General features: G+C 46.5%; 3 protein-coding genes and 1 pseudogene across 8 annotated transcripts in view; 3 read left to right on the top strand and 1 right to left on the bottom strand.

Annotated features, from left to right (window-relative positions):
* Positions 1–16995, top strand: part of Skap1 (src kinase associated phosphoprotein 1) — a 301849-nt gene extending 284854 nt beyond the window's left edge. For 2 of the 3 annotated variants that reach the window (XM_028869029.2, XM_037201534.1), the window contains 2 exons: positions 12714–12822; positions 16825–16995. In XM_028869029.2, the coding sequence (XP_028724862.1) occupies positions 12714–12815 (102 nt within the window). In that variant the 3' untranslated portion in view covers positions 12816–12822; positions 16825–16995. Of the gene's footprint in view, positions 1–11053; positions 11676–12713; positions 12823–16824 lie in introns of those variants that run through there. The other variant, XM_037201532.1, reaches the window with a different exon arrangement.
* An 8964-nt stretch (positions 16996–25959) lies between these two features.
* On the bottom strand, positions 25960–38511 carry Snx11 (sorting nexin 11). Of its 3 annotated transcripts, none has more exons than XM_028869030.2 (8): positions 38347–38508; positions 36107–36166; positions 35098–35152; positions 33649–33735; positions 33263–33363; positions 30646–30741; positions 30205–30420; positions 25960–28692 (listed from the first exon to the last, which is right to left on the bottom strand). In XM_028869030.2, exons 3-8 carry the CDS (start codon positions 35137–35139, stop codon positions 28410–28412), a joined length of 825 nt encoding a protein of 274 aa, XP_028724863.1. In that variant the 5' UTR covers positions 35140–35152; positions 36107–36166; positions 38347–38508; the 3' UTR covers positions 25960–28409. The 3 variants fall into 3 exon arrangements, with proteins under 3 accessions (XP_028724863.1, XP_037056563.1, XP_028724864.1); XM_037200668.1 differs by lacking the exon at positions 38347–38508 and adding an exon at positions 38124–38279; XM_028869031.2 differs by lacking the exon at positions 36107–36166 and having other exon boundaries at positions 38347–38511.
* A 4219-nt stretch (positions 38512–42730) lies between these two features.
* Positions 42731–42966, top strand: LOC114692996 (annotated as a pseudogene).
* Positions 42967–47222: 4256 nt separating this feature from the next.
* Positions 47223–64315, top strand: Cbx1 (chromobox 1). 2 transcript variants are annotated; one of them, XM_028869033.2, is made up of 5 exons: positions 47223–47451; positions 57528–57701; positions 58386–58563; positions 59494–59588; positions 62845–64315. In XM_028869033.2, the coding sequence occupies exons 2-5, from the start codon at positions 57562–57564 to the stop codon at positions 62987–62989; spliced, it is 558 nt and encodes a 185-aa protein (XP_028724866.1). In that variant the 5' UTR covers positions 47223–47451; positions 57528–57561; the 3' UTR covers positions 62990–64315. The 2 variants fall into 2 exon arrangements, with proteins under 2 accessions (XP_028724866.1, XP_028724865.1); XM_028869032.2 differs by having other exon boundaries at positions 57525–57701.
* The last annotated feature ends 5821 nt before the right edge of the window (positions 64316–70136 follow it).

The raw sequence follows: 70136 nt of genomic DNA, 5'->3' as shown, positions 1-70136 counted from the left end.
AATAAATAATGAAAATGGAAGGGACCGGGAAAGATAATCGAAACATTCAAATTGTTATTTTTCACTGTACTTTACACAAACAGAGCATCTGTAAACAGCTAGAGAAGGTGTCGGCTGGTCCCTAAAAAGCCATGCCTCCAGAACATTCTGACCAAGTAGGTCGCTGTCTGCATTGCTTCGTCTGTGTCCCAACTCTCCTGCTCTTTGAGGCTCCAAGATCTGACCTTTTTAAAATGGTAATTCATACCGTGTTATTGTTGTCTTTCTGCCTGATTCTTATTTATCCTGCTTATAATAGCGTGTTTGTCATCACTTACGCTCCGTATGATAATCCTAAGGACTGTAACACAGAAGCAATCATGGCAGTCGCCTTCTTAAAGAAAAAAAAAAAAAAAAGTCCTGGTGGTTGCAGCATGAAGATAAGCTGAGAACAGTATCGCAGCCCACTCCTACAGCGAGGGTCTCCTGGAAGGAGGATTTCTTCTACACTTGTAATTATTTTAGCCCCTTTCACAGGTCACATAAAAAGTTAATTTCAATCGCTGCTAATTTCCGTCCAACAAGAGCACGGTACTTTCAACCACCCCAAATAATTGGATTCAAAACAAATTTAGGAAATTGAGTGTGTTAGAAAGCAAATAAAAATATCCTTTTGGTAGGGAGGAGGGTGAAAGTAGCAAAAATGGCCTTTTTCCCCCTCTCTCCCTTCTTTCTCCTTCACAACTTTGCTATTAAAGTTGCACCTACAGCTAGAAGTTTGTCCGTGAAAAATGGTCATTTTGTTTCTCTGCTCAAAGAATGTTATTAAAATGCTAATTTAAAAGAAAAAGGAGTTAAATATCTAGCGATGGTGCATTCTAATTGCAGCCATAATGAGCTCTCTAAATGTGCATGCCCCTGACACACACAGAGCATAAACAGCAGTAAACAGATCATTAGTACCCGCGTTCATTTATTCTGGCGACCTTACCATGACCCCACCGAGGGTAGGGTGAAAAGCAGGTGGATCTGGCTGTGACACCCCCTAGAGGGATCCAGGAAATGAAGCTATAAGCTGTTGTCATGGAAACGCCTATGTGTGCAGATGATGTAACACACCGACAGGCTGTAGGGCCCCTGCAACTGGGACGTTCGCCTTTCCCTCGCCGGAACAGTCTTGAGATTAAATTATTCATTTCTTTAATTCACAAAGCAAAAGGAACCCTAATTTTCTTGGTGATGTGCAACTCTCTCCCATTCATCTAGGGTCCAAAACACAGTGACTTATCCCCTCTTTCTCCAAAACCCACTTCAGCTTCCCACCTTCTAGCCCCACATAGCTGAATCTGGCAAAATCAGGTGTGGAAATGCCGTGGTACTCCAACATTGAACATCTGCATTTAAAGGGGAGAAAATCAAGGGGGTTTCCGCCAAACATCAAAAATATAAAGTGCCCTTTCCTGATGAGGGCGTGCTGGCCGGGGAATAAATGTAGAGTGCTTTGTTTGGAGTGGCGCAGCGGCAGTGTGAGTCCTGAGAATTGCCAAGCCCAAATCCGAAGCCATGAGCCTGGAGAGCCACAGCTCCTAATGAGCGGCTCACCCTAGCAAGGTGCAAGGAAAAGAGAAGAGGAAGCAAGCAGCTGCTCACCCCTCCCATGCCCAGTTGAGGGAATGGAGATTAATAAATATAATTCTTTGGAGAATGATTCCACTCTTTCCTACCCTGTTTTGCACCAAACAACCTCAATAACCTTACGGCAACAATAGAATAACTTTTCTCCTTTTTTTTTTTTTTTTTCCTTTTCTTTTTAAAGGAAGCAGAAAAGACAATCTCTGGAAATTATTTTAAAATAAAAAATCTCCCAGCCTGCACCTCCCCCCCACCCCCTCCCCATTGCACTTTAGATGAACCTGTGATATTGTAGCAATGGCCCTTGAAGTGCAGTGGGGAGGTGATTTAGGAGAATATTAAAGGCAATGTGGAGATTCAAGGCGCCTCTCTCAGGGAGATCTGGAGAAATACGCAGCACAGATGGGCCGAGCAGATTAAACATTTCCGTCACATTGTTTCCAAATTGTGTTGTGGTGCCTGAGGCTGGTACTGCGGTCAGAGCAAAGCAGAGCGTTGGGGCTGGAGCTGCTCAGTTTATGGAATACATATTAATATGCCCGTCTCACATGGCATCACAATTCTATCAGCTCCGAGAGGCTGCTGCCTCTATTGTTCCTGAATTCTGCACTCGGCACCTTGTTTCCTCCCGTCTGTAAATGTTTACCTTGCCTGTGCCCTTTCTTCTTCAGGTGAAGCTGAAGTTGTCTGCTACATTCCTGTCTCTTTACAAACCTGCTTCACGTTCCCCCTCCCTGTACGGTGTTTCTGTCGCCTGTCCTTGCACACACACAATTTTCACACACATTTCCATCCCCAGTGGCATCTGGTGTGCACAGACCCTACACGCCTCCCTGGCCTTGACTCCATGGCCATGTGCTTACACCCTCTTCAAGACATGAGCTTCACATTGAGGCTCAATGTTCCCTCTCCCCCAAGTGCTCCTAGGCCCTCCATATGGAGCACACGTTCTCCTCAGAGCACTCCATTCTTAAGCTGGGATGTGGTCTGTAGCCTTGTCATCCTGAGTTCCCTCCCAGCTTTTGTGGACCACCTTCGGATGCTCGCTTTTTTTTTTTTATAACACTTATCTCCTCAGACATCCAGGTCCATCAATCTTCAGGAGAGCAAGTTCCCTGAAATGTAACAATAAATAAAACTGGCTCAATTGAAGCAAACTTAATGATTCATTTGTGTTATGATCTATAGACCAAAATTCTGAATAATGGAAAAAAGAGAAACTGATTGCCAAGAACTTTAACCACAGTGTAAAATAGCCTGGAGAGGCCGCCAAACTACCAGAGGTTTTAGCCAAGGACTGGGCTCCAATCTTCCCAGTGTCGCAAAACCACCAGCTACCCAGCCAACCATTTCCTTTTCCCTTCAGGAAAAATCTCCTCACAGAACTATTTGTGCTGAAAAATGGGTATGTCTGTCTTTGGCAAACAATTCCTGTTCCCAGCTTTCTTCTTTCAGCAGATGGGAATTTGCTGAGTTAGACCCCCTCAATTTCTCTTAAAACTTAAGCTATCTCAAAGAAAACATCCTCATTCTCAAAGCTGGATTTTAGGAGTACAGAATTTGTAAGCCAATCCTGTGTGTGTGTGTGTGTGTGTGTGTGTGTGTGTGTGTGTGTGTGTGTGTGTGCTGCTCTTGGAATATACAATCTATGCTGCTTAGGAATTCAAAGTTCACATCTTTACTAGTGATAATATATGGTAAATGAGCACTATTAAGAGAAATAAGCAATCACAAGTCAATACTTGATTGGCTTTTCCCATGCATATATCAAGCACTTATTGATCCTTCGTGTCCAAGGCTGATTGATTGTTCTCTTGAAGAGGAATTCTCTTACTTACAATGATACAGTGAACTTTGACAGTTAAGAGAGTAAACTATGAGACATTTTCAGGAAATTCCACAGACCATTTTGATGTGCACAGAGGGTCTTTCTCGTAGGAACTCACCCAAGGCCCCCATCCCAGAACCTTCTCAACAGAACTGACCGTGTTGGAAGGCTTGTTCCAAATGCCACAGAAAGCTCTGGGAGGGCACCACCCCTTTTAAGTGACGGTGAAAATGCTGGCGCCCCGGGACAGGAGCAGCTCGCTCGCTCGCTCGGGAAGGGAGAGGGAACAGACTAATGGGAAGGACTCACGCCTAGAAGACTCAGCAAGTGAGGAGCATTCCTGGTTCTCTTCCGTTGTATTTTTGCTTAGCGAAGTAGATGTCCATCCTAGGACAAAGTATAGACCTAGGCCCCACTGTATTTTCCTCTAGAGTGCTATTTGTAAACTGTGGAGGGTGCGTAAACCCTTTGAGAATCTAAAAAAAAAGCCTAAGCATAAGACACACGTATACATTCACACAAAATTTTAGGCCAATTTCAAGAGTTCAGAAAGTCTTTCCCATCCGTCCATAGACAGGCTAAGGGTTCACAGATTCCAGTTTAAGGCTTCAAGCCTTGGAGGATGTGAATTCCTTCTGTTGGAACAGCCTAGGATTCACTGAGCCTAGAAATTGAATTCTCATCCCAAGACGGGATGGTCATTCCAGGTCATGTCTGTGCTACTCCAGGGGAGCCATGGAAGAGCTTATACAAATAGGAACCAGCAGGGAGGAGAGAAATTAAAATGTAGCAATCATGGAGGAAGGGTATTTAATCTCTTTTAAGGCTTATGATAGGCGCCTGCTGGTTTCCCCCCTGATATCCCCTGACACCTACTGACAGGGTATTTGCAGCACCACACAGGGGCTCAGGGCCTGTGACTGAAGAAGCTTGAGGAGGCCTATGATAGTCTGGAAACCATAAACAGCAATAGGGAACCACTGGAGGCAGAGTCAAGCTGTGTGACGTGCCTGTCGTCGTTGGTGACCATACTGCTTTTTATCTATAGAATTTGCTGTTCTTTTTATAGCAGGCTTGGCGGGTTTTGTTTTTTCTTTTCCTTGTTGATTGAGATTAGCAGCATAAATCCTTTTAGGGCCATGTACAATCCCCCATAAACCCTTTGGATGGTGGATGACGGTGAGCACTGTGTGGGTCTCAGGTTCATTCAACATTTCTTTCATCCAAACCAATAGTGTCTCCATCCTGACAACAGAGTCCAAACACCACGTTTCCTTTTCAAAGCTTCTTCACGAGGAGTGGAAAGAGCTCAAGGAGACTTGGCAAGGTTCAAGTTGAGAGAAACAGATGTTTGATCAGATGTGGAAATAAGCAGTATGTTATACTTCTTCCGGGTGAAAGAAGATGTGGGGGTGAGAAGCAGGACGTGTGAAGAGTTTGGTTGTGGGGTTTGTTGTTGTTGGTTGGCTTGGGGGGGGGGTTCTTGGCCTTTGATTTTTTTGTTTGTTTGTTTGTTTTTGTTTTTTTAGGATTTTATCTAAAGCATCTTCTGGTAATAATTCTGTACCATTAAAGTCTTACCTTTACCCTCCATAGTATACAGAGCCATAGAGTGAGCCATAGAGTGTAGAATTGGGATGCCCTGATGCTACACACACTTATAGGTGTGCGTCCCCAGTTTGAAGGTAGAGATGCTCCTGCCTTGAAGATTTCAGGTCTCCTGGGAGCCTCGGAGTACTTTTCCATTTTTTCCAAACAGCTGTGCCAAGAGAAGTTCAGGTTTTATGGAGAAACATTGATCCCAGAAATCCAGTTCACTTCGATCCTAAAACTAAAATCCAAGGAGCAGCAACTTAATAAAAATGCAGTAAATTAGCACCTCTAGACAGGAGCAGAGTTCATTCAGAGCTGGGGTCTGCCTGGCTGGGCCGGTAGTCTCTCCATTTTAATAGTTTAATAAAAATTAGCATAATTAACGAACATCTGTATGATCCAGAGTGGTGCAATTTGGCACTTGGAAACGAGGGCTTAAACATGATTGCTGTGAGTTTAATGTTGTTTTAATTCTTCTTGGCACTGTGCAGTGAAATAAACGTTTGGTGGCGATGGTTCTCGGCCGGATCTCATTTGCATTTTTCTCCCTTTGATTATGAGCAATTGTGGACTCCCCAGCAATTCATCAAAGTAGAAATTATTTTAAAATACCTCGTGGTGTTCAGACTGAGCTGGAGCAAGGCACGGGGGGTGGGAATGGGGGAGAAGGCGAGACATTTCCATTCATGCTTCCAACGTCTCAGCCCCGCAGCCCTTTCTGGGTGTCCAACCAGGGCATGAAATCTGGAAAAGACAGTCGGATCCCGGGACCTGTAGGTGCTTTGATTAAGCTCCCAGGCTTCCACAGCAGGACACATACGGTCTCTGAGACTGTGCTACCCTCCTCACACTTCTGCGGGCTCTTTTGTTTTGAAGGGCAGAGAGTTGTTTTCAACTCATGCCCCTTCTTACCACTGTGCTGAGGCTGCCGCATCTGCGTCCGCAGGTCAGTACTCCCCTCCAGCAAGAGCAAGCTGACTGGGAGCCTAGCCTCGGCTAGGTGCCCTGCCGAGCCTCATCTGCTTCCAGTTTACACCCTCTCTGAGTTGGTGGAGAGAATGGTTCCAAGGCTTGGTCCCTACCCCTGGCATCACAGCCAAAGGGGACTGTGACATGTGAGTCAAGAGTCAGGGGTGTCAACTAATCCCCCCGCATGGAGCCATGCATGCCTCACGTGACACACACTTGAGCAAGCTGCCTTTGGTCAGAAGGTGGCCAAGCAACGCTATGCTCACCCTCTTGGCTGAGAGAAAGCGGAAAGAGCTAAAGCTTAGTTTTTATGAGTTGCTGTGAGAGAGGAAGACAGAGAGTCACACCCAGCAAAGCCCTGCAGAGGAAGACATTCCTGCAGCTTGGTAAACATGGGGGCAGCTCTACAAGAAAAGCTAAGATGCAAAGAACGGAGATGCAGCCCAGACGGAAACCACGCTAACTTCGGTGTTGGCAAATGGACCATAACATCACTTGCACTGAGCTGAGCTTTGACATGTCCTGTCAGACACAGACTGAGGAGTTCCGAGTGTGTCTCATAGGACAGATACACTATAAAGGGAGGTTACCTGAGGGAGGGAAGAAATGAGGAATTGAGCAGAGTGGTGGTAGACAGACACACAGCTACTTAAGACCATGTTGTTGTTGTTTGGGTTTTTTTTTTGGGTTTTTTTTTTTTTTTTTTTTGGTTTTGCCTGTTTATGTGAGGAGCGTGTGTAAATGTTCACATGGGTACATGCAGGTGCACACATATGTGTAGAGGCCTGAGGTAGACACTGAGTGTATTTTGTGTGTGTGTATGTTTTGTTTTTGTTTGTTTATTTTTTTTTGTGACAGGGTCTTTCTATATAGTCCTAGCTGTCCTAGAACTCACTACATGGACCAGGCTGGCCTCGAACTCACAGAGTTCCACCTACCTCTGCCTCCTGAGTACTGGGATTAAAGGCATGCACCACCACACCTGGCTCTAGTTATCTTCCTTGATCTATTTCTACCTTGCACAATGAAGCAGGGTCTCTCCCTTGAACCCAGAGCCTGCCAATTGCTGCTCTAGCTAGCCCACTCTGGAGATCTCCTGTTTCTGCTTCCTGTGAGCTGGCATTCCAAGCAGGCTGCGGTGCCCACCTGGCATTTATATGGGTGCTGAGGATTGGAACTCTGGTCTTCTTTCTTGCAAGACAAGTACTTTATCTATTGGACAGTCTTCCTAGACTCTGCTTTGTTTCGTTGAGTTTTGGGTGGGTGTGGGTGTGGTTTTGGTTTTTTGGTTTGGTTTGGCTTTAGGTTTTGGTGGTGGTGGTGGTGGTGGTGGTGGTGGTGGTGGTGGTGGTGAGAGTTTGGTTTCTGTTCTTTAATTTTGAGGCAAGGGTTTTTTTTGTAGCCCATGATGGCCTTGAACTCACAGCAATCTTTACCTCAGCCTCTACAGTGCTGGGGTCACCAGGACGAGCCATCATACCCATGTCCTTTCAGAACCTTTATTGTTATTTTGGTTTTTGTTTGTTTGTTTGTTTTTTGAGACAGAGTTTCTCTGTGTAGCTTTGGAGCCTGTCCTGGAACTCACTCTGTAGCCCAGGCTGGCCTGGAACTCACAGAGATCCGCCTGCCTCTGCCTCTCGAGTGCTGGGATTAAAGAGATGCACCACCACCACTGGGCCCCTTTTAGGACCTTTTAAAACTCAGTCTTGGGGCTGGATAGATAAGTGTTTAAGTGCTTGAGAGTGCCTGCTATCCTTACAGAAGACCCACGTTTGGTTCCCAGCACCAGCATATGGCAGCTCTCAACTGCTTACCTCTCCAGCTCCAAGGGATCCAACATCCTCTTCTGGCTTCCGTGGCACGTGTGTGTGTGTGTGTGTGTGTGTGTGTGTGTGTGTGTGTGTGTGTGTGTGTATGTGTGTCCATATATATGTATATATTTGATATGACTTATATGATATCGCAGTCTTAGTGGGTTCCAGACTAACTTGGGCTAAACAGTGAAAGACCCTGCCTCCAAAGGAAAACAAAGTCCTTAAAGATCCACTCAGCAGTCACCATCTCTCCTCTGTGGCATCTGAGACTTTTCTTGGCACGTAGGAATCCATTTGGGGCCACTGTCTCCAAAGGCAGTTGGCCTCTTTCTGCCACAACCAGTTCAATCACGGGGGAGTACCCAAGAGTTAGTTTAGACTCAGTCTGTTCAATTGAGAGTGCAAATTTGTATCACCCCTTCATTCCATCAGGGTTCACCTAATAAGCACTTATTTGGACCCACTCTGTGCTTACTGCTGAGAACTCAAGAAACAAAACCAACAAGGTCTAGCCCTTAAAACTTCTTATCTTGCCTGGTGGTGGTGGCACTAGCAGAGGCAGGTGGATCTCTGTGAGTTCGAGGCCAGCCTGGTCTACAGAGTAAGTTCCAGGACAGCCAGGGCTACACAGAGAAATCTTGTTATGAAAAAACAAAACAGAACAGAACTTCTTATCTGTCCTGGTTAGCATTAACTGTGAACTTGACATAGTCTAGAATCATCTGTTTGGGGGGAGGGGGATAATGAATTGAATAATTTTCTTTACCATGTTGGTCTGTGGTCACAACTATGATAAGATTGTCCTCATGGTCTTTTTTTATGTGTATGAGTATACTGGCTTGCATGTATGTCTGTGCACTATATTGGGTGCCTGGTATGCAGAGGTCAGAAAGAAGGCATTGGGTCCCCAGGAACTGGAGTTATGGGCAGTTGTAAGCCACCATATGGGAATGAAACCCGGTCTTCTGGAAGAGCAGCCAGCGCTCTTAACCACTGAGCCATCTCTCCAGTCCTGTCTTGATGGTCTTAATTGATGTAGGAGGGTACCACCCATAGGCAGGTGGTCCTGGACTATATACAAAATCTAGCTAAGCATTAGTCTGTGAGCAAGCCAGTCAGTGAGCCAGCAAGCAATGTTCCTCCACAGTTCCAGCCTTGAGTTCCTGTCCTGACTTCTCTCAGTCATGGACTGTAACCTGGAAGTATAAGATGAAACAAACCCTTTTATCCTTGTCTAGGTCCCTGTTCTAGTGCTGTGAAGAGGCACCATGACCCAGGCGACTCATAAAGAAAGCATTTCACTGCTGGCTTGCTCGTGGTTTTAGAGGGCTATAGGCCATGATCATCGTGGCGAGAAGCAGGCAGGCATGGTTCCGGAGAAGTAGCTGAGAACTTTACATCCCGATCTGCAGGCAGCAGGCAGAGAGAGAGAGAGAGAGAGAGAGAGAGAGAGAGAGAGAGAGAGAGAAACAGACATAGACAGAGAGAGAGAGAGAGAGAGAGAGGAGAGAGAGAGAAACAGACACAGACAGAGAGAGGAGAGAGAGAAGAGAGAGACAGATAGACAGAGAAGAGAGAGAGAGAGAGAGAAGAGAGAGAGACAGACAGACTGAGAAGAGAGAGAGAGAGAGAAACAGACACAGACAGACAGACAGAGAGAGAAGAGAGAGACAGAGACAGAGAGAGACAGAGAGAGAGAGAGACAGAGAGAGAGAGAAACAGACACAGACAGACAGAGAAGAGAGAGACAGAGAGAGACAGACAGAGAGACAGAGAGAGACAGAGAGGGGGGGAGAGAGAGAGGGAGAGAGGGAGAGAGAGAGAGAGAGAGACTGGCTGGCTTGGGCTTTTGAAACCTCAGAGCCTACTCCCAGTGACACACCTCTCTTCCAATATGGCCAAACTTCCTCAGCCTCCTCAAACAGTTTATCAGCTGTGGACTAAGCATGCGAAAGCTGTGAGCCTTTGGGGGCCATTCTCATTCAAACCACTTCCTTCCCCTAAGTAGCTTTTGCTCCGAGTGTTTGATCACAGCAACAGAATGAAACCAGGATCTAGCTAAGGCAGGTGTGGTGGTAAACATCTGGAGTCCCAGCACTCAGGAGGCGGGAGGATCAGGAGTTCAAGGCCAGCGTCAGCTACACAAATCCCTGTCTGAAATGAAGAGAGGAAGAGAGAGAGCACTCCCCGTCTACTGGCTGGCATTGAGATGAACTCTCCTCTGAGAAAGCATAGGGTACTGCCCCGTAGGCCGCCCAGGGGGGCCTCTGACTCAGAGTGGCAGGGGCTGTGTTTTAGAGAGAGTAACTCAGGAACTGAAATCTGAAGGCGGCTTAGAAGTGAGTCCCCTGACATGGAGAAGCGGAGTTTGTAAAAGCAGGAGAAAGGCTCCAAGCACGAGAGAGCCTGTGGCCTATGGAAGTAGCCCAGGTGAGTTCTGGTTTCCTAAGGAGATGGAGGACAACACCAGGCACTGAACAGGACAGGGCCACAAGGGGCTCATCCACCTTGTTGAGAAGGTGGCAAGAGGCCGGGCCGTGGTGGCGCACGCCTTTAATCCCAGCGTTCGGGAGGCAGAGGCAGGCGGATCTCTGTGAGTTCAAGGCCAGCCTGGTCTACAGAGTGAGTTCCAGGACAGCCAGGGCTACACAGAGAAACCCAATCTGGAAAAAACAAACAAACAAACAAAAGCAGAATGACGGAGGCAGAGGCTGGATCGCAGTAGCTGGAAGGGTGGGTAGACAGGAAGAGCCTGTGCTGCAGTAAACGGAGGAAGTCAGTCAGGAAGGAAGTCTGAGGTGGAGGTCTGTGGAGACTAGCAGGCATGGGAAGCAGGCATGCAGTGGAGATTAATAATTACTTTTAACAATGAAAGACCTGTGAACATTTTAGAGCTGATGGGAAAAAGTTGTTTATGTGAGAGGAAGAGGTCAGACTCCACAAAATAAACAGGAAGGGAGGGAGGGAGAGAGGGAGGAAGAAGGGAGAGAGGGTTAAGCCCGGAGAGGAGTGCACCCCCTACTTGAATAGGAAAGGGGATGGTCGTCAGTGCAGGTTAAGTTCCTACCACATCTGACCTGACTCTTTCTCTTTGAAAGGGGAGGGGGTGCTCTGCTGAGGGAGGGAAGCAGCAGAGTTGGAGGAGAACCAGACACCAGAAACAAAGTCACCAGTTAAAGCTAGGGAGCTGGAACTGTACCTGTTCCCCAACCTGTTTTTCTTCTTTTTTCCCCTAAAGCTCGGCCACCAGCACTGCCAAATGTGGGGAGCATCCTGGACCCCCACACCCAACTGAAATGAAAGACGCTCGGGCCCTTTCTTATTTGCTCCTCTGCCGTGGATCACCTGCCTGTCATTCTTGCTAGACTCCTGCTAGCTCCTCTTCTAGGGAGGAACCTAAGGCTCAGAAGCCGCTGTCTGCACAGCACTTTCTATTGGGAACACAGCCGCACTCCTGCAGACCCTAAGGTCACATGACTGCTAAATGGCCAACGGAGGATTTGCTGCCCGCCTATCCGACTCCAAGGGCCATTACTCTAGCCTGTAAACTCCTAAGAAGCAAGCCATGTTTGGACTCATCAGTCTGTCCCTTGAGGAAATCCAGCTAGCACTTTGCAAAGGAAGATGCTTGATGGATAGTATTGATTTGAACTATGACCTGTCACCCTGAACATCTCTAGTATTCTGGCATTTTAGGTAGTGTTCAACCTTCTCTGAAGAAGCCATAGCATTCGCTTGGTTAAAAGGGTGGGGTCTAGAAAGATGGCTGAGCACCTAAGAGCTTATACCACTCTTCCAGAGGACCTGAGTTCGATTCCCAGCACCCATATCAAGTGGCTCACAACCACCTTTAACTCCAGCTCTAGTGCCTTGGAGGGCACTCGTCACACACACACACACACACACACACACACACACACACACAATTAAAAATAATAAAAATCAATTTTTTTTAAAAAAAAGAAAAGTAAGATGTAGTGGTTCAAAGATGTGGTGCCCTTAAATCCATACTTGGGAGGCAGAGGCAGGAAGATCGCTGAGATTTTGACACCAGCCTGGTCTATGTAGTAAGTTCCAGGTCAGCCAGGGCTACATGGTAAGACCCTATCTCAAAAAGCATAAACAGCCGGGCGGTGGTGGTGCACGCCTTAAATCCCAGCACTCAGGAAGCAGAGGCAGGTGGATTTCTGTAAGTTCAAGGCCAGCCTGGGCTACAGAGTGAGTTCCAGGACAGGCTCCAAAGCTACACAGAGAAACCCTCTCTGGGGGGGGGGAGCAAGAACAAAAAAGTTTTTTGTTTTTTGTTTTGTTTGTTTGTTTAATTAAAAAGCTTTGGTGTGGTAGTATGTACCTACAGTTCTAGCCCTCAGGAATCTGAGGCAGGAGGATCAAAAGTTAAAGGCCAACCTGAACTGCAGATTGAATCCCTACCTTTGGAAAAATAAAAATCTGTTAGGGGCTGGAGAGATGGTTCTGTGGTTAAGAGCACCTACTGCTCTTGCAGAGGACCTGGGTCTGGTTCCCAGCACCATGTCAGGCAGCTCACAACTACCTGTAAGTCCGGCTCCAGAGGATCCAGTGCCCTCTGGTGGCCGCCACAGGCACACAAACACACATGCACACACATACATGTAATTAAAAACGAATTTTTTAAAGCTGTTAGGTTCAGCGACGGCATCGGATATGCAAATATGCTCCATCCCTCTGTAGACAGCAAAATTAGCTCACTCACTTTTCTCCTCTAGGTGACTTTGTTAAATATAATAATCCTACGAAGGGTGTTCGCAGCCCATTCTGGCAGCCAACAAAGAAACCAGCCACGGACTCTTCCCCACCATCACTGTGTGAAGTTTATAGACGCGTTTCTCCAACCACCACCATCTTCTTTTCCCTTTCAGGAGTACAACATGTACGGCTGGTGGGTAGGAGAGCTGAACAGCCTCATTGGGATTGTTCCGAAGGACTACCTCACCACCGCCTTTGAAACGGAAGAACCATGAAGCCCAGGTATCAGCACCATCAGCAACGAGCTGCCCTTAGCCGAGGGGCATTTGTCAGCCATGACGTCACTTCTCTGTGATGTCATCAATAAAGTAGCCTCTTCCTCCCTTTCCAAAAAACGATGTTAGTGATTCAAATGAAAGGGGGTGGATGTGAACATATTTCATTGTATATATGTATGATATTCTCAAAGATTAAAACATAGTAAGTAAATAACGTTAAGAAGGAAATGAAAAAAAAAAAAGAAAAGCAGTAGGTTAGAGATGCAGCACAGTTGGTAGGCTGCATATCTGGCATGCTTGAAGCCTATGCTCATCCCCAGCACCACATTAAACTGGACATGCTGGTACACACCCGTAACCCAGGCACTTGGGAGGGAGAGGTAAAAGGATCAGAAGTTCAAGGTCGTCCTCAGCTACATAGCAAATTCTAAGTCAGCCTGGGCTACATGAGACCAGGGTGCGAGGAAGCGTGTGAAAGTGTGTTTCCCTAAGTTTGGGGACTGTGTCACTTGGCACTGGACTCAACTAAGTGGCCGAAAATTCAAAATAACAATGGCTTGATTAACAGAAAATAATTTTGCTCCACTGTCTAAATCTAGGAGTCAGAGGCACGCAGGTTCTCAGTAGCTCCCCTTCGTGCCCCACTGTGTATGACCAGGATTTCCCAGGTTGGCTGAGATGGATGCTTCAGCTCCAGCTCCTGTGTCTCCATCCTAGTCATCGGGAAAGATAAAAGACAGCAGCAGGGTGTACCCTCTGACTCCAAGGACACTTCCAGAGCTTTGTACCCAGCACATCTGCCCACAGACTGTCAGCATAGTCTGTCCATAAAAATGGAGCAGAGGAGGCTGGAGAGCCCGCTCAGTGGTTAAGAGCATGTACTGCTCTTTCAGAGGACCTGAATTTGAATCCCAGCACTCATCTTTAGTGTCCTAGCACATTGGTTGGTACACAACTGTCTCTAAAAAAGCCATACCATTCTATTTGGTTTAAAAGGGAGGGGGTAAGACCATAGAGGCAGTCCAGCTTTTAAGAGTACTGATTATTCTTCCAGAGGACCAGGGTTCCATTCCCAGTACCCACGTGGCAGCTCACAACTCCAGTTCCAGGGGAATTTAATGCCCTCTTCTGGTTTCTGTGGGTATTGCATGCACATGGTGCACAGCCACACATACAGGCAAAACACACATACACATAACATTAATTCTTAAAGTTGGAAAGGCCTGGCCGGGCAGTGGTGGCACACGCCTTGAATCCCAGCTCTCGGGAGGCAGAGGAAGGCGAATCTCTGTGAGTTGGAGGCCAGCCTGGTCTACAGAGTGAATTCCAGAACAGCCAGGGCTACACAGAGAAACCCCATCTCAAAAAATTTAAAGAAGTTGGAAAGCAATTGAGGAAAAACAGCAAATATTGACCTCTGGCCTCCACATGCATACACACATGTACCAGCACATACATGTGCACACACCTACACTCACACATACATACACACTACACACCATACCCACAAATTTTTTTATCTTTTATGAGGATTCCTAGGAATATAATCAAATTAACTTTTAACAGTTATTTGGGAGGCTGAGGCAGGAGAGTCTTGAGTTCAAGACCAGCCTGGGATACATATCAAGACCCATTATGTATACATATATATATATACATATATATGTATGTATGTATATACATACATACGTATATGTGTATGTATATATACATACATATATGTGTATGTATATATACATATTTATACATATATATACATATAAAAAGAATATGGTTGAAGCTTTAGGAGCCAGGACATCATGCTGAGGTGGGTTTTGATTTTTTGATGGTGTGTGTGTTTGTGTGTGTGTGTGTGTTTGTGTTACCGGGAGTTGAATCCAGGACTTCCTGTACAGTAGTCAAGTGCTCTGTCATGAGTCCCTTGTGATGTTTTAAAGGATCGGGAATGCTTGGCTTGGGTAGGGTAGCAACGGGAGCCACTTGGATGGTCAGTGGGTTTAGAATTTAGAATGATTAAGGAGGGCAGTCAAGACTAGCCTGGTGTCGCTGGCTCCATCTTCTGGCCAAAAATGGAATCAGTCTTTATTGCAGGGTGTGAAAGACACCATCGGTGTGACTGGGAGACAACTCTCTGCAGTCTTCCCAACAGTGTGAGGCGGGCTCCCACTTTTTCCCAGGGTACTCTTGAGAGAGGGATAAGAAATATTCAGATAGAAAGATAGTGTGGAGAAGACAGACAGAAACACAGGATAGCTTCAGGAGGAGCTGGATCAATGTCCGTGGTCCCCTTCTGTCTCTTCAAAAGGGCTTCTTACAAGAATGCCAAGGAGCAGGGCCAAAGACCTCCCCAAACATCCAAGTGCAGACCCTTCCAATCACCTGGTAACCACACACATGGTCAAGCCATCCCCTAATGCAGCCCTGCTGGGTAAAGTAAGCTCAGATCTCACTAGGAAACCTCTGTGGGCCCCCACACCCATCCAGGCCCCCCTCTCCAGCATGCAGCAGCTGAGTGAATTCCCTCAGGAACACACATAAGCTAGACCTTGCTCTCCAGGGCTCTTGTGTAATCCCAAAGCCCCAGCCTGGGCCTGATGCTCCAGGTTTGATTTTACAACTTCCCTAAGGAGGACTCTGGTTACCGGCCATGGGTGCAGAAGGGTTGGGATTTTTCTGCCAAAGCTGAACTAATTCACTCTTTTTGACTTTGTCATTTATTTAAAGTGTGGCTCTTCGTTCCCTTTAGCCCACTAGAACTTGTAGGAATTTATCCCACCGCTGTCCTGGCACACATGCCAACCGGTACAAACCCAAGCATAGGTCTGTGTGTAGGAAAGGATTGGAGATGCACTAAATGTCCAAGTGTGCAAGGCCAGAAGCTGTAGGGCATTCGTGGGTTCGAATACTCCACATCAGTAAACACAGAGGGATGCTGTTACAAAATAAGTTTCTAGATATATTGGTAAGCACAGAAAGCAGCAATGAAGGGCGGGCCAACCATGCATGCCTCCTTGTAGAAAAAGGAGTGGAGAGCTGTTGTTTGTGGTGCATGCCTGGAATCCCAGAACTCAGGAGGATTTCCATGGGTTCTAAACCAGCCTGGGATATGGACTGAGTAACAGGGCAACTGGGCTACAGAGCGGGACCCTATCTCAAAAGACCATGCAGAATAGACTTATATCACTATTTGTTTATGTGTGTGTGCAATACTTCTGGAAGGAGAAGGAACAGTGATATCAGTTGTCTCCAACAACAGAAAAACTACATGATTGAGAGACAAGGTAACAGGAAAAATTTTACTCCCATTTGTAATTCTACCTTTTAAATTTTTGGGGTTTTTTTTTGTTGTTTTTTTTGTTTTGTTTTGTTTTTTTTTTTTTTTTTTATTTTTCGAGGACAGGGTTTCTCTGTGTAGCTTTGCGCCTTTCCTGGGACTCACTTGGTAGCCCAGGCTGGCCTCGAACTCACAGAGATCCACCTGCCTCTGCCTCCCGAGTGCTGGGATTAAAGGCGTGCGCCACCACTGCCCAGCCCTGTTTTTGTTATTTTTTAATTATGGGGTTTGTAGACATGAGTGTAGGTACCCAGGGAGGCCAGAAGGGGGCACTGGATCCCATGAAACTGGAGTGGTGAGTGATTGTAAGCCACCATGTGAGTGCTGGGAACCAAACCCAGGTCTTGTGCAAGACCAGAACATGCTCTTGACCACTAAGCCATCTCTCCAGACTTCTCTCCACCCCCATTTTTTGAGACATCATCTTATACATCCTAAGCTGGCCTCAAATTTGCTCTATAACTGAGGATGACATTGACTTCTGATCCTCCCGCCTCTACCTCCTGAGTACTGGGCTGACAGCCACGCACTTCCATACCCTGTTCATATTGTGCTGGTGGCTGAATTCAGGACTTCTTGTGTACTAGGCAAGCATGCTACCAGCAGAGCTTCACCCTACCCATACTTCCATATCCTGACCATAAAAGAAAATGTATGTTTTCCATCCTGCAGGGAACAGTCTTCTCCCTATCCTGCCTTCATGAAGAAACATACCATCCATCAAGAATTCCCATCTTCTCTTCTGGCCATGGATTCTTCTCTTTGCTGAACAGACTCCAAACTCTGCTACTTCATGTGACTTTAAACCACTAATAAAACACGCAGAAAGAGGACAGCTCCTCAGATCTGTGCCTGAAGCAGCAGGTTCCTAGCTTATTGTCCTTTGGAAGCCATGTCCACATACCCACATCTATCTTTTCTACAAGCTTGCTACAAAGAAGGCAACGACCACGAAATCCTGGGAGGAGGGAGTTACTGGAAGCTTGCAAAGCACAAATAAAGTTTAGATGTGTTTCTTTCCATGTGTGTGGGGGGGGGCGCTGAATTCCTTTCTGGCACAGTATCAGGGGTGGCAAGATGGCCCTGTGGGCAAGGGCACCTGCTGCCTGAGTTCAGTCCCCAGGACTCACATGATGGAAGGAGAGAACCCACTCCCATGGGTTGTCTTCTAACCACCACACGTGTACCATGGCACATGTATATCCACACACGTGAATAAATAAGGAGTAGATGTTAAGAAATTGTTTTAACTTTAATACCAGCACTCGGGAGGCAGAGGCAGGTGGATCTTAGTGAGTTCAATACCAACCTGGTCCAGGACAGCCCCAACTATTACATGGAGAAACCCTGTCTTGAAACACAGACAGACAGACACACACACACACACACACACACACACACACACGCACGCACGCACGCACACGCACACACACACACACGCACACAAGGGCTGGAGAGAGCCAGGTGGTGGTGGTGGTGGTGGTGGTGGTGGTGGCACACACCTTTAATTCCAGCACTTGGGAGGCAGAGGCAGGCGGATAGCTGTGAGTTCGAGGCCAGCCTGGGCTACAGAGTGAGTTCTAAGAAAGGCGCAAAGCTACACAGAGAAACCTTGTCTCGAAAAAGGGGGGGGGGGCCTGGAGAGGACCTGGGTTCAATTCCCAGCACCCATATGGCAGCTTACAACTATCTGTAACTCCAGTTCCAGGGGACCTAACACCTTCACACAGACACATATGCAGGCAAAACACCAATGCACATAAAATCAATAAATATTTTTTTTAAAAAGAAAAAGAAAAAAACACAAAAAATAATGAAATCGTTTTTTGTTTTTGTTTTTCATTTTCATTTATTTATTTTTCTATTATCAACTTGATACAGTACAAATTATTATCCTAATAGTGAAATGTTTCACTGAGGCTTGCCCAGTGAATTGTTTTGTTTTTATTTATTTATTTTTATTTTATGTGTATTGGTGCTTTGCCATGGATGTCAGGTCCCCTGGAACTGGAATTGCAGATGGTTGTGAGCTGCCCTGTGGGTGCTGGGAAAACCTAGGTCCTCTGGAAGAGCAGTCAGTGCTCTTAACCACTGAGCCACCTCTCCAGCCCAAAACTGCTTTAATTCTATCAAAATGTCACCGCTGGGCATTTTACCATCTGCAAAGTGGGAAGGGACAGTGAGTGAGAAAAGCCTAGCCACGGAAGGAGGTTTGCAGTTGTCTTTCAGGACAATCATCTCTGGAATCCAGGACTACTGGTGTCTGGCCAGTTCCTCAGACTTCCTTTGACTGGCTACTTGGTTGCTTTTTCTGACGTGATGAATCTCAGAGACGGAAACAAGGCCTGGGAATCAGCACTTTGGAGAGCGTCTCTGTAGGCACTGTGGCCTGCAGTGCATGGAGTCCCAGACTGCGAGGAAGCCATTTCTTTTGTTTGTCTGTTTTTGTTTTGGATTTGGTTTTGGATTTTGGTTTTCCAAGATGGGGTTTCTCTGTGTAGCTTTTCACCTTTCCTGGAACTCGCTTTGGAGACCAGGCTGGCCTCGAACTCACAGAGATCTGCCTGCCTCTGCCTCCCGAATGCTGGGATTAAAGGCGTGTGCCACCACTGCCCAGCGAGGAAGCCATTTCTTAGGGGCTCTCTAATCCGGGGCTCTGCTCCCTTGCCAGTCGCCCACACACAGTTCTGCACATTGGAGAGGTTGGGAGCAGAAACCCCTGGACCAGACAACCTGGGAGTACATCTTTCCCTTTTGTGATCTGTTGGTGGCCAGTGCCTGTTTCTTCTGTGAAGAACGGGGTATGCTCTACCTCAGCAGGTCACTGGGTAATTAGAAAGATAAAAGGGTTTGTCAAATTCTGTGTACTTGGAGAAGTACCTGGCCCGTGGTAACTGCTCAGTAAGGACTAGCCCTTATTGCCAAACTATGTGAGAAATTTTGCAAGACAGGCACCTGAGCAGCTATAGAAATTTTATACCCAAACTGCCTCTTCAGAGCAGCCCTGGATTGGCAGAAGACAGCCTTACCTCTGTCAGGTCCATACTGTAAGCAAATTCTCATCTCACATCGCCATAGGAGAGAGAGAAACCAGACAGCACACAAGGATGTCAGGTGATTCCAAGTTTTTCAAAGTGGAAAAAAAAAATCTCATGGTAATTACTCATTTCCAGACCCAGAAATAAAGAACAGAAACAATTCTTTGTATGACGGATAGAGAGGTGAGAAAATTGGGTCTGGGGTGGGGGTGTCAGTCGAGAAGTAGCCATAGCATCCCCCTATTACCCAGGGTGCTGAAGGAGAGGGAACCACTAGGTGGCAGCCTATGAGCAGGCGAACCGGAGAGAACCAATTGCCTCCTGCTTTAGGAACTCCTTTGCACCAATCCCAAACCATAGGTAAGAACAATGGGCATTGTTCACAGTGTTAACACAAAACCCTCCTGTGCCTACCCATCCTTCCTTGGAAAGTCCTGCCCTCAAGTCCTCAAGAACATGACTGTGTGACTACCCTGAGTCAGACACCAGAAAGGGGGGTCCCAGAGAAGAAAGAGCAAGCATCTGGGGCAGGGTGGGAAGGGGGTTGAAATAGGCAAGAGGACAAGGTAACTCCATCACTCCCTGCACTGGCCAATGTTCTTAACAGCACAGCCATTGCTCCCAGCATTTAAAACAATCCCTTGGTAAAGTGATCCCTTCTGCACCTGAGACCTACAGAAACCATCCTTTGCCAAACTGCAAATGTCTCCTGAACTTCTGTGCATCACAGGGAAAGCACAAAACTCAGACCTCTGACCTTTTTAGCAGTAAAATTTAGGAGAGAGACAGACAGACAGACAGACAGACAGACTCTGATTATCCCTAAAAGATATACACAAAGAGGCAACCTGGAAATCTGACCTCAGCAAGGAGTAGTGCACACACTGAGAATCCCAGCACTCTGGAGGCAGAGGCAGGAGGATCATCAAGAGTTAGAGGCCAGCCTGGTCTTCAAGGTGAGTTTTGGGCCAATCAGGTCTATACAGCCAGACCCTATCTAGAGGGGAGAAAAATTTACTTAGGAATTGTTCTGACTCTGTTATATTGAGAAAAGGCAAAGTGGGTATGGGGATTTGATGATTCTATCCACACTCAGGCTGAAGGGCATTTCCTGTTGGGACCAAATTCTAAATGAGACTCTGATTGCTTTTGGGGGTTTGTTTTGTTTTCTGGGGAGTCATTGCTTTGTTTCAATGTTTTTTTTTTCCAGAGAAAACTTAGATTTCTTAAGGAAAAGTGGAGACACTCTCAAGAGTAAGAAGGAGACCCTTGGGAGGAACATGCTCCTCCAGCTGGTTAAAAGCTAAACCTCACACAACAGACTACTCCCCCATCAACAGCCAAGGTCTCAGCCAACAACCTCAAATGGCAGCTGCCTAATCAGATTTCTGTTTCTGTTTGGTTTGCACTAACCCCCCCCCACACACACACACACACCCTCGCTGCCTGCCACTAACTGGATGACTGGGACCTTAGGCCACTGGACTAGTGGCCTTACACGGAGGACAGCTTCTTAATGGCACCAGTTGTTCTGGTGAGTGAAACATAGAGGAACAGAAGTGAAAGATTTTTCCTTCCTTGACTTTAAGAAAAATCAGCCGGGCGGTGGTGGCGCACACCTTTAATCCCAACACTCGGGAGGCAGAGACAGGCAGATCGCTGCGAGTTCATGGCCAGCCAGGCCTACAAGGAGAGTTCCAGGACAGCCAGGGCTGTTACACAGAGAAGCCCTGTCTTAAAAAAAAAAAAAAAAAAAAAAAAAAAAAAACCACCTCCTCAGATGCCAGGGGCATTGGTCAACGCTTTCATCTTTAGCCACAAAACAACAACAAAAAATAAGTAACAAAAACCCAAAACCAAAAACAGCCCCATCCCAGGGGTGTGTAGTCCTCCCCTACCCCCAGCTGCTCCCCTGACTCAAGCTCCTCCCCTGCCCCAGTTGCTCCCCTGCCCAGGATGAATCTTGAGTGGCACGGATTTGTTAACTCCCAGAGCAGCAGCAAAATCTAGGGGCTGACTTCAGGAAAAGCGGCCTCTACTCAGAGGCTGGCCATGCTGAGCCCAGGGCACAGCCCAGTGACTCACTCATTTGCTAGTGTATAGATTATCACGCCTCGCTCCCTCCACCCAGCCATTGAGGTTCCCAGGGGAATGTGCAAAGATTGGGTAGGGAGTTTAAAACTCACAACTAAAAGAGAGATTTCTCTTTTTCAAGGGATTTGAATGATTTGCCCCACTTCCCTATCCAAAGCTGGTGGGGAAACACGCTGTTAGGAATTGATAGCCATCCTCTGAGATTGAATCAATGACCCTTTTTAATCTTAAAATTGCATTTATTGGGGGAAAGGGCATGGGGTCACAGAGCACGTGTGGAGGTCAGAGAACACTTTACTGGCCCACCATGTGGACCGTGAGACTTGACCTCAGCTGGATAGGTGAAGGTACTCCAAGTATCTCACTGGCCCCGAGTTTTAAGCCATATCCCTCTTGGTACAACCTTTTAAAAAATAAAGATAATGGAGGAAAACATTGCTAGGGAAATGGGTAACAATGCAGTGGCCTTATATTCTCATAATCAAGACACTGTTTCCTGCTATTTTTGAGATGTTCTCACTGAGAAGCCCAGGCTGACCTCAAACTTGAGATCCTCCTGCCTCTGCCTCCCAAGTGCTGGGATTACAGGCGTGCACCACTTTGCCTCACCCCCTTTTTTTGAGACAGGATCTAAGATGCTCAAGCTGGCCTTAGATTTATGGTCCTTCTGTCTCTGCTTCCAGAACAGCTGGGTTACACAGGTACACCACCATGCCCAGTCCAAACTGAGGCACTTTTGAAAGTGAAGGAGGGTGTTGTTCGCTGGGATATGTGTGTGCACTAAAAATAAGAGAACTGAGCTGGGGAGCCAGGCGGCAGAGAGATGACCCAGCTCTCCTGGCAGGAGGCCTGGCAATGTCCCTTCTAATGAAGTCCTTTCTCCTGCAGGCCTGGCTTCTCAGCAAACTTGCCAACCAGGCTTCCTTTCCCTGATGCCCAGGCTGTTCAGAGAGCCTGGTGTCTCTGGCATGGAACTGCTGTGAAGCTGGCTCACTGTCAGCAGCTGTGTGTTCCAGTCCCTCCTGGGGTCCCATCACAATCCTCCACATTTCCACCTGGCCGAGTGCCACGGAAAGAGAACGTTCTGTGGCCCTGGGCAACAGTCTGACACTTCCTTGCCTCCTGTGACCGGAGCTGTTCCAAGAGGTTTCTAGTGCTGGTCCTCCAAGAGGGCATCTGCTTCCACTGCAGACACTCTGCACCTGATGGTGAGCAGCTGGCCATCGTGGGACAGAAAACAGGCCGCAAACATTTCCCTCTCACCCACTGGCCACTTGGCCTCACTGTACTGTGAATTCCAAGGTAGTATACACACACCACTGCTCCCAGGACTGGCACCCTCTAGGAAGGCATCTGGCATTTGGACACTTGATGTCCTTTCTCCAACATCTCTAAGTTTACAGTGGCAGAGTAGTGTATCTCAACCTCAGCAAGTTGGGCCAGAAAGTTTTGTTTTGTTGAGCCTGGTCTCAAGAAATCTAGGCTGATGTCCAACTCCCTACACTGCTGAAGATGCCCTTGGCTTTTTAACCCTCGACTGCCTCCCAGGCATATATGCAGAGGTGGGGACTGAACCCCGGAGCTTCCTACAAGCTGGGCAAACACTGTACCGACCAGGCTACATCCCCTTGTCTTGTTAGAAATGGGATTTCAGTCTGTAGTCCACACGGCTCTGGGATTCACTCTGCAGCCCGAGACGGCCTCATTCACACAGCAATCATCCTGCTTTAGTCTCCTAAGTGTTGGGATTCTGAGTGAGCCTCCACATCTGGTCAGAGGTCAGAAAACCTATTTTGTTGACGGCTCCATAGGACATTAAACAGCATTCCTGGTCATCACTATCATCTCACTCTCCATGTACCCCCCCACACTGACAACAAAAAAGCTCCCAGACATTGCCAAATGTCTCCTGAGGCAAAATCCTACCCTACCCTCACTTGAGAACAGGCTCAAGCATTTGGCGCATGCTTGGAGCCAAGCCCTGCCTTCGAAGTTTGTGCGTTAGCCACTAGATGAGGATCACGGAGGTGGTTTCTGGAAGCATCAGGCAGGCAGCTCCTGCCTGTGGTGGGCTCACCAGCCCTGCACTGCTGCAGGTCTGGACTGGAAAAGGACCAGGGTCTGACTGACCAGGGCCAGCCTCGAGGCTCCAGAGCTGCAGGCCTGCCCATCTGGAACTCTGGACTCCTTCCCCTTGTCTCCCTCTGCCAGGGCAGGAATTGGGAAGGGCAGCACAGGAGTGCTTTCCTGGGACTGTGCACAGCAACACCACTTCAGAGCAAGAGGCAGAAACCCAGCGCGTTTTTATGCAGCACAAAGGAGCATGCAGGCCAGGATCCCTTCGAATCCCCCGAAGTGGGTCAGACTGGCGCTGCACATTGCACTTGGGGGTACTGACTGCGGCCCCCTGACACCAGAGGGAGATTCAGGACAGACTGTTGTCTGAGGTTGTGATTTTCCTGGTCCCCGTCACTGTTAGCTTAGAAGAAAGTTTTCTCGTACAAAATGACTCCCGGGAGCTCTGTCAAGAACCAAAACACAAAACAAAAAACTAACCAAAATCCACCCCCCCCTCAGGAGGCCCCGAGACAGGATGAGGCTCTGGTGCCTTTGTGTTTGCCTGTGCGGGCCACACAGGAGGGCCAGGCTGCCGTGATGCCAGCCAGAGCCCTGCCGATTCTGCCTCCCCTGGGCACTGAAGCTGAGGCACCTGGAAGGGTTATTAGCAGGATTGGAACTCATCCCTCTGCTGGGACCAGATCATAATTACAGTAATTTTCTAACAGAGCTCGGTGGTAGGACTGTTTAATCAGCATCCGACTCCCCTGTGCTCTCAGCCCTCATCACTCAAGGAGAGGAGTGGGATGGCTCTTAAAGAGACAGTGCCCGCCTTTCAGCATTCCGAACAGATGTGCCCTAATTGGCAGAATAGATCTAAGTCTTGTAGCTTACAGCAGGCAGGCTGCGCTGTCTCCAGCAGGCTGCCTGGGGCCCTCACTCTTCCAGGCTGGAGGGCCCCAGGTCAGGCTGCTGGTGGGCCAGGGTCCCTGACCGAAACAGCCACTAAGGGAAGAGACATACAAGCTTAGTTCTCTGTGGAAGGAAGGAAGTGACAAGCTGGCCCCTTCGCATTAGTGGAATGGGAGAGAAAGGGGCTGAAGTACAGCAAAGACTTCAAATTACGGCTGGTGGGTTCCCGTGAACCGAACGAAGCTCAGGCCGCGCTCAGGCACACCCTCACCAACTTCCCGGTGATCTCCTAACTCCACCTCCCTAGCCAGCGGCTCTGTACTCACTGCTGTGAAGTGCTGGCCACCTAGTGTCTCTCTGCTCCACACTGTGAAGTGCTGGGGTTTCTCTGCTTTGCGGGAGGAGTAGACCCATCTGCCCTGAACTGGAAGGAAGCACTCAGCTCCTAAGGAGTGTGGCAGCTCTTGCTAGCCCTTCAAGCAGAAGTTGTCGGTGCTGATGGCACCTGAGACTTGAGGTCACCAGCTTTCCCTTCCACATCTAGTCACAGCCAAGGCGGAACTGTTTCTCTCTCCAGACATGACTTCTCTTGCGATGTGAGGACGGGCTCTGCTGGAAGGGACAAGCACACGCTTGGTCTTTCTAGCCATTTCCACAACAGCTCCTTAGAGAGGAGCTGGGGTGGAGGTGGTGAGCACTTTCAAAGTGGGCTGAGAACTTTCAGGAAGAAAGCACAGTGAGTGGTAGAGACTAGGAAGCAGGACACGCAGAGTCCAAAGGGTTCCATGATCCAGGCTCCACGGCTTCCCAGAAGTGACTCCCTGCTGGCAGCGCTGCCCCGGGTTTGGGATTGCTGCCCCCTGCCCACACTTGAAGAAGACATGCTCAAGCCATAATGCCTATCTGCTTGGCTTCCCAGCGCCTCTGCAGTGTGCTGCTCTTGCATCTACAAAGGCCAGGCACCCCAATCCAACATTCCTGCAGCCTTGGTGAAGTTAGGCCAGGGGCTGCTCTGATCCCATTTCTACACTTGGAAGTACCCTTGAATCCTGTGACCTGTTTGTAGCTCCCTCACCTTGTTAAGAATACCATGTAAGAGTTGTGGTATACAAATTCACCAATATGGAACTAATTTAATCTCCAATCTGGTATGGGATGGCTCTCTGAGCAAAGCTACCAGACGGTAGGAGCCATCTAGGACTCAGAGGTGGGAACCTAAGACCCAGAAGCCAGAAAACTAAGAACTGTGTGAGGTTTATTTGCTTTTGTTGAGAGTTTCATACTATAGCCCAGGATGGCCTGAACACCCTCTGTAGCCCAGGCTAGCCTTAAACTCACAGCCATCCTCTTGCCTTGGCCTCTCAAGTGCTGGAATTGTAAGTGTCATCACACCCTAGTTCTACAGCGCTTGGAAAGTACCTCCTACAGAGATCAGGCCCACTGGGTATACAAATGACACACACACACACACACACACATCACTCCAAGTCCTGTCCAGGCATTTCAAAACTGTCTTTACAAGTCACACCCAGCTAGAAATGGAATATGAGGCTTGCCTACCCTGCTGATTCTCATCAAATCAAACAACCCATAGGAAACTATTTTTGCCCCAGAATTTCCCCACCTTCATTTTTGCTACTAAATAACCTCCAGGCACTCCCCACAGGTCCCTACCAAATAACCTCCAGGCACTCCCCACAGGTCCCTACCAAATAACCTCCAGGCACTCCCCACAGGTCCCTACCAAATAACCTCCAGGCACTCCTCACTGGTGCCGGCCTCCGACAACTCAGATTAAGGGGATGACTAGACTTGGGTCACAAAAGTGTGACTAAAGCAGGCACCAAACTTGCCTCAAACCTCAGATCAAAACAAAGAACACTTTTGACTGTACATCACTCAGAGGGCCACTCCCTACAGCTAGTGACCCATCTCTCACAGAGAAGGCCATCCAGCTGTGGTGACTAGACTTCAGCACACACTGGACAGACAAAAATTCGAGAGAGGCTCTGGCATTGCCTAGATAAAAAGAAATTTCCTTGGGGGTTGCTGTTTTTCTGGTACGTGGGCCCATGCTATTAGGAAAGCGCGCTCCTTCTTTGGACATCTTCTCCAGCCAATACTCAACTCAGCACAAGACTGAGACGAGAAGGCGCCCGGCCTCACATTAACTGAGGTGCTGTTGTACGCACTGCTGCTAATGGATCATTAAAAAAGCTGGGAGTCTGAGAAATCGCAGCCATGTCTGAAGAGTGCCTGCTGGCAGAGCTGACTGCCTAGCACCAACTCCAGGAGGAGAGAGGAGAACAGAAGAAGGCCAATCCAGCTTGCTGTTTTTTGGCTGAGTAGGGAATTGACACAGACCACCTCCGGCTCCTGTCTGGAAGTTTTGAGATCAGAGAGCTTCAGGCACAGCTGGGTTCACAGCTGCACCATTTGGAGCATTGGACTCATTAATATTCATGAGCCATCCCCACCAATCGGCAGAGTGGATGCCATTAGCCTAGCATCTGTCGGGTTTTGTGAGGGTTGTGTATGGAGTTTTTTCCCCTTTTAAATGAACTTCTTTTGACATTTTGGATCTGCCTCTGTAGGTTTTCCATCCTCGCTTCCCTCTGATGCATCATATAAAGGACAGACCCAGGGGAGGCGGCCAGGAAGGAGGGATGAACACCAGCCAGGGCTTTGCATCTGCCTGTTGACAAACTTTATTTCTCTTTTAGCACCTGGCACCTCAGACAGGCTTCGAAGATGGAAGCGCATCAGGTAAATTATACCTAACAAGGTTCATGCCCAGAACTGTGAGAAGAGCTGGATCCTGGCTCTTTGGAAAACAGTCCCTCCTGCTGCGGTGAACTTGAGTCTCGCACACAATGCAGGAGAGCTCCAGCACACAGTTCTGCGGTGGTGTTATTTCCACGCTGATAAATTCATGATTTATGAAAGTAACTCCTGCCAGCTCTCTCTCCCTCCTTCCCTGCTACAGCTTGTTAGACACAAATTGCAACAACAGTCTTAAATACTTGTGTTTTATTTCAGGCCAAAGCCCCTCAACTCTGAACTAAATGCCATTGACAATCCCACAACACAGGCCAGTAGTAAAAGAGCCCACAGACGGGCAGATGGCCAGAGGGGAGGAAGCCCACACAAACCTAAGAGCAGGGCGGCCAGGGGAGCCCAGCAGAGGCCACCCTAGCACTCCAGCGCCCAGGCCCTGCTCTCTGCGAACAGGATCTCGGCAGCAGGAGGGCAGAAGCCTCAATGTCTGAAGGAGAGCACGTGGTTCCCCATCTCATCCCTAGAGCTCTCCCTTCCAGGCAGAAACAAAGCCTGTGTGCCCCACTGGACGGAGCGAGCGTGAGGCTTCCCCCATGGAGCAGTGGGCACTGGGGCAGCTAAAGCCCCGGGCCAGGGAGCTGCGACTCAAGAGAAGAAAGCTTTACCCCTGCAGAAACACCAGCTCTGCTCTATGAGCAGAAGATGGGCAGCCCAGAGCAGCCACCTCTGCACTGTTCCCGTCCCCTGGCTGCGGCCAGCCACTTTGCCTCCTCGATGGTCTGGAACTGCTTGCCTGCAGCTCTCAGGCCCCACTCGAGCTGCCACGGTCTTGGAAGATACTGGAAATCCCATCGATAAGAGTCACATTACTGCCATTTACTGACAAGCAAGGAGGTGGTGAATAAATATTCACCACCCTGTCCACACAAGGAGGCAGGCAAGAGGCAGGCCTCCCACAACCAAAATGTTCCAGGCAAAAACTGCAGCTTGCCAAGATGGGAATGTAACAATAGAAGCAAGCATTCTGTTGGTACGGTACTCAACATGGCAGCTAAAAATCTGCCATGAAGAGGTTCCCCAAACTATTCACCCGTGGCAGTGCACCTGAAGAAACTAAGCTCCTGCAGAAGTAAATATAGTTCTACTTAAAACCAACAGCTTCTGGGCCCTGTGCTTAACTTACAAACACCGGTGTGGTGTTTATTCCCATGGAGGAGACACAGCAGGCAGCCACAACCAACCTCTGCATAGCGAACCTGAGTAGATGTGGATGGAGGGTGCCAAACAGCCCGACTCCCCTGCACCTGCCCTGTGCCCAACCCCACCTGAATGCGACTGTGGCCTGCAGCTTCTCCACCACCCAAGAGAACCTAGAACTCAACCACAGCTCACCTCCCCCACAGTGTCTAGCTGACCAGGGTCCAAAGGCACAGCATGGTCCCCTCCCACAGCCCTTCTCACAGGCTGGGACACAGAGAGTCCTTCTTCGGGTCCTGCAATATCACAGCATGATGGTGAGGAGCTGGGCGGCAGCATAGGACTCTCTAAGGATGGGCCCTCAGAGTCCATCACCGGAGCCCATGTTTCTAAGTGGTCCTTCTCTTCACTGAGGGGTGGAGAAGGAGAGTTCCTCCTGCCTGATCTTGGAAGAAAGCAGCAACTGGAAAGGAGAAGAGGAAAGAAAAAGATGGGCATGAATAGATGATAAAAATGAAGAGATGGGAATAGACATATACATTTCATTCAGTGAAATATTCAGCCATAAGAAGGAATGACGTGGGCTGGAGATATGGCTCAGAGGTTAGAAGCACTGGCCGTTCTTCCAGAGGTCCAGAGTTCAAATCCCAGCAACCACATGGTGGCTCACAACCATCTGTGCTGAGATCTGGTGCCCTCTTCTAGTCTGCAGACACACATGCAGGCAGAATGCTGTGTACATAATAAATAAATCTTTAAAAAAAAAGAGAGAGAGAGAGAGAATGAAGTGCTGAAAACATGCTGGAGCTGGTGCAATGGCTTAGTGGGTAAAAGACCCCCACAGCCAGGCCTGATGACCTACTTCAATCCCCAGGACATGGCAGAAGTAGAGGACTGACCCCAACAAGTGGCCTTCTGACCTCCACATGCATGCCATGACCACACATATGCACAAACACACACTCAAATGTGACTTAAAAAAATTTTTTTAAAGCATTATGTTGAATAGAAAAAACCAGGGGCTGGAGAGATGGCTCAGTGGTTAAGAGTACCGACTGCTCTTCCAGAGGTCCTGAGTTCAATTCCCAGCAACCACATGGTGGCTCACAACCATCTGTAATGAGAGCTGGTGCCCTCTTCTGGCCTGCAGTCATACGTGCTGTATACATAATAAATAAATAAATCTTTAAAAAAAGAAAGAAAGAAAGAAAGAAAGAAAAAGCCAGATACACCTGCCATATGACTCAGCGTGTTTGAAATGACCAGAACAGGCAGATCCAGACAGAAAGTAGACTATGGTTACCAGGGGGAATGGCCATTGCTCACTGGGGTAGCATTTCTTCATTTAGAATAGGAACATGTTAAGAGCTGAGGAGGTCACTTGGTAGTAGAACATACACCTAACACAAGTGAAGCCCAGGACTTCATTCCCACCAGAATCACAAAAATTAACTACTTAGTCAATTTTCAAAAAGGGCCCAGTGTAGTGCTGCATACCTTTAATTCCACTCAGGAGGCAGGCAGATCTTGTGAATTTGAGACCAGCTCGGTCTACAGAGCAAGTAGCCTACATAATTGAGTAGGTCTACATGGCTGGGGCTATACAGTGAAACAAAAGGAGAAGAAGAAACAGAGTGCTGTATACACACACACCTGGGATCTCCAAGCTCATGTCTGAAGCAGAAAGATCACGAAAAGCTGAAGACTGGCCTGGTACACAGTGAGCTCTAGGCCAGTATGGACCACATAATAGACCTGCCTTAAACAAAAGAAAAAGCCAGCCAGGGAAGGCTGCCCTTCTTCCTCCCTGAGTTTCAGCAGGACCTCTAGTTTCCCATTCAAGATAGAGAACCAGGCCTTTCCAAGGCTACCAATGCTGTGACACTCCTTTCCTAAGATATGGGCATGCCACATCCCATGTGTCACTGGTCACAGTGATCCCAGCCCCAGGTTCCTTAACAGGCCCTCCGATTACCTGTTGAGCTGGTCTCCTTTAGCCAGGTGAGAGGTGCTCTGCCTCTTCTCCTCCTGGGCCCAGCCACAGTTTGACATAGCGTAGCGGAGAATAGCATCAGACACCGTCAAGGAGCCTCGGCCCTGCACACAGGCTTCAATCTCGGGGACTGAGAGCTGGCTTTGGAGGAAGAGGTGTAACTGACTGTCTGACAGAAGGACCACGCTCTGCAAGACCCTGGAGCAACAGAGAGCACAACACCAGCCATGTGAGGAAGCAGCTGTCCCCATCCCATCCCAGCCAGCCTTTGGCTTCACAGAGCACTGGAGATGGGGTGCACAGGAAAGCAAGCCACCACAAATGCGACCGCAAGAGCAGGGCAGGGGTTTGCATCTGCCTGGCTCTGTCCTGTGGCCCTGCCTCCACAGTGGTGGCCAGTGCTAACCCAGCATGTCCACTCACTTTTCTAGGAAATGCTGTAGGCCTTGCCGTCGCTTCTCAATGAACTCATCAGAGCTGCCAAAGAAAGTGGACTTCCCAGGAAGTTCAGGTACCGGCCTGTGGAAACATAACGTAACACTCAAAGTGAAGCATCACTCCAACCCCACCCCAAAACAATCCCCTGAAAAGGGGCCCAATCAATACAATTATATTTTAGGAAGGGACGTACAGCGCTAACACTGGTTGATGGTATGCCCTACGGCAGGCACTTCGCATCACATTTCCACAAACATGGCATTTAATCTTCCTAAAAATCCCGTGAGAAAAATATTAGTGTCCTCCTTTTAGAAAACCAGACAGGTGACATAAAATCCCCACTGTCTGCCGGGTGTGGTGGCGCACTCCCCAGCACTGGGGAGGCAGGCTAATCTCCAAGGTCAAAGCCAGCCTGGTCTACAGAGTGAGTGAGTTCCAGGCCAGCCAGGGTTACACAGAGAAACCTTGTCTTTAAAAAAAAAAAAAAAAAATTCCCATTGTCACACAACACAGGTAGTATCTAGGTCTACGATTCCAAAGCCATGCTATTATACCACTCCATCTAGTATACACACTTCCAACAGCAATTGCTTTTTTCTTCAGGTGTATGAGCTTGCTTGATATGTGCACCATGTGTGCATAGTATCCACAGAGACCAGAAGAGGGAATCAGATCCCCTGGAACTGTAATTCCAGGCAGTTGTAGGCAACCTAGTGTGGATTGCCAAACCCAGGTCCTCTGTAAGAGCAACAAGGGCATTTATTTATTTATTTATTTATTTATTTATTTATTTATTTATTTATTTATTTAATTAATTTATTTATTTTGTATACACTATTCTGCTTGCATGTATCCCTGCAAGCCAGAAAAAGGTACCAGATCTCAACATAGATGGTTGTGAGCCACCATATGGTTGCTGGGAATTGAACTCAGGACCTTTGGAAGAGCAGCCAGTGCTCTTAACCTCTGAGCCATCTCTCCAGCCCTGCAACAAGGGCTCTTAACTCCAGTCCCTTTGGGGACTTTCTGACACATGGCCTCACTATGCTATGTAGCCATGGCTGGCCTGGACCTTGCAGTAATCCTCTCATCTCTGCTTCCTAGGTGGTAGGACTACAGGCCTGCTCCACTACACCCAGCTCTACTACCTCTGTGCTCTGCATTGGGATGGGGGAGCATGTGCATACACAATGTATGGAAGCCAGACGTTGACAGAGGATGTCTTCCTCAATTACCCTCCACTTCACTTGTTGAACTGAGTCTCTCACTGAACCCAGAGCTAATCCATTTGGCTAGACTAGCTGGCCATCAAGGCCCTAGGATTCCCCTGCCTCTGTCTCCCAGCACTGGGATTAGAGGCTTCTCAAATGGGTACTAAGGATCCAGCTCAGCTCCTCCTGCTTCACAACGATCATGTTACCAATCGCCATCTCCCCAGCACCCAGCTTTACATTCCTTCTTTAAGGAAGAGACTTCAAGCAGGAATGTGGGTCCTTTCCTATAAACTAAAACTATCTATTCCAAGTCGGACATGTTGCCACATGTCTATAATCGGAACTACTCAGCAGGCTAAAGCAAGAAGGTGGAGCATTCGAGGCCAGCCTGGAGCTACACATACAGCCTCTATTTCAAGGAAAAACAACAAGCAAACAAACAAACAAAAAAAAAAACAAATAAAACAGACCACTCTAGGCCCAGAATTTACTACAAATGAAGTGAGTTATCGCATATTTCTGTTAAACATCCTTAGCTTCTGTTATAAGGCACAGAGAACACGTTATAAAATAACAAGCAGCCAGGGCTGAAGACATAACTCAGTGGTAGAGTGATTGCCAACCACACACAAAGTTCTGAGCTCAATCCCCAGCACACAAGAAAAGGAAAGAAATAGACACAGACACTCTCATAGAGAGAACAACAGACAGAAGCAGACCAGCAGACGGGCAGACAGACACCCCAAAGCAGCCTAGAGGAGAGGGATGAAGGGAGTCAACTGGCATGGCCCATGGCGGTAACCCCATCAGTCCCACGTGGTAACTAACTGGGCAGACCCTCCTCCAGTGATCACCCTGAAGTAAATGAAGCTCTGGAGAGAGGGGCAAGAGAATCAACAGTTGCAGGCCAACCTGTACTACAGAAGACCATGTCCCCCCTCCCAAAAAAAAAAAAATGTATCTAGGTGTGGTGATCTATGCCTATAATCCCAGCGCTCCAGATGTTGCCACATGAAGAGTGCAAGTTCAAGGCCAACTTGGACTACATAGTGAGACCCTGCCTGAGAAAAGGAAGGAAGTCTCTGGAGTTTACAGGGAAGATAGCTTACAACATGCCAGGCACTAAAGAAGCTGGGAGCTGTTTTAAACCGTGTTTAAGTCAGTGAAATATATATGTACACATACACACTTTTTCCCCTGTTCATACAACTTTGCTAGTTCAAAAACTAAAAAGGAGAATGTTGGTTTTCTTCACTGACTTAAACACCTGACTTAAAGCATTTCCTCGGTACCTGGCGTGTTCGAAGCCCTTTTCTCTGGAAACTCCAGCTCCCATGTAGCCCCGAGTCTGCTCAGACCTGAGAGGGCGGCGGCGAGGGCAAACTCACACTAAGCCCGCGTTCCTCTGCAGCTGTCTCCTCAGCCACACAAACTCACGGTAGCGGCGCCGCACACACGAGGTCTTGGCAGTAAAGGCCTTGCTGTTCGTCTACAAGAGGAGGTTCGTAAAGAGGGTTAAATGGAAAGGACTAAGCCCCTGTGACTTTGCCACCATCACTCTCGTTAAGGGGCCAAATGATCAGGCCACTGGTCCCCAGACCAGGGTGCCACCGGACAAGCTGAGAGCAATTCACAATCACACCCTGTGTTTCCTTCACCATGCTCTTTTTCTCTCAATCTTCTGTCTCGGAATGTTGGGAACACCCACAAATCATTTCCACTTCAGCACAGCCCACAGCCCTGGAGTTGAACCCATTACAGAAGCTGGACTCACATGAAGGAATATCTTATAGTCCACGTAAGAATTCCAGGAACCCTCATTCTGCACCCGGGGGTCCTGCACACGCACCGTGATCACCTCCTGCAGGTATTAAAAAAAAAGCTCCTTCAGCTTCAGCTCGCCACACAGAAAGAAATGGTTTGGTCCAGGCTTTGGAGTCCTGGCTGGCCTGGAACTCACTATGTAGACTTATCGCTTGAACATGTGGCATTTTTCACAGATCTGCCTCCTAGTGGTTGAGATCATAAGACACCACACCTAGCTAGCAAGGCAGCTCTGACCACACAGTAGTTACCAAAGTTTCTAACTCAATACCAACTTCCAATCGTTGTTCTAGTCAATTCAACAAGTGTTTGCTGACATGGTATGTGCCAGGCACTGTACTAAGACTGAGCATAAACAAGAAGCAAAGCTCCCTGTTCTCCAGGAGACCACAGGCCATGCCAACTAGTACAGGCCTATGAGCCTAACGACTTGGGAGGATGAGGCAGGAGAGTCAAGAGTTCCAGGCCTTATCTGAGGAACTTAGTGAGACTCCATATAAAAAAAAATAAAGACATCAAAGAAAAGAAAAAGGCTGGGCATTGGTGCACGCCTTTAATCCCAGCACTTGGGGGCAGAGGCAGGCGGATCTCTGTGAGCTCAAGGTTGGTCTGGCCCACAGAGGGAGTTCCAGGACAGACAGGGTTACACAGAGAAATCCTGTCTCCAAAAACAAAAATAAGTAAATAAAGAACTTCGGACAGTGGCTCCCTCCTGTAATCCCAACACTCAGGAAGAAGCAGGAAGACTGCCATCAAGTTGAAGGTCAGCTAGCTGAAGTTCTAGGCCAAACAGGACTATCCAGTGAGGCCCCATCTCACTACATAAAGATAAAAAGAGAGCTAGGGATACACGGCTCAACAGTAGAGCCGAGCACTCACAAGCCCCTAAGTTTAATCTGCACAGCGAAAGAGTAGACAAACAAGAACAAAGTATAATGATAAATACATATGGAAATGTCCTAATGAGCTCTATTTCTTAGATAAATAAAAATGTAATTTGTTGTTGTTGTTGTTTTTGTTTTTTCGAGACAGGGTTTCTCTGTGCATAGCTTTGCACCTTTCCTGGAGCTCACTCTGTAGACCAGGCTGGTCTGGAACTCACAGAGATCCGCCTGGCTCTGCTCCCAAGTGCTGGGATTAAAGGCGTGCACCGCCGCCAACTGGCCTAAAAATGTAATTTTTAAAAAGCTTACATTCTAGTACATTCCAACCAACGTGAAAGTTAGTCAAAATGGAAGCTCACTTCTCAGCATGTACACTTGCTACTGATTTCCTTCTCTTGGCTTTATTTTGAGCCCATCAGACACACTAAGAGTATATTAGGGAAAACAGCACAGACGATGATCTGCATCTGTGTCCCCTTCTCCTAAAGACCCCCAACTCTGGAGCCCACTCTTACCTCCAGCTCTTGGTTCTCCAACATCCTACACCAAAAGCCCATGGGAAGAAAACATCTGGGGAGGAACAGAGGACACAGGAGCAAGCACAGTTAGCAGGTATGTCCTGACCAGGCTTTGTCAGGGCAAAACCCCAAAAGTTCTTAATAGACAGCCCTTGGGGAAACCCAGGTCAGCTCCTCTCTCCCTAATTATGTTGTGTAAAACTTTAAAGAGGAAGGGGAAAACGCCCACATTAGTTAGTAGCAAGTTAAAAGCCCTGGGGAATTTGTCTCCATTCTCAGACTACCCCTGGGACCCTCTACAAGGCCACCTCAACCTAGAGCTTCTTGTGTGTGGAGAGTGTGTTGTGGGTGGCCAGAAAGGCAGGCAGGTGGGTTCCCTTGTAAAACTTTTGCCTGAGGACCGTGGCTTAGGAGCCTTGTGGAGCACGGCTTTGAAAAGGAGCCTAACAGCACCCCCTCCTGGTTGTTTAGAGACAACCCAGTCCCTACACATAGCAATGCTCCAGCAATCTAACCAAAGTTACCTCTAGACAGGTGAGTCATTGAGCTGGAGTGCTCCTGGGAGCACCCAAATGAATGGTCCAGTTACAGTTACCACCTTCCCTTATCAGCTCTCTAAACTGGAGCCAACCATTGTAATCATTTCCAATCTTGACATGCCATCCGGTTTGTACCTCTGCCCAAGCACCCCACAGCTTCGCAGGTCAACTCAGGATGCATTCCGCTCCTTTGTAAAGATTCATTAAAGCCTAAGCCACTGATTTCCCCCAGTGTGGTAGTTTATGTGTACAGCGACATCGCCCACTCCAACAAGGGGACCATGAAGGCTGTAGCACAGGGTTACTGGATTCCAAAGGGGCCCATGATGTCACCTTCTGTTAAAATACAGCACTAATCTTCTTACTCCTAGAACCACTCCAACAGCATCCACCCTGGCTGCCGCCTCCACCCCCTTCCTCTCTCTTAAGAGCAGAACAATAAGGTTTAATTTCCCTTTCCAATTTACCTTGAAATGAAAACTGACTTCAGCCAATATGTACTGCCAACAAATGATCCGGGCCGGCTCCTGGGAAAACAAGCCTATCTAAGCTCTCCCTCTCCTCCCCCCATGCCCATTCACACACCCACTCATTTTTACAGTCCCACAATTAATTTTAAACACATTCTCTTATTAGTTCTGCCTTACCATTAGAAGAGCGCATAATGAGCTTCCGTCTATTTTATGTTTTGCTAACACAGGGCTAATGTTTCAAAAGAAGGGGAACTCATTTACAGCATGAAATTAGCAGAGCAAACAGCTTTTGCAATTCTTTCCAATATCCCAGAAGGTCTCACTTCTACAGACAGACATTGCACGCAGGGACAAAGCTACATGGCAGATGACAAAATTGAGCTACACTGTGGCGCAAACCCAAGGTTCTGTGATTTCAACACCATCATAAACAGCATTCTTGCTGACAATATGATTTTTCATCCGCAGCAGTCACCACCTCCAACAGGCCCTGAACTGAAATGCAGGGAGTTCAAATTCCCCAATAACCCATGCTTAACAACAGTCCAGACCGAAACAAAGGTCTGTGACCAAAAACCAGCAGACAGACTTGCTGTGAATAATTAACCTCCTGGGGTTTCCCACCCCTTTCTCTTCTTAGGCATTTGCCAATCTGCCAGCATACAAACAGAGAGTTAACTATTCTGAAGTGTCTTTTTGTAGTACAATAGGAAAGATGACAAGAAATAGAGTTATCTCCACTAAAGGGAGTTCATATCACTCTTCCTGAAAAGGTCTGTGAAATTCAAGACTAGTTCAATAACTAAAACTAGTCATTATACCTTTGGTCTCAAAGAAGAATTTGAAAGGGGCCCGCAGCACCCCCATGTGGAAGTTTTTCTCCTTTAGTGTGGAGCTACCATCACATTGAAACAACCAAAAACTGGCTTTTAAAAATTCCAAGTATGCTTAAACCTAAGTTTAAAGGGCACTGAGGAGGTTCTGGTTGTAAATTTCCTTAAAATAATGAAACTACAAAAACCTAGGCTCCATTTCTTTTTGTTTTTTTGGTTTTTCGAGACAGAGTTTCTCTGTTTAACAGCTCTGGCTATCCTGGAACTCACTTTGTAATAGACCAGGCTGGCTCCTAACTCACAGAGATCTGCCTCTGCCTCTGGAGTGCTGGCATTAAAGGTGTGCGCCACCATCACCTGGTAAATCCTAGACTCCATTTCTAACCACCACTATTGTCCATCAATTTCCTTCCCAAAGACACCACTCTTTGGAAGAAAACGAAGTTCATCCATTCCTGGAGAAGCAGCAAGCTATCTTAACTTCAGCTCTACGACCTAGAGATGGATCTGTGTGCATCCACTAAGGAAGGATAAAGTCAAGTAACCTCCAAGGGTTAGGTGACTTACGCAACGCTAACTACATTTCCAGGCCCTTTCCATCACATCTGAAGTGCTGTTTGCTTCCCTCAGCAGTACCAGCACCAACAGTCCTGGGGAAGAACCAGATCTTTTGACGTGCACAAAGTTGATGTATTGTCAAGCTCACAACTGCTAATTCAAGGCCTTCCCCTCATTTTTTTTTCTGCCACTTAAACTCCTTCAAGAGGCACGTTAAAAACAAACCAGGCTGCAAAAGGATTGCGCCAAGGAGCCTCTCGCCTTTTCTTACTCATTCTTGAGCCTTTGATGTCAACAGACGGCAACTCAAAAACCTCGCCTTCCTAAATGCCCACGGGGGTTAGAGGCAGTTCTCCGGCCTGACTCTCCATCCCGTCCATCAGGCAGCTGTTCGACCTTTCAGTCGACAGCCCACTCATTCCACCTGGAAATAACTTAACAGGGCGACCATAATTCCCAGTGTCCGCGAAAAATACCTGCCATTTTCTCCCACTCCCGGCCACTTGGATATCTATCCCCAAACTCCGACTCTGGACGCTCCCTTCCATTCTTATCAACCCAGATGGAAAACAGCCACATGCTCCTTCTCCTTTCCCGGTTAACCCTGGGACGAAAGTCACCTTCTACTCTCAAGGTAAATGGAGGAGCCAGGCTTCCTCCTTTCTGGTCGGGTCCCCAGCAAGCCTCACTTTTCACCCCGGGCGGGAAGACAACCCCTTCCTTCCCTGACATGTCAAGCCAGGCCATCACTCAAACGTCACCACTGGCTCCCCAAGCCGGCGTCCCATCCCCCCCCGCCCCAAGCAGCACCTACGAGCCACGGCCCCGCCCACGCCCCCTCACCTGAGAGCGGCGGCAGCGGCGGCTCTCTACAGCGACACCACCAGCCCCGCACCATAGAGCCCGAGTCCCGGCTTCTCCTTCCGGGTGAGTCGCCGGCGCCCCGGTGCACGACGGGAGGCGGCTCCCGACGGACCAATCCTGAGTGTCCAGGACGCCCCCACCCCTGCAGACCGGGGCTCTCAGTGGCGACCGCGGGTCAGCGGAGGCTCTCCGCCCCGCCCAGACTGGAGCCGCCATCCGGATCTTTCCGGAAATCGCTAGGGGCGCGGGGAGGTGGAGCGCGAGAACTGAAAGCCCTCGGCGTCCACGCCAGAGTTTCGTCCCGCCCCCCGCCGTCAGGCGCGCCAATCAGCGCTCAGGGAGCGTCCTTAAAGGGCTGCGGGAGCATCTCGGCAGCCCAGGTGTCTGTAGGGTGTTACGGGGTTGTCCGTGGTGTGGGGAGGTTCCACACTTTCCTGCAGTCTTACTAAGATCTCCAGAGGGTCCCGCTTTGAACCTCGGAGGTTGCAGTTCCCCAGCTGAAATGTCACGGGCACTGCCAGTTCGATTTGTAAAAGCCGCGCGGGTCATCCCGGCAAAAACCGAACGAGATGGCTCACAACTCACTGTGACTCGAGACAAGCCCACAACAGGATCACCTAGTTAGTAGGCAAGAAAAAGCTGGTGACAATGCTAACCGTGGTGACATTAAATTTCCTCTTAAGGCAATGAAAGGGCTCCCGCCTGGAATCCTAACACTTGGAAGATTAAAGCTACAGAGTGAGTCCCAGGCGATCCGGGCTACAGAACTCAATCTCAAAACACAATTTAAAAAACCCTCTTATAGCCGGGCAACGGTGGCACACGCCTTTAATCCCAGCACTCGGGAGGCAGAGACAGGCAGATCTCTGTGAGTTCGAGGCTAGCCTGGTCTACAGAGGGAGTTCCAGGACAGGCACCAAAACAACACAGAGAATCCCTGCCTCGAAAAAAAAAAAAAAAAAAATTTAAAAAAAACCAAGACACAAAAACCCTCTTGATCTGTTAAAAAGATAATTTTACACCTGTAATCCCAGGACTTGGAAGCAGAGGCGGGAATTGAAGGCCATTGCCAACTACATTGTGAGTTTCAGCCTGTCCCCGGCCACCTAAAACCCTGTCGCAAAAACAACCGAACGGGAGAAGGAGAAATGGCTGAGAACTTAAGAGTGTTTGTTCCTCTTCCAGAAGATAAATTCAGCACCCACATCAGGCAGCTCACAAAGTGCTGTAACTCCAATTCCTGTGGATCTGAGGCATACGTACATACACACCAAAAATAAATGTTTGTTTGTTTTTATTTTGTGTATGAGTGTTTTGTCTGTAAGTATGGATGCCCGCTTGGAACATGCCTACCTGGAACCCTCAGAGGTCAAATGAAGGCCTCAGATCTCCTGGCACTGGAGTTACAAATGGTTGGAGCCACTCTGGAGGTCTGGGAACTGAACCCTGGTCCTATGCAATAGCAGAAAGTGCTCTTAACCTCTGAGTCATTTCTCAAGTCCCAAATCCTTGCCCCTACCTGGGTTCTCTTTCATGCTCTGTCTTTTGGTATATGAAGAAAACCTAGCCCAGCACAAACATATCTTTTTAGCCCTCTCCAAAAATCGTGAATCCTCCTTTGCTATAACAAAACATCAAATAGTACTCTCCCTCTCCCTTTCCATCTCTGGTTCTCCTTTCATTTTAATATAAAGTCTTGTTACCTAGTCTGCGCTGGCCCAGAACTATGTAGACCAAGATTACCTCAAATGCACAAAGTACAATCCTCCTCCTCTGTCACCCAAGTGTTGGGATTACAGGTGTGCACCATCATGCCCAGTTAACAGGTGGTGGTTTCTTTTTCAAGATTTATTTTTATTTATGTGTATGTATATGAAGCTACATGCGTTTATATGTACTACCTGTGTGTGCAGGTGCCCACAGAAGCCAGAAGAGGGCATCAGATCCCCTGGAGTTCCAGAAGGTTGTGACCCACCCAAATGTGTGTTCTGGGAACTGAACCCAGATCCTCTGAAGCAAATGCTCTTAACACTGAACCATCTGTCCAATCCCATAAAAAAAAAATTTAATCATGTTAATATCACCACTGATGTCATCAGGAAACTTTCAGGAAGTTGTCAGATTCACTTTGGTAGACACCAAATTTCCAAAGGTAAAATTTTTGCTTGAAAGACAATTTCTCATTGGCAGTAATACTGTTTTCCTTTACAGGGCCAACTCTGCATTCAAATATCTGATTAACCAGCTTTTTTTCCCTTGTCCTTTTTTTTTTTGGGGGGGGGGAACTAAGGTTTTACTACATAGCTCAGGTATCCCTGTAATTCATAATTCTTCTGCCTCCCAAATGCTGGCACCTTCCTTGAAAATTTCAATTGTTGATGCTGGGGCCAATCCTTATACAGTAAATGCTGAGAAATAATAACCACAGCCCCAAACAATCCAAACTCCAAAACACTTAAAAACATACTGAGCTGCTGGGGAGATGGCTCAGCAGTTAAGAGCACTGACTGCTCTTACAGAGGACCCGGGTTCAGTTCCCAGTGCCCACATGGCAGCTAACAACTGTTTATAACTCCAAGATCTGACACCCTCACACAGACATACATACAGGCAAAATACCAATGCACATAAACTAAAAAGCAATAAATTATTGGGCACCAACACAATGCTACAGTGGAAGATTTCACACTTAAAACACAGACATGTTAAAAAAAAATACCCCCAGACTTTGTATATAAAATAGTTTTAAAAGCTGGGCCTGGTGATACATGTATAATCCCAGCACTGGGGAGGCTGAGCTGGAGTTCTAAGGTCAAGCTGAGCTACAAAAGACCCCACAATTTTTTTTCAAGATTTATTTATTCTATGTATATGGTTCTCTATCTCCATATGCACCTGCATGCTAGAAAAGGGCATCAGATCCCATCACACCCTGTGGGTGCTGGGAATTTAACTCTGTACCTCTGGAAGAATTGCCAGTGCTCTTAAACCGCTGAGCCATCTCTCCAGCTCCAAGACCCCAACAATTTTTTAAAAAAGCAAAAGACCAAACTAGTCAAAGTCAGAGGTATGTGACTTAAATGTATATATTTTAATCAAACTCAACTATCCGGGAATCAATGTGGAAAAACAAACAAACCAGAGGATATGAGAAGAAATGTCTCTTAAACGTATTATAAGGGCATACATATTAACTCCAGAAAGAATAAATCTTTTTGTTTGTTTGTTTTTCGAGACAGGGTTTCTCTGTGTAGTTTTGGTGCCTGTCCTGGATCTCGCTCTGTAGACCAGGCTGGCCTTGAACTCACAGAGATCCGCCTGGCTCTGCCTCCCGAACGCTGGGATTAAAGGCGTGCGCCCACCACCGCCCAGCCAGATTGAGTAAATCTTTAACAATTGGATTTCAGGTAGCTGCCCAAACTGGGTCTGGGGGCTCAAAGTCTAGCAATCCCACTTCTTTAGAGGATGAGATTGGAAAATCCGGAATTCAAGATTATTGGATGGAAAAAAGAAAGAAATAGGAGGGCTGGAGAGATGGCTCAGAGATTAAGAGTACTGACTGCTCTTCCAGAGGACCTGAGTTCAATTCCCAGCAACCACATGGTGGCTCACAACCATCTGTAATGAGATCTGGCGCCCTCTTCTGGCCTGCAGGGATACACACAGACAGAACACTGTATACATAATAAATAAATAAATCTTTAAAAAAAAAAAGAGAGAAAGTGAGAGAGAGAGAGAAGAGAGAGAGAGAGAGAGAGAGAGAGAGAGAGAGAGAGAGAGAGAGAGAGAGAAAGAAATAGGAAAGGACAGGACTGCTAGGTATGGTGGAGGAGGAAGTTTCTTGTAGATAAAGTGGAGATAGCATAGCCAGAGTCAAAGACATCGGGGAGAGTCCAGAGTGGACCTGACTCTGAGCCAGGTGAGGAGAGGGGCAGGGGAGAGCCGTACCAAGAGGCCAGGAGAGGAAAGCGCAGACAAAATGATCACGGACCCCAAATGGCTGGATTATATAGGGAAGGGCAGCTGGGGCACTGGCAGTCCTGGGCTAGAGAAGTTTAGGGTACGGGGCGGGGTGGAGTGGGTGTACAAGCCAGGAGGGCCCTGAAGCAGGTAGGAACTGAGGGATGCGGGAAGAAGCTGGCACCCAGCGTCTGCTTTGATCTGTTAAATAGGCCTTTAACCACAGTCTGTCTTGTCTCCTCTCAAAACTAAAAGACCCAGCACTAGGGAGGCAGAGGGAGCACATTTCTGTGAGTTCTGGGTCAGCCTGGTCTACACAGTTCAAAGCACGGGCCGCGCCCGCAGTCCCCTAAACTGCCGCCCTCACTCGGCCTGACGAGTTGGTCCAGCTGCCCCCAGCGCCATGACGGGTTCTTCTAGTGTTGCCCACCACGAAGAAGGTGGTTCAGCAGCTCCAGCTAGAGACCCGGCTCAACCAAGTGAAGGGTTCCCAGCCAGCTGCAGACTGAACAGTTCTATCTTCAGAATGCTCAACATGACCCTCCGCTGACTGGGGTATCTTCACGTTCCAAATGCCGGGAAGTCTGCTCCTTTTTGTATTCGGATGTCCTGAGGTTTCCACTTTTCATGAACCCGTGAATATTCAATCAAGAGGACTAAATCTGAAGTCTGTACAAAGTTTCCCCTATAACACGTGCCATAATATACCATTTCTACTTGTGAGTCCTCTGAATTTTCATGGGTTTCTGTTTCACAGGGTTTAACTATTTCATATACACTGGCTGTAGCATACAATAAAACAACATACAAAAACAAACAAACAAACAAACAAAAACTCACTCAATGCTCTCCCAGAGGATCCAGGCTTCATTCCCAGGACCCACAAGGCAGCTCGCAGCCATCAGTGACTCCAATTCCCAGGGATCTGGTGCCCTCTTCTGGTCTTCGACATATATACCTACAGGCAAAACACCCATACACAGAAATAAAAATGAAAATAAATCTTTAAAAAGAAAAGAAAAGAAAAGAAAAGAAAAGAAAAGAAAAGAAAAGAAAAGAAAAGAAAAGAAGCCGGGAGGTGGTGGCGCAGGCCTTTAATCCCAGCACTCGGGAGGCAGAGGCAGGTGGATCTCTGTGAGTTCGAGGCCAGCCTGGGCTAGAGAGTGAGTTCCAGGATAAGCTCCAAAGCTACACAGAGAAACCCTGTCTTGAAAAACCAAATAAATAAATAAAAATTAAAATTAAAAAATAAAAAAAAGAGAAGAAGCCGGGTGGTGGTAGCACACACCTTTAATCACAGCACTTGGGAGGCAGAGGCAGGGGATCTCTGTGAGTTCAAGGCCAGCCTGATCTACAGAGTGAGTTCCAGGACAGCCAGGGCTACACAGAAAAACTCTGTATAGAAAAAAAAAGAAAGTCATATTCAAGTGAAACAAAGAATTTCCAACAGTGTTGGAGGAAATGTTTTAAACATTCTGTACTTCCCTCTTTAAATTCTTAGAAAAAGCTATCTAAAAATAACTAGTAGAAATGTAGAAATGCTATAAAATGAGACCATGATAAGTTTTGAAGCTTTGGATTTTCACAGGTTCAGCAGCTTGCCCAGGGTTACACTGTGTGAACAAAGAACAGAGACAGGGTTTGACACGATTTCCTTATTTTTGCAACAACACATTTTTTTTTCTCTTCCCCTCATTACTTGTGATGTGTTTCTTTTTGTTGTTTCGTCGAGTGTCTCACTGTGTAGCCCAGGCTGGCTTTGAACTCATTCTCCCGTCTCAGGCCTTTGTGTGCTGAGAATGTCGGCTTGTGCCAGCATGCCCAACTGCACACTGCTACTCTCGGAATGAGGGGGGAATCGCAGTAAAACAGTTTAATCCCAAACACACACACACTCGTCCCTCTCCACCTCTTCTGGGACCTCTCTATTATATAGTCCTGGCTAGCCTGGAACTCACTATGTAGATCGGGCTGGCCTCAAATTTACAGCAATGCTTCTGCCTCCGGAGTACTAGGATTACAGTCCACCACATCGAACCTCTTAACAATGTTCAAAATGGATATTGTTAGACAGGGATTTTAGGTTGATAAATTTGACATCTACACGGGCAGATTTTCAGATTAGCATAAACCAGCAGTGTTTCGCTGTGTGAAAACCAAAGGTAGGTTTTGACTCCCTTAATTCTTTTTTTTAATTAATTTATTTTTTATTGTATGTGCATTAGTTTTCTGTCTACAGGTTTGTCTGTGTGAGGGTGTCAGGTCCCCTGGAACTAGAGTCACAGACAATTGTTAGCTGCCCTGTGGGTGCTACTGGATCCTCTGGAAGAGGAGCCAGTGCTTTGACACAGAGAGTGGAATTCAGCTTGGTGTGGGGACTTGGGGGTGGCAGCATTTGATGCTGACAGGGACATGATTTGGGAATTGGAAATGCAAAAAAAATTGAGATTATAATTCCCACCTCCAATCAAGAATTTAACAAAAAAGCCGGCAGTGGTGGCACAGGCCTTTGATCCCAGCACTTGGGAGGCAGAGCTAGGCGGATCTCTGTGAGTTCGAGGTCAGCCTGGTCTACAGAGCTCCAAAACCACACTGTCTTGAAAAACTATTTTAAAAAAAAAGCAAAAAACCAAAAAGAATTTAACATAGATTGGTGAGGTGCCAATTTAACATATCAAAGCAGACCTGGTCGCCATGTTCTCCCAGCATCCCACAGTCCCTATCTGTTAGGGGTGTGGCTGACAGACCCCTGCTCTCTATCCCCTTCCCCAGTTCCCCTGCCCAGGAGCTGGGCTGCCCTTCCCCCAGAGGCTCTTCCCTATATAATCCAGCCATTTTGTTTTCATTACCTGCCCCTTTTTTAACCTTTTGCCCTCTTGGCTGATGAACCTGGTTCCCTCTCTCTCCTCCTCCTTCCCCTCGCCCTCTCCTCACATGGCTCAGGGTCAGGTCCACTCTGGACTCTCTCAGATGTCTCTGCCTCTGGCTATGCTCTCTCTTCTAACTGCAATAAACTTCCTCCACTGCCACTGGTGCTGAACCAGGTGCTCAAGTCCTGGGACAAATGGCTCAGGTGCCTGCCTATTGGACAGTTCAGATCTGTGCGCTCAGCAATCAGGGAGACTGAGGTGATCAGCAGTCAGGGAGACTGAGGCGAGATGCAGAGTTCAAGGGATTTGTACAGAAGACACAACAAGCAAACAATTACTTCCCCTGGGCTGCAGAGGCTGGGTAGTGCCCGGCTGGAGAGTCCTGGCTTGTTTTGCACAAGGTTCCAGATTCAGGACCAAGAAGAGAAAGAAGGAAACCAGGATTCCTACCACTGCAGTACATGATGATAATATCTTAGGCTTGGAGTGGAGTGGAGGTCTGTAGTAAGTGCTATGTGCCTGAGTACTAGGAAAGAGGACATCCCATTTATTCATTTAATCACTTCCTCAATGAATGTTTTCCAACAGTGAGAGTCAATACAGGGACACGTGAACACCTGCAACAAATACCAAGGACTTTCTTGGGAGTTGTGGATGCAAAGACCCATAGAAGGGAGTGTTTCTCTTCGGACTGCAGTGTACAGTTCTGAAGTTAGCAGCAACGTCGCTGGAATCCAGCACACTTGTTTAAGAAGGACAACCATGGCTTTTGCTTAGTTAGCCAGATAAGGGGTGTTGGTGGAGATGGAGAAGTCCCCATAAAAGTCACCCATGGACACAGGCAATAAAGGTAAACTTTTACATGTGGTGGCACATGCCTGTAGCTCCAGCACTCAGGAAGTGGAGGCAGGAGGTTCAAAAGTTCAAGGTTAGCCAGGGCGTCCTTGAGACCCTATCTATCCACCACCACGAATAAATAAATAACAACAAACAAAACAAAAATAAAAAGAGAGGGAAGGAGAGAGAGGAAGAGAGAAAAGGGACACGGGAAGAGGAAGAAAGAGAGGGAAAGGAAAAGAAAATTCAGGAAATGATGATAACTACCAAGAGGATTAATTTAGTACTTCCTGAATGGAGAAAGTAATTTCAAGGCTGAGGAGTAGGAACCTCATCCAGATGGAGGTAAAAAATTACAGGTTGTGCTGGCGGTGGTAGAGCATGTTTTTAATCCCAGCACTCAGGAGGCAGAGCCAGGCAGATCTCTGAGTTCAAGGCCAGCCTGGGCTACAGAGTGAGATCCAGGACAGGCACCAAAACTACAGAGAAACCCTGCCGCGAAAAACCAAAAAATAAAAAAATAAAAAATTACAGATTGCTGGACATTACTGACATTACTGAAAGGTGGAGATCTGATAAATCTCAGGCGATGGATATGTTAAATTTTTGTTGTTGTTTGGTTTTTCAAGACAGGTTTTCTCTGTGTAACAACCCTAACTGTCCTGGAACTCGCTCTAGACTAGGATGGCCTCAAACTCACAGAAATCCGCCTAACTCTGCCTCCCAAGTGCTAGGATTAAAGGTGTGTATTACCATGCCTGGCAATTAAGACTACTTTTTTATATGCAGAGGATGCTAATTACAGAAGTGCCCAGGGGCAAATGGTTTTTCGGATCAAGTAGCAAGGGGCTAGTTTGCAAACACACGTGTTCTGGGTAGACTGAGTAAGTAGTGGCGCATGCCTATAATCCTAAAGTTTGAGGCAGAAGAAAAGCCAGGAGTTCGATGCCAGCTGGGCTACCATTCCCTTTTATTAGACAAACAGACTCCACCACCACTCACCAACTTCCTAGACTGCAGAGTTATAAACCACAGTCGACCCGCCTTTCCAGTTTAAAAGAAAAACAGAACTACGAAAACTCCCTACAACCCTTGAAAGTGGGGCGGGCGGTCCGAGACTCGCGCGGCACTCTGGAACTTGTAGTCTTGGACAGGCTCCCTAGTCCCATAATGCCGTGCGGCGGGGGTCATCGCGTCTGCGCCGTGCAGGCGGCGGGCCCCGCAGAGTGAGAGAGGCTCTTTTGTTCGGCTGAGGGGAGGGCCGTTGGCGGGGCCTGCGGTACGCCGCTTCAGCTGGGCGTTCGACTGCGACCGCACGCCTCTTTGCTTCCCCGGGCGCGACTCCCTCGGGCCGCCCCACGCGACGCGCGAGGAGCGCAACCCCGATTCCTCTCGAACTCTCGGGCGCTGCTGCGAGGTGAGAGGAGGCGGGCTGTGGAGGCGGGGGGGAGGGGGCGCGGCGACGGCGGGAGGCCGCGGGCGGTCGAGGGCCGCGAACGGAAGCCTGGGGCGGGAGGAGTTGGGGGCGCGGCCGGGTCCCCGCGCCCCACGATCCCTCTTCCCGCGCAGAGATCGCGGGTTGCGGGAGTATGGAGAGGGCGGGGCGGCGAGTCCAGAATCCCGGGAGCCAAGGGGTTCCCGACGAGCTTAGCCATCGGAGGGTTAGCGCTCCACGGTCTGGACGGAGACGGTGTGACTCAAGTGAGCCGCTCCGGAGTTGGGCGGGAGAAGAAGAACTTTAGGACATGGATCAGGCTTGGTGCTTTGGGCGTGCATGGCACGGGACCACGGCTTCCTACACTAGAGGTTTAGAAAGGGAACCTGAGAAAGCGGACACGGTGGCAGTCGCGGGCAATCCCAGGAGTACGTGGAGGAAAGAAAGAAAAAAAAAAGAAAAGGAACCTGAGGATCTTGGGTCCAACCGACACCGTCAGAGAAATTTCTCTTGCCAGGGCCACGAAGAAATAACTTCCAGTAAACTTGGGCAAGAGGGCTTGGGCCGCTCGAGGCGTGCTAATGGAGAAGAGATTTGTGTGTAAAGGAGTTCTTGGGATGAGTAGGGTGGAGGTGCAAAATGAGGGGGTAGCATAGTTTGTGGCGTGTTTGCCTGGTGGGCTGCAAACCCCTGGATTCAATCTCCAGCACCACATAAACTGGCTGGGTGTGATGGCTTGTACCTGAAATCTTAGCACTCAGGAGGATCAGAAGTTGAAGACCTTCCTTGGCTGCGCTTAGAGTCCAGAAAGAGTGAAATGGCCACTTTCTGCCTAATAATGGGTCTTTAGTGTGAGTTGGGAGACTGTAAGAAGAGCGTGGATAAGGCTCATCAGATAAAAAAGCGTTTGCCCTTGCTGAGCAAGCCTTGAGACCTCAGTTTAACTCCTGGGACCCAGGTAAAGGTGGGAAGAACAACCGACCAGAAAATTGTCCTCTGATCTACACATGGGGGTATGGCAGGAACCCACAGAAGCAGGCGTTCTCACACACACACAGTAATAATATTTTTATTAAAAAGTAGTATATGAGCCGGGCGGTGGTGGCGCACGCCTTTAGTCCCAGCACTCAGGAGGCAGAGCCAGGTGGATCTCTGTGAGTTCGGAGGCCAGCCTGGTCTACCAAGTGAGTTCCGGGAAAGGCGCAAAGCTACACAGAGAAACCCTGTCTCGAAAAACCAAAAAAAAAAAAAAAGTAGTATATGAAATATGGACCTCATTTCCCCCAAGTTATCTGCCACTGAGTTATGTGCCAGTACCACAAAAATAATTTCAAAAAGTGAGTTTTACAGCCAGGTGGTGGTGGTGGTGGTGGTGGTGGTGGCCCCAAGCCTTTAATCCCAGCACCCAGGTGGATCTCTGTCAGAGAAACCCTGTCTCGAAAAACCAAGAGGAAAAAAAAATGAGTTTTACTAGTGTATAAGGTATCCTCTCCAGTTTTGGGTTAAGAATCATGTCAGCAGTTTGGAATAGTTTCTAAAGATCTAAGGTTTGGGGATAGATTTATGGCTACAATCAAGAAATTAGTGCCTGTGCCCCTCCTTGGATGCCACATATATATAATATATATATTATTTATATATGAAAAGTGGTCCATTGAAAAGATTCCTGTTGTGTATGTTGGGGCACTCCTATAATCCCAGACAGCCCTTAGGAGATGGAGGAGGCATGAGCATCAGGAGTTAAAGGCCCAGAGAAAGCTCCACATTGAAACCACTTGCTCCTCAGTAAAAGATCTTCAGTCACTTCTGGTTTTCTGTTTGGCCACTTTTTTTTATAGATAGCAATAAAACTGTAGATTTTAACCCTCTCTTCTAGGTATTTTTCTGAGCAGTTAAAACACTATGTGTGCAGCCGGGTGGTAGTGGCTCACACCTTTAACCCCAGCCAGCCTGGGCTACAAAGTGAGTTCCAGGAAAGGCGCAAAGCTACACAGAGAACCCCTGTGTGCATATGCGTGGAGGTCAGAGGACAGTTTTGGAGAGTTCCTTCTTTTCTTCTACCATGTATTCAGGGGATCAGACTCAACCCACCAGGCTTGCATGGCAAGCACTTTTACCTGTTGAACTGACTGCGGCCCTCTGAACAATTTTTTGGAGTATAAGGCTTTTTTTTGTTTTTTCTCTGTAGCCCTGACTGTCCTGGAACTCATGCTATAGACCAGGCTGGCCTTGAACTCAGAGAATCCACCTGCCTCTGCCTCCTGAGTGCTGGGAGTAAAGCCACCACACCCAGCTGGTTTTTTTGGTTTTTAAAAGTGGAGGTAGGAAGTGTGCCATGGCATACTTGTGGAGATCATAGAACAACTTTGGTGTCATTCTCTTTTGAGCTGAGCATCGAGCCCAGGGCCTTGTGCTTGCTAGGCAAGCGCTCTACCGCTGAGCTGAATCCCCAGTGGCCATTCTCTTCTACTGTCATGCTAAGCTGGTGGTTGAGCTCAGGTTATTAGGCTTGTGAGACAAACACCTTTACCTGCTGAACCAGCTGGATAGCCCCATTTTCTAAATTTTGGGGACTAGACCTAGCAGAAGTTGGTATGTGTGGATTTTATTATCTATGTTCCAAATTGGCTTGGAACTCACTATGTAGCCCAGATTGGCCTTGAACCGAGATTATAGGTGTGCGCCACCATATCTAGCTTACATTTATTTTTAATGTAAAATTCAAATCTGAAGAATTGAATCCAGGGCTTCTTACGTGTTAGGCAAGCACACACACTGAGCTGTATCCCAGTTTGGCAAGCTTTCTACTGGTGAGCTACACTTCTAGCCCAAATGTGCGAAATGTTGGGCTGGTTTTTGTTTTCTTTTTCTGGTGGTGGTAGTGCACTGGATTGAACCCCAAAACCCATGTGCTCTGTCCCTGAGCTGTACTACGAGCCTTCTTAAAATCTTTACTGTCTTGTGTAAAGTTGAATAATTTCACAGCTGGGTATGGTGGCTCGTGCCTATAATACATCACCCACCGAAGGAGGCGGAACAGGGACTATTGCCTCAGGTTTGAAGAAAGCCTGGTCTAAAGAACGAGATTCATGCCAGCCTGGACTATAGAGTAAGATCCTGTCTGAAGAACTAGGCTAGACTTTCAAGATATCTTAGTGGATAAAGGCACTTCCCGCCAAGCCTGATAGCTTATTGATCCCAGGAACGACATAGTCTAGGAGGGAGCTGCCTTCTGAAGGTCATCCTCTGCCTTTGTGCTCCCTGCTACAAACACTGACTAAATAACAGTAGCTGAGGCAAAAGATGACTCACGTCTTTGATGCCAACCTAGGCTACAGAGTTGAGACCCTGGACAACAAAAGGGAGGGGAGAAAAAGTCTCTGGATTTGCTCTGGATTCAAGCTGTGCCAACCATCTCTGCTCCCACAGCCATACTCAAAAAAAAAAAACCACTACAGAAACCAAACCACTCCTTCTGCTTGGTGTGTATGTGGTTCCTGTTTTCATTCAGATTTGCATCTGGAAAGCATTTGCTTCACAAACAGCCAAATAAAAAGCCAACTAAAAGCAGTTCAGAAATATGTCTGGCCCCAGAGTATACTGTACTGCTATGCATGCCTTCATTTGTGTTTTGATTACTGGTGTGTAGTTGCTGATTATTATAGCAAAGATGCCTCGTCCTTGTTTTCAGTTTAGGGTTTATTGATTGGTCACTCCCAAAAAAGCTGGTGGCTTTGTACTTTTATTTCCCAGTTGTTTGATTTTGAAACATCTTTCTTTGTTGGGCATACAATGTTCATGATTTGTACAGGGCTCAGAATTCCCTTGACTGTCTGAGGGAAAATAGAAACAAAATGCTTTGGGGATCCCAAGGAAAGGAGAGAAATTTGGTTAGGTTGGGTGAGCTTTATGGGAGAAGTATCATTTCAGCTAGGTCTTGGAGAAACAAGGTTCTGACTGAATACAACAAGGGATGGTTTTAAGCCACCATGTGAGTGCTGGAAATTGAAGCCAGATCATCTAGAAGAGCCACCAGTGCTCTTAACTACTGAGCCACCTCTCCAGCCCTGAGATTTGTTTTGTTTTTTGAAATTATGTATCTCAATGTAGGTATGTGTACATGAGGGATCCCCTAGAGCTGGAGTTACTTATGGACCTGAGCCATTTCACAGTTGTGCTAGGAACCAAGCTCAGATCCTCTGTAAGAGCAGCAATAGCTCTTAATTGCTCAGCCATCTCTCCCACCCCAGTATTGGTTGTTATGCAAAAAGTCTGTATTGCACTTGTTAAGAGTTCAAGTATCTGCCAGGGTGTAGTATGATGGGGACCCACCTTTAATCCCAGCACTTGGGAAGTAGAGGCAGGTGGCTCTATGAGTTTGAGGCCAGCCTGACCTACAAAGAGAGTTCCAGGATAGCAAAGGCTACACAGAGAAACCCTGTTTAAAAAAAAAAAAACCTGTTTCCAAAAACAAAAAGTTCAAGTTCAAGCATCTTTGTACATACAATTGAATGCTATAATAGAAACAGGTGAGAATGGAGATCTTAAGGGCTGGGGAAATGGCATGGCTCAGTTAAATGTTTGCCAGCAAAGTATAAGGACTGAGTTCAGATCCAAGTACCTTTTACAGCAAGATGAGAGGTAGAGTAAAGAGTTTTCCAGATGATAGGGGGCCAGACAGCCTGGGTAATAGAGGATAGCATGAAGAAACAAGAAACCTAGCCTCAGAAAAACAAGATTGAAAGGGAACTAACTCCAGACAAGTTGTCCTCAAACTTGTACATATACACTGCAGCATGTGCATGCCTGCGCTGACACAGTTGAAAGTGTAGATTGTGTGGATACAGTGGGCTATGCCGCCTTCCATCTCAGCCTGGAGAGCAGAGCAGGCAGATCGTGAGTTCTAGGACAGCCAAGGCTCCATAGAGAAACCCTGGTACGAAAAACAAGAGTCTGTGTTGCTCTTACAGAGGACCCTCAGTTACTAGCACCCACTACAGGATGATCATAGTTATCAGTAACTTTTTTCTTTGCTTTTCCCCCTTGGCAGGGTGTCTCTGTATAGTGTTAGCTGTCCTGGAACTCACTCTGTAGACCAGGCTGGCCTCAAACTCTTAGAGATTCACCTGCCTCTGCCTCCCAGTGCTGGGATTAAAGATATGTGTCACCAAGCCCCACAGTTTGGTGGGTTTATATATATATATAATATAGATATAGATATAAACACATTTATTTATGTGTGTGTGTGGGTGCCATGTGGTGGTTGGACTGTTGGAAGTTGGTTCTCTCCATCCATCTTATTTGAGGCAGGATCTCTTTTTCTGTTGTACTTGGTACTCTGGGCTACCTAGCCAGTGAGTTTCCTAGCTATTCTGTCTCTTCATTCCATCTTGCTGTAAAATAGCTAGGATTACCGATGCACCCTACCACTTAGGGCTTTGTGTAGGTGTGTGTCTGCATGTGGGTATATGCAGATGCCTAGGGAGGCCAGAGGTGTCCAGTCCCTTGCTTGGAGCTGGAGTTAACCATTGTGAGCCCAGCTCAAGTCTTCTGGAAGAACACCACCAAGTGCTCCTAACTACTGAGCCATCTCTCTAGCCCCTAGAATTAGATTTCTCAAGCTGCACAAAAATAGGTATCCTAGAAGTTCTTAGGTTGCTCACCACTGTGTGTTTGGCCAGAGGTCAACCTTGGGTATAATTTCTCAGATGCTCTCCACCTTGTTTTAGGTTTTTGTTGTTTTGAGAGAGTGTCTCTCCTTTCCCTGGTGCTTAGTTAGTAGGCTAGGCTGCCTGGCTGCCCAGCAAGCCCCAGGGATCTAGCTATTTCTGCCTCCCTTGCACTGAACTTAGAAGCACACACCCCTATTCCTGTGTTAGAAGGGTTCTGGAGATCCAACTCAGATCCTTATGCTTGCATGATAAGCACCCTACCAACTGGGATATCGACCCAGCCTTAGCCCATGCTTTTCTGTGGTAACAGCTGGAACCTATGTCTACACTGGCTTAACAGGCTTCTTAAGCCTTTCCCATTTCTTTGAATAGTTTATGCAAACTTCAAAAGAAAAAAAAGTGCTTAATGTTGTGTCTGATACACACACACACACACACACACACAAAATAAATCAGTAAATATAATACAGACACATATATTAAGAAGTAGGTGAGGTACACAGTTATTCCCAACTATTCTGGAGGCAGAGGCAAGGGGATCTCAAGTTGAAAGCCAGCTGGGCAATTTAGCAAGACTGTTTGAAAATAAGGGGCTGAGATGTTCAGTGGTAGAATGCTTATCTAGCACATTCAAGGGTCTTGGATTTAATCTCTATCTGAACAAGAAAAAAAGCAAGCATTATTCTTCATAAAGGTTTTACATTTTTATTTATTGTGTTTGTACATGTCTAAGTGCACACACACACATGCTGGTGTGTAGATGGAGGTCTGTCTGGAGTTGGTTCTCTTCTGCCACCTTGTGGGATCTGAAGGTGGAATGCAGGTCTTCAAGTCTGCCATCCCTCTTCTGTATAATTGGCCCTGGGAGGGTTGGTGAGAAAATCACAATGTTCTTTCTTTGCACATGCCTTTAATCCCACAACTCAAGGCAATCAGGTCTCGCTTAAGTTTAAGGCCAGCCTGGTCTACAGAGCGAGAGCCAGAGCTACACAGAGGGGGAGGGGATGTTAAACAAATAAATAAGAAAAGAAAAACAGGGCCAGCAAGGTGCCTCAGTGAGTAAAAGTGCTCCCTGTGCAAAACTGATCATCAGAGTTTCATCCTCAGAACTTTTGTTAGGCTGGGCAGAGGTGGTACACACCTTTAATCCCAGCACTCAGGAGGCAGAGGCAGGTGGATCTACAGAGTTCTAGGACAGCCAGGACTACACAAGAAACCCTGTCTCAAAAACAAAGAGCCCTTGTTGGAAGGAGAAAGCCAGCTTCCTGAAAGTTGTCCCCTGACCATCACACCCAAGCTGTGTCATACATGCACCCACATATATCATGCATAATAGATATATATATGTGTGTGTGTATGTGTGTGTATATATATGTATATATACATATACATATATATATTAGTTTGTGTTTGCTCTATAACTCAGGTTGCCCATAATTTGCAACCTTCCTGCCTTAGCCTCTCTTATTAAGCATCTTGCAATTATAGGTACTCTTGGGAGTTTGTTTTTTGTTTTATTGGGGGGGGGGTTTCAATGCTGAGAATTACACCTAGGGACTCGTGTATATAAGCTAAGTGTTATGCTACCGAGCTATATCCACAGTTTTCCAAAATGTTCTTGGATGGCATACTACAAAGTTCAGAATACCTTAATGGAAAAGGTGCCTTTTTTTTTTTTTCTTACATTAAGCGTCAAAAAGGTGGGGACCATTTCTTATTCTCTTGAGTCTCCAGAATGCAGCACAATATCTAAAACTTTTGTTCAAGGACACTGGTAGTACCGGTTTAATCTAAGATTGGGGTATTAAACTAATGCATAACAATGCTCCTTCCGTGTCTTGGTTTGTTTGCCATGTTCCTTTGAGGAGGTGAGGGGAATTGAGACAAGATCTCTCAATCTAGTCCGTGTTGACCTTAAACTCCTAATTCCCCTGCCTCCACCTCCCAAATTATGGGATTATAGGCCTGTGCCACCACACCTGGCCCATTTGCTTCATTCTTTGTGTCTCATTCTGGATAATCCATCCATTTCTAAGATTTTAGCCAATTTTGTTTGACCGGTATGTTACAGCGCCATCTACTGACACAAATTGGTAATTTTAAGGCTTTGGACACTCTCCATCAAAGATGTTCTGAACATTTTATAGTATGCCACCCAAGAATGTTTTGAAAGCACTCAGGAGGCAGAGGCAGGTGGATCTCTGAATTCAAGGCCAGAACAAGTTCCAGGAGAGCCAGGGCTACACAGAGAAACCCTGTCGGGGCAAGCGGGGAGGGAGGAGAATTAAAAAACTAATACATCAGAATTTAATGGGTTAAAGGCCAGAGATTTACAAGGAACTAAATTTTTATACTAGAAAAACACATATTTCATGGGTTTCCTGAGTTAGGGTATTGTGTAGACAAGGATAACCTTGAACTCCTTGGATCTCCTACTAGGATCACAGACAGCCATTTGTGTACCACCATGCCCAATTTTTAGGGTCAAATGCAGGGCTCCATTCATGTGAGACAAGCTCTCCACCAGCTGACCTGTATCCCCAGCCACACTGGGGATTTTCATCAAACAAAACCAACTTCAGCTTCCCAACATGAAAGAACAAGTTGTTTCACCCATACATAATTCTGTGTGTGTGTGTGTGTGTGTGTGTTTTGTAGCATGTTTTAGACTTTTGGGGTATGTTGTTGTTGTTTTTAATTATTTCTTTCATGTGCATTGGTGTTTTGCCGGCATTTGTGTGTGTGAGGGTGTCCAATCCTCTTGAACTGGAGTTACAGGAGTTACAGACAATTGTGAGCTGCCATGTGGGTGCTGGGAATTGATCCCGGGTCCTCTAGAAGAGCAGCCAGTACCCCCAACTACTGAGCCATCTCTCCATCCCAAAAGCATGTTTTAGAAAAGAATAAACTCAACACCTACAAGGTAAAGCACTTGCCATGCAAGCCAGATGGCCTTGAGTTTTTATGTGGAACCAGATGAAGGCAGAAGGAGCGGCCCAGCTGTACAGTTGTCCTGTCTCACAGAAGCTAAAGTAGACTGTATTTGTGGTAGCTACCTTCCTCTTGACCCCCTGCTTATTTTCTAAATTAATGCAATTATTATACTCCAGCTTAAATTAATAGTTATTCTGGGGCTTTTTCTAAGCAGTCCTGAGTCTTAGAAATAAATTATAAATTAAACTAGATCAAATAACAGTGATTTTGATTTATGGGTTAGGGCTGCAGCTTATAATCTTAGCATTCAGGTAGGAAGAGACAAGATCAGAAGTTCAAGGTCATCCTCAGCTATATCTTAAGTTCCAGGCCAACCTGGGTGAGGTGACTTAGCCAAGCCCAAAATCCACATGGAGCTGATTCCCACAAATCGTCCCTTGACCCTTTTTTTTTTTTTTTTTTTTTCTTTTTTTGGTTTTTCAAGACAGGGTTTCTCTGTGCACCTTTCCTGGAACTTACTCTGTAGCCCAGGCTGCTCCTCGAACTCACAGAAATCCACCTGCCTCTGCCTCCTGAATGCTGGGATTAAAGGTGTGCGCCACCACTGCTCGGCTCGTCCCTTGACTTTTATGACACCCATATACACACTAAATGAGTAAATGCAGTAAAAGAATTTTTTTAAGTTTGAACCGTGAATTTATGATGGCATTCAAGAAAAGCAAAGTGAACAATAAAGGGACTTTTGAGCTGGACATGGTAGCGCACATCTATAATCCCAGTGCTTGAAAGGTAGAGACCATAGAGACTAGATCAAGGATTCAAAGTCAGCCTGAACTATATGAGACCCTGTTTTAAACAAAAACAAAAAAAATCAAATGATATGTAACTATGGGCTAACATAGTATTTTTTATGCCTTTTTTTTTTTTTTTAAAGATTTTTTTATTTATTATGTATATAGAGGAGGGCGCCAGATCTCATAACAGATGGTTGTGAGCCACCTTGTGGTTGCTGGGAATTGAACTCAGGACCTCTGGAAGAACAGTCAGTGCTCTTAACCTCTGAGCCATCTCTCCAGTCCCCCCCAACATAGTATTTTAGATATACTTTGTGGCAAAGGGGTATTAGGAGTTAGTATAAATTAGATTTAGTATAAAAGTTGTAATGGATGTAAGAATTCAGAAATTCTTCCCACACATTGTGGTTACACCTGTAATTCCATCACTTAGAAAGCTGAGGACAGCTTGGGCTTCACAGTAAGTCTTTGTCCAAAGGGAGAGGATGGAAGAGACATTGAGTTTGCTGTGAGATGTGGCTGACTTTTTAGCAGCCAGCAGACATGGCTGTGAGCTGGAAGTAAGTAGAGGGTTATATATAAGCAGTGCCCCACACCCTGATTTTTATCTTGTAGTAAAGGTGCCCTGCGCCCTTTTGTTTCCCTCTCGTTTTAGCAGCGTCACCCTCTACACCGGAAAGCTGGCGGGGACTATGGGAAAAAAACAGAACAAGAAGAAAGTGGAAGAGGTGCTAGAAGAAGAGGAAGAGGAATATGTGGTGGAAAAGGTTCTTGATCGGCGAGTTGTCAAGGGCAAAGTGGAATATCTTCTGAAGTGGAAGGGCTTCTCAGAGTAAGTTCCAATGGCACAGGCCAATTCAGTCACTATGAGAGGAGTCTGGATGTGCTTGCTGCTTCTTCCGTGATGGCTATTCCTTGGTTCAGTCCTGACCACAGCCTATAGTCTACTGAGAGAGGAAGGACCTGCATGCAGAGTGCTATAATATAGTACAGCTTTTTGTTTTGTTTATTTGTGCATGTGGCCATGTGTGTCATGTAAATCCTGGGGTGAAAGTCAGGTCTTAGCTGGACAGCTGTGGCCCACACCTTTAATCCCAGCACTCGGGAGGCAGAGGCAGGTGGAGCTCTGTGAATTCCAGGCCAGCCCAGCCTTGTCTACAGAGCGAGATCCATGACATGCTCCAAAAGCTACAGAGAAACCCTGTCTCGAAGGAAAAAATAAATAAATAAATAAAGTCAGGTCTTCAGGCTTGGTGGATGGCTCCTTTTTCCCATTGAGCTATCTTGCCAGTCTACAACAGTGATTTCTGAGGAGCAATTTGTATACAATAGTCCACTTTTACAAAGTAGGCAAGTTTCTAAGCCTTTGATCTGTACCCTCCCCTCCTAGGAAAGTTCTTAATCTTGAACAAAAATCTAGCTGTTCATTATCACTGAACTCTCTTCCAAGACTAACTCTTCTCTTAGTTCAAAAGGTTGACTGGGCGGAAGTCTAACTTGTGCTCGCTGGTTTCAGTGAGGACAACACTTGGGAACCAGAAGAGAACCTGGATTGCCCTGACCTCATCGCTGAGTTTCTGCAGTCACAGAAAACAGCTCATGAGACAGATAAATCAGAAGGAGGCAAACGCAAAGCTGATTCTGATTCTGATGATAAGGGTGAAGAAAGCAAACCAAAGAAGAAGAAAGAAGAGGTGAGACTTAGGACAGGGTCTTCACCAGCCAGGGGCCGGAGCATCAGCAGTTTGGTCCCACTTCGTCTCTCTCCTGTCCTCCCCTGCGTTTGTTTTTTCCTTTACATTTTTATTTATTTCTTTTGGGGAAGGTCTTGCATAGAAGCCTAGCCTGCCCTCAGGCTTTGGCAGTACTTGGTCTTCTAAGTGTTGGGCTTACAGTTGTGAGCTACTATTCTTGAACTACTTCTCGCTTTTCATCTCAGCAGTCATGTCCTCTCTGTCCTTCAGAAATAGCTAAGGTTTTACAAGGATTTGGGGGCCAACCGTGTATACAGCTATAATCCTAGCACGCAGGAGGATCAGGAATAAGATGCCTGGACTACAGGAGACCTTATCTCAGCAAAACAAAAGGATTTGGGGCTTACTCTTGTAAAGTGATCTAATCTTACTTTTCATCCATGGTGCAAGAATGATAGTGTGGGGCTGGAGAGATGGCTCAGCGGTTAAGAGCACTGGAGTTCCATTCCCAGCACCCACATGGTGGCTCCCAACCATCTATAGTGGGATCTGATGCCCTCTTCTGGCATCAAGGCGTAGATGCTAACATGTAACAGTTACCAGAGACATAAGACAGCAACTGAATTCATTTCCTGTCAGTGATGGAATTCAGTGTTTTGATCACTAAAGATTTGAGGTGGCTGTTTGGTCTTATTTAATATCTTAAGTAATTTTCCTTTGAAGAGACAGTGTGAACATTTCTTTTGTTTGGAGTGTGTGTTCCATTCATGCTGGGAGGACCTCATATGCTTCAGATATAATGCATGGTGTGGGAAGCAGAGGAAGCCTTGAGTGAATGTTTGTGATTACATTTCTTAGAAGCACAGAATAACTTCATTCTGGATATAGTCCTTTGCCAGTAAAATTGTTCTGCCCATCTGGTTTTTACAGTCAGAAAAGCCACGAGGCTTTGCCCGGGGTTTGGAGCCTGAGCGGATTATTGGAGCTACTGACTCCAGTGGAGAACTCATGTTCCTGATGAAATGGTGAGTCTGGCAGTGGCTCTGTGGTTGTTCTTCCCTTCTCCCCATCTGTTCTATGCCAGAGGAAAGAGCTGACCTTGGAAATTCCAGTCGCCCAGGTGTGAAATCTTTAAGATGACATAGTCCTCCGATAGTGATCCTCGGCCTGACTACAAACCTGGACTCATGAGTTACAGGTAGGGGCCTTAGGATTTCAGATCTTTGCTTTTTTTTTTTTTTTTTTTTCCTTTCACCCCTCTTTTTTTTTTTAGGTGGGAGAGACTATGGAGAGGAATCACATTTCAGTTCTATTAAGTAAAGAAAAAAAATTCTGAAATGTGATTGAATTACCCTCCTTCTCTGCCACCTCCTTAGTAAAAATCAGGCTGGCCCCATAAACAGGATTCTGTTCATGTTTGAGGGTTAGGAAAGAATTTATAGAATTTATTTTGAAGATTCTAAATTTTCAAAATCAGCCAGCAGGGGTCAGCAAGACCTCTACTGTTTACTGTTACTGAACATAATGTAAATTTATAAAAGTGGTAATGATACAGACTTGTTCTAAGTAGAAACAGTGAGTAGTGTTTGTTAGCACTAGTCAGTATCACCTGCTGAACATGCTTGTATTACTGTGTTTTTATAGATGGCCAGCATAGTAATAGGTTTCTATGACTAGCTTTCAAACAGTTTAATGCAGAGGGGTCCAAGGTAGTCAAGTTTTGAGACAGTTGTACTCTATCTAGCCTAGCCTTCCTTGAGCTTGAAATCCTCCTGCCCCAGACTCTGTGCTGAGATTGCAGGGACATGCCACCATGATGAACTAGGAAGAGTAAGTGTTAAGCCATTGCTAGTTAAAATAGGATTGTCAAGACTTTGTCCTTTAATTGGTCTAGAAATTTCTCTGAAACTGGTATCTATGGTAGTTCTTCCCTAGGTAATGGCTAAAAAAGAGGTTTAACTTCAGTATAGGTAAAGGCCTGTGTCATAATCAACTAACCACCTATTTTTTTCCTGTGTGTTCCTTAGTATTTATTGATTCTGACCCTCATTTAGCTTATTTCTTCTAACTTAGAGGAGAAAAGAAAAACTGAATAATAGGGTGTTGTAAATAGTTTAGCTAGTATACACTTGCTCTACATATGGCCAGTGTGAGTTGCATATCGTATACCTCCATATTGTGTAGGGTTGTATTTTTGGCCAGGTGTGGTTATGCACACTTACAGTCCCAGCATGCAGGTAAAGTGGAAGTATCACAAGGTGGAGGCCAGACTGGCCTAGAGTAAGAGGAAATCTTAAAAGCATAAACACGCACACAAAAGAGCCAGTCATAACCCATATTTGTACTTACAGCACTAGAGGACATCTGGTAACATAGAGTAAGACTTTGCCTCAAATAACAAACAGAAAGAAAGAAGTGTAGAGGATTGGTTATCTTTACTGCTGTATTTAAAATTAATATTTGGGTGTTGGGCTAGGGATGTGGCTCAGAGATAAAATGTTTACCTAACAAACAAAATTGGGTTTGATTCCCCAGCCCTGAAAAAAAAAAAAAAAAAAAACCCAAACCTTTGTGATAGGAATTCGGCTTACTGGTAGAGGGCTTGCTTAGCATGTGCAAGGCCCATAAGTTAATCCTTAGCATCCACTCCCTCACCCCCAAAAGATTGAATGTTGGTTATAAAACCCAAGGTTTTAAAAAGTTACGCATGGCCAGGTGTGGTGGTGTGCCTTTAATCCCAGCAGTCAGCAAGTGGATCTCTCTTGAGTTTGAGGCCAGCCCAGTCTACGTATCAAGTTGCAGACCTACATACAACAGTGGTTCTGTCTGTGGGTCACCTAAGACCATCAGAAAATAAGATATTTATATTACAGTTCATAACTGTAGCAAAATTAGAGTTATGGAGTAGCAACGAAAATAATTGTGTGGTTAGGGGTCACCACAAGAAGAGGAACTGTATTAAAGGGTCACAGCATTAGGAAGGTTGAGAACCACAGATAGAGAAACCCTGTCTCAAACAAAACAACAGCAAAAAGTGATACACGTACACACCCACGGCTCCATACACATGGCCCTGGCTTCCACTCCTAATGCCTGCCACACACACACACACACACACACACACACACACACACACACACACACACGCCCTTGACAAAAAAAATATGGGGCTGCAGAGATGCCTCAGCACTCCTTCTAGAAGACTTGGGTTGAGTTCCCAGCATCCACATTGTAGCTCACTGCCTTATGTAACTCCAGCTCCAGAGACTCTAACATCCTCTTCTGCCTCTGAGTGTGCTGGATATGCACGTGGTTCATGTACATACATATATTCCGGCAAATATATGTTCAAGATGTGGTTTCTCTGTGATACATACAGCTTTGGCTGTCCTGGAACTCCATAGACCAGGCTATCTTCGCACTCAGAGATCTGCCTGCCTCTGTCTCCCCAATACTAGTATTAAAGGCGTGCACCACCACCACCCATGGAAAATATTTCTACATAGTGAAAAGTCTTAAATTTGTTCCAGAATCATTCAGTTGGAAGAGGGCGTGAGTTAGACACCCCATAAGGATTCAGTACATTTCCCACCATCTCCTTGGTATTTCTTACGGAAGCTTAACCATATCAGCTTATTCTCTGGTTCCCTGTGGCTCTGGACTCTTGTTCTTGTTTCGGTTCTGGAGACTTGAGGTGGTGCTGTGTCAGATTCTGTCATGTATCTGTTGCCTGCCCCATGCTGCTGCCTCTGTCTGGGACAGGCCCAGTTTAACACGACAATTCAGAAAGCTAATAGAGGATTACATCCTAGTGCCTTCTTTGTCTCCCTCCTCATGTTGGAGCTCTGTTAACTACTGGAGATGATGTGTGTGTGTGCAGGCCATATATAGTGGTGGTAAACAGTATGTCTTAAGTAAGCAAGATCGTGCCAGATCAGTCAGTGTTAAGTCCTCTTACAAAGCCAAACTTGCTGTGTGCACTGGCTGGAATAGAGTTGGAAGAGTGTGGCGGAGCCTCCTGTCCACCCTCTGGAATGTTAATGGAACTTTCTTTGGCCTTTTCCAAAGTCCTACCTTTTGACAAAGTTCGAAGAGGGGATTTTTAACAGGAGGAAGATCTTTGAGGGTATCATGTGACAGAACCCACCCAGTAAATGCTGCTTGCATCCTGTTTTCCTATTTTGTTCCTAGAATTTAGACTTTAAGCCCCATTCCCTGGGTGATCCAAATTAGGAGACCACAACAGCTGATCTCAAAGTTTCTTTGTGCTTTGTTCTGCAGGAAAAACTCTGATGAGGCTGACCTGGTCCCTGCCAAGGAAGCCAATGTCAAGTGCCCGCAGGTTGTCATATCCTTCTATGAGGAAAGGCTAACGTGGCATTCCTACCCCTCAGAGGATGATGACAAAAAAGACGACAAGAATTAGCCCTCTTGAGTACCGGCCCCTGTCACCTCTGACTGCGGGTTTCAAATGGGGAGGGAAGGAGTTCTACTTTCTTGACACCATAGAGGTGGCTTGAGAAGATGTCCTTTGAAGAGCCAGCATAGTTTCTGTGCCCTGCAGCAGCCCAAGTGCTTTAAATCGTTTTAAGCTGTATAGTTTGCACACCCATCCCAGTGGAGGGGAAAGGGGTAAGTGTTTCAAGGCAACCCGTTCTGCGCTTTGCTAAGAAAGCGGAGGGCCTTCCATGAAGGACAAAACCTGCAGAACTGGGGTGTGGGAGAGCAAAGATACTGTCGATCTTCAAAGAGCATCTCCACAACCCACAGCCTTCCCAATAGTGTTAACTGCATTTTTACAGCCTAGCATGTGTGTAGTTTTTGGCTATTACTGGTATATTCATTGGGGGTGGGAGGGTTGGGGCAGGGAGGAAGGGAGACGGGTGGAATCATTTTGGTTAAAATTTGGGGTCTGATTGGGGATATGGTGAAACAGTAGAATGAACAGCTAACTAATCAATTGGTTCTATGTCAATATTTTGCCTTTTCAAAAAATTACATTGGCACCATTAATGAGGATTGAGAGACTGTTAAAAATCTGTGAATGCTGAAATCTGCAGCTAAGGTGCCCCCTACCTGAGCTCATTGTGGCCCACAAAGGACAAAGCCAGTTCCCGAGTTACCAAAGCTACCCTTTGAAGATGGAAACTGACTGCAGAGGGAAAGTTTTATTGGAGATTATATACGGGCAGACCATTCTGCCTTTAGAGGTGCTAATTCCTGAAATGGAGAGAAAAGACCTTTTTCCAGTTATGAAATTATAAATATCAGTTTGTCCATCCAAGCCACTGGCTCAAGTACTGCAGGAGGGCCTGTATGGGAGATGGGAGCGGAGGGCCTGTGCTCTTAGGGTGGAAACTCTTAGAGCCTGGTTTTGTTTTCTCTTTTGTTTTGTTTTGTTTTTTCCAGCTTTGAACCCTGAAACTGCTTGTAGCAGGTTCAGTTACTGACAGCACAGATCCATTGAGTCAATTCAAGGGTTGAAGGACTTCACAAGCCCTGGTCTCAGGAGATTCACTTTCATGTTGGGGTAGTGGTTCATTTGAGAATACAAACCTTCAGATTAACTATGTCCAAAATACTGTCTTGAATCATGAGATCCATCAATTTTTAGTATTGTCTAGACCTGCATCTAGAACTACATTGTAAAATCTTTAAAGCATGTGTTAGATGTATGTGTGAAAATTTTGTTTAAATGTAAACTTCATACCATACTGTCAGTTTTTGTCTTAATAAAACTATAGATTTATAATTCTTGGTTTCGGTCTTTTTTTTAAAGACCAGGTCTCCTTCCCCAGGATTGCTCACTCTGGCTTGGAACTTTGAATCCTCTGCCTCTGCCTTCCATCCAGTATTAGGATTACACAGTGCATGTACCACTGCAGTGGGTATGATCATCTTACCAGAGACCCCTCTTGCCTCAGTTCAGCTTGTTGGAAGTAGCATCCATGGCTTCATGACGACAGATGAAAATAATAGGCTTGAAATCTGATGCCGTAATCTTGTAAATGGTCTTGTAAATTATTAATGTAAATGCTTGAGCATTTATAATTCTGTACATATTGTAGGAACTGTCAGCCAGGCAGCGGTGGCGCATGCCTTTAAAATCCCAGCACTCGGGAGGCAGAGGCAGGCCGATCTCTGAGTTCGAGGCCAGCCTGGGCTACAGAGTAAGTTCCAGGAAAGGCTCCAAAGCTACACAGAGAAACCCTGTCTTGAAAAACAAAAACAAAAAAACTGTCACATCATTCTGTCTTTCATATTGCTGAGAAATTATTTACTGAGAACACTTCCCACTTGAAAATAGGCATTTTATGAACTAGCTTAATCAGTTGAGTGGCATTAGCAAAAAATAAACTCCAGAAAGTTTTAGGAATTGACACTATGTTTTAAATACGGATTGAATGTCATCCATCATCTCTTTGGGATTTTTTGTTTGTTTGTTTGTTTATTTTTTATTTTTGAGAGTTTCTCTGTGTAGCCCTGGCTGTCCTGGAACTCACTCTGTAGACCAGGCTGGCCTTGAACTAACTCACTCTGTAGACCAGGCTAACTTGGAGCTCACCGAGATTGGCCTGCCTCTGCCTCCCTAGTGCTGGAATTAAAGGTGTGCGGCGCCGCCGCCGCCGCCGCCGCCGCCGCCGCCGCCGCCACCGCCACCACCACCACCCAGTCTGTCATCCGTCTTCTTGATGACGTTTTCTTCTGCCTATAATTCTGGAGCCCAAATAGGAATAGATCTTTGTTGCTTTTAATTATTTTATTATCTTATTGTATGATGTGTTTGCCTGCATGTATGTCTGCACCACTTGTGTGTCCAGTGTCTGGAGACCAGAAGAGAACATGTGATACAGGCTGTTGTGGCCCGTCCGGTGTTGGTGCGAGGAATCACACCAGGGTTCTCTGGAAGAACAGCCAGTGTTCTTACCCACCGTGCCATCTCTCCAGCCCTGTTTTGTTTTAGTACATTAGTATGTACACATGCATGTTAAAAGTCAGGACAGCTCTGTGGAGTTGGGTTCAGGGAACCAGGCTCAGATTGCTTGCTGTGTTTTATGCACCAAGCCATCTCAGTAGCACTTGCTTATGTGTTTTAAGACAGGATTTACTCTGGACTACAAACTGGTAGGGACAATTTCGAGATGACTAGCTGAGATGATTCAGCCTGACAGACTACTTGAGCAAGGACTTGTGACAAGCCCTGAACTTTCCTATTATGCAGAGACTGGACAAATGATACAGGACTTGATGATTAACCCAAAAATTTCCTTTTCAAGATTCCCTAAAGATATCTTCACCCCTAGAAAGCAAAAAGAAAAAGAGAGTAAGATATGAGATAGATCATTAAATCTACTCTGAGAAAAAAGATAAAGAAATAATAGGATAAATAGGTAGATCATTGAATCTACACTGAAGAAAAAGGGGAAGATATAAAAATGACAAAAGGTAGACTACTGAATGTATTATGAAAAGAAAAAAGAGAATATGGATATAATAAGATAAAAAGGGAGATTATGGAATCTACTTTTAAAAAGGAACTACTTGTTTTAAATAAGATAAGTAATGAAAATTTTTTGGTCTGAGTTTATCAGATGTGACTGGACTGGACATTGTTAATATATATAATGGAGTTTTTATCTGAATCTGTCAAATGTTAATGGACTAGACATCATTAATGTAATTTTTGTCTGTATATATTGTATATACTTATTAGTTTCTTGTATTAGTTATAAGCTTTCTTTAATTTTAGACAAAAAGAGAGGAGATGTGGTTGTATTGTGTTCCCCAAAATATTGTGTACCTTAATAAACTTAACCCAGGCTAGTCTGAAACTTCCTGTTTAGCTCAATCACCTTGACCTCAAGGTGACCGACCCTCTTGCCTTAGTTCCCCCAAGTGCTAGGGTTACAGGCATGTGTCACAGGGGCAGTTGGATTCTTGGCTGGTTTTTGTTGTTTTTTTTTTTGTGTTAGAGAACACTCCATGGCTGGCCTGGAACTCCCTATGTAGACTAGGCTGGTTTAAAAAACTTTGTGTAACCTTGTCTTCTAATTATGTATGTTTCTGTGTTGCTGTGTATACATGAGTGCCGGTTGGTGCCTGGCCTCCCTTGGAGCTAGAGTTCCAGGCAGTTTTGAGCTGCTTGAGTGCTAGGACCTGTACTTGGATCCTCTGCAAGAACAGTAGAGAGTCTGTTGTTTACTTATGAGTGTTTTGGTTATGTCTGCACCACGTGCCTACCAAGGTCAGAAGAGGTCGTTGGATCAGCTGGAACCGGAGTTACAGTGAGCCGCCAAGTGGGTGCTCGGAACTGAACCTGAGCCTTCCAGCTGTGTGTGCTCTTAACTACTGAACCATCTTAAGTCCCCACACTTCCTGCTTGTCATTTTGTTTAGTTTTAGTGTTTGTTTACAAAGGGTCTCACTATGTAGCCCTGCCCAGGCTGGCCTTGAAGACTTAAATCTTCTTACCTCAGATCTTTACCTTTTTCCCCCCTTTTTTGTTTGTTTTGTTTTGTTTTTCGAGACTGGGCTTCTCTGTGTAGCCCTGGCTGTCCTGGAACTCTACACTACACTAGCCTCAAACTCAGAGATCTGCTTGCTTCTGCCTCCCGAGAGCTGGGATTAAAAGTGAGCCACCACCGCTGGGTACCTTTTTTTTCCCCCTTAAGGTGTGTTTTTATTTTATGTGTATGAGTATTTTGTCTGCATGTATGTTTATATACCAAATGCATGCCTGGTGCCCACAGAATTCAGAAGCATCAGCTTTCCACCTGGAGTTAAGGATGATTGTCAGCCATCGTGTGTAGAGGTTAACAGAATCCTGGTTCTCGCCAGGCAGTGGTGGTGCATGCCTTTAATCCCAGCACTCGGGAGGCAGAGCCAGGCGGAGCAGATCTCTGTGAGTTCAAGGCCAGCCTGGGCTACCAAGTGAGCTCCAGGAAAGGCGCAAAGCTACCCAGAGAAACCCTGTCTCGAAAATCCAAAAAAAAAAAAAAAAAAAAAAAAATCCTGGTTCTCTGCAAGAGCAACAAGTGCTCTTAATCATTGAGCCATCTCTCCAGCCCCAATTCTTAAAACTGAGATCCTTGTTCAGTGAAAAGAGGATAATTCCATTCAGATAAACACGTAGATGCTGTTTTCAAAGTGCCCTAGGGGAAGTTTTGGAGGGATGTAAGTAAAAAGAAACTAGGAAATCTTACTCACTTACCTGGTCATGAAGTCCTTCTGTACAGAGGTCTCTGCCATTGTAGGTACTGCAACACAGCAGTCTGTAACAGCTGAGTTTGGCTGAGATGGGCACAGGTGTTTTGTTCTGCACCATCAGGTGCACTAAACTGAGACATCAGCCTTGATACATCCCAAATAAGCAGCTGTTCGGTTTCTACCTTCTTAAAAGTTATTTGTATTTTATGTGCATTGGTACTTTACCTGCATATGTGTCTGTGTGAGAGTGTCAGATCCCCTGGAACAGGAGTTACAGACAGTTGTGAGCTGTCTTATGGGTGCTAGGAATTTAACCCAGGTCCTCTGGAAGAGCAGCCAGTACTCCTAACTACCATGGCTCAGCAGTTAAGTGCTAGGCTCACAACCAAAATTGGTTCTATTTTTAACCCTTGGAACCAACTTCACAGGAATTTCTAGCATTCTTGACCTGTGGGAAAACCTTGTCATGGGCTGGAGAGATGGCTTAGTGGTTAAAAGCGAATACTGCTCTTGGAGAAGACCCAAGTTCAGTTCCCAGCACCCAAGTCAGGTGCTGTAACTACAGCTTCAGGGTATCCAACACTCATTTTTGCCTCTGCTGGTACCTACACTCAGGTGTATATACCCACAAACAGACACATAATTTAAAAATAAATTAGGTGGTGGTGCACGCCTTGAATCCCAGCACTCAGGAGACAGAGGCAGGCGGATCTCTGTGAGTTCAAGACCAGCCTGGTCTACAGAGAGAGTTCCAGGACAGCTAGGGCTGTTGCACAGAGACATCCTGTCTTGAAAAACCACAACTAACTAAATAAAATCTTTAAAAAATAATCTTCCCGTGAGGCAGTGGTGGAGCACACTTTTAATCCCAGCACTTGGGCAGAGGCAGGCGGATGGATCTCAGTTCCAGGGCAGCCAGGGCTACACAGAGAAACTTCATCTGGAAAAAAAATAATCTTGCCACGCTCCTTCAGGGAAGACATTGAAGATGTGCATGCAGCACAGACTGTGTTCACTGACAGTTTTCAAGACCAATTAGCACATTTCCAGGTAAAAAGTTTAAGAGTAAAATTGTCTTAAGTGATTGTTGTAGATGCACATGCAAAATTGTTAATTATAAATAGGTAAACAAAGTTGGGGAGATGGCTCAGCAGTTAAGAATGCTTGCTGCTCTTACAAAGGACTGGAGTTGGGTTTCCATCACCCATGTCCTTCCACACATAATATAGCCCCAGGGAACCAATATTCTCTTCTGGTCTCCATAGGCAACCCAACACGTGTGCATACACATAGACACGTACATATATGATCGATGGCTTCCATGAAATCTCATCATCATGGACCCAGAACTTGCTAATATGGCAATAGGGTTGTCTGCTTCAGTTTGTTTTCACTATATGGGGAATTGAACCTAAGGCCTTGTGCATTCACCAAGTGTTTTCCCAACTGAGCTCTATCACCAGCCTTTTTTCTTTCTAGTTAGGGTCTCACTAAGTCACCCAAGTTACTACTGAACTCTCATCATGCCTTTAGCCTGGTAGGTGCTGGGATTACAAGTGTGGGCCCACATACCAGTATCTTGGTGTCCTGTAGCTATCAGCCTGTTACAATCTTGCTCTTCCCCTGACTTCAGTTAAATTTGTTAATATTGTAAGTGAACTATGCAGTGACCACAGAAACACTTGGGAGTCCTTTCTTTCATGTGTGGATGTTTGCACATGTAGGAGTGTGCACGTGTCTGAAGGCTAGAGATTGATGTGTCCACTTTATTTTACTGAAGCAGGGTGTCTTGTGGTTTGTGGGGCAAGTGCCTTCTCAACTGAGCCATCTCTCCAGCCTTGAAACCTCTCTGCCACTGACTTTCAAGTACTCCGATTTGCAAAGGCAAAAATCTACAAATTTAATTTTTTAGCAGCTAATTTTTTTTTAATTTATTTTCTGTATTGAGTGTTCTATCTGCATGTAGGCTTTTATGCCAGAAGAGGGCATCAGATCCCACTGTAGATGGTTGTGAGCCACCATATGGTTGCTGGGAATTGAACTCAGGACCTCTGAAGAGCAGCCAGTGCTGTTAACTGATGAGCCACCTCTCCAGCCCCTGCCCCTACTTTTAAGACATAATCTCCTAAGAGTTTACTTGGTAGCTGAAAATGTCCTTGAACTCCTGATCGTCCTTCCTCCACCTCACCTTATGTCACCAGCTTTTTCATGGATGTTGAGGGATCCATCAGATCCTCATACTTGAGGGACAAGCACTTTACTAAACGTTATTTCCCCAGTCCCTTGATTTATTGATGGGGTGGGGGGTGTACAGATGCCATGGTGTTGTGTGGAGGTCAGAGAAAAACTTGTAGGAGTGGGCATTCC

Source organism: Peromyscus leucopus, chromosome 8b, assembly GCF_004664715.2.
Source record: "Peromyscus leucopus breed LL Stock chromosome 8b, UCI_PerLeu_2.1, whole genome shotgun sequence".
NCBI lineage: Eukaryota > Metazoa > Chordata > Mammalia > Rodentia > Cricetidae > Peromyscus > Peromyscus leucopus.
The sequence above is the reverse complement of the archived record's forward strand: the minus strand, read 5'-3'. Positions and strand labels throughout refer to the sequence as shown.

What these genes read in the sequence shown, in the direction of transcription:
- Snx11 (XM_028869031.2), bottom strand. Translation starts at nt 35,139, where the DNA reads ATGGGCTTTTGGTGTAGGATGTTGGAGAACCAAGAGCTGGAG. An exon ending in CAGAGGAACGCGGGCTTAGT is followed by an intron (nt 30,742 to 33,262) that starts GTGAGTTTGCCC and finishes ATGTTTCCACAG; the next exon opens with GCCGGTACCTGAACTTCCTG. An exon ending in AAAGGAGACCAGCTCAACAG is followed by an intron (nt 28,693 to 30,204) that starts GTAATCGGAGGG and finishes TCTCCTTTCCAG; the next exon opens with TTGCTGCTTTCTTCCAAGAT.
- Cbx1 (XM_028869033.2), top strand. Translation starts at nt 57,562, where the DNA reads ATGGGAAAAAAACAGAACAAGAAGAAAGTGGAAGAGGTGCTAGAAGAA. An exon ending in AAGTGGAAGGGCTTCTCAGA is followed by an intron (nt 57,702 to 58,385) that starts GTAAGTTCCAAT and finishes CGCTGGTTTCAG; the next exon opens with TGAGGACAACACTTGGGAAC. An exon ending in CTCATGTTCCTGATGAAATG is followed by an intron (nt 59,589 to 62,844) that starts GTGAGTCTGGCA and finishes TTTGTTCTGCAG; the next exon opens with GAAAAACTCTGATGAGGCTG.